The 60948-nt window shown below is 33.3% G+C and overlaps 1 protein-coding gene across 1 annotated transcript; it reads right to left on the bottom strand.

Moving 5' to 3' along the window:
• Positions 1-20435: 20435 nt before the first annotated feature.
• On the bottom strand, positions 20436-60644 carry ADAD1 (adenosine deaminase domain containing 1). The gene is made up of 11 exons (XM_010952581.3): positions 60470-60644; positions 59526-59714; positions 56914-57081; positions 52438-52506; positions 48490-48615; positions 42526-42649; positions 40671-40841; positions 39463-39692; positions 33027-33264; positions 28758-28890; positions 20436-20644 (listed from the first exon to the last, which is right to left on the bottom strand). The coding sequence occupies exons 1-11, from the start codon at positions 60639-60641 to the stop codon at positions 20531-20533; spliced, it is 1734 nt and encodes a 577-aa protein (XP_010950883.1). The 5' UTR covers positions 60642-60644; the 3' UTR covers positions 20436-20530.
• Between the last annotated feature and the right edge of the window lie 304 nt (positions 60645-60948).

The following is a 60948-nucleotide window of genomic DNA, read 5'->3' on the forward strand; positions in this document are numbered from 1 at the left end:
GAACATTCTAGAACTGAGAAATACAGTATCTGAAATTAATAAATCAGTAGATGTGTTTAATAGCATAATGGAAATAGCAGAAGACTGGAATATTGACTCAAAGACAGACCAATAAAAATTAACAAAACTAAAGACCAGGGGGGTGGGGGGGGAAGATACAAAAGATTTTAAGAAACAAGTAGAATACAATAAAAAGATCTAACATACGGGTAATTAGAATCATAAAAGACGAGGAAAAAAAGAGGAAGAAGCTATATCTGAAGATATAATGGCTAATAATTTCATAAACAATTAAAAGACATTTACCTACAGATTAAAGATGCTCAGGATAAATACAAAACAACAACAGTAACAAATACCCACACAAACCCCTCAAATCCACACCTAGGGAAATCACAGTCAAAACTGCTGAAAAGCAAAGATAAAAAGCAGCCAGTGGGGCAGGGCAGGGGTAGGAGGGGGAAGGCAATGCCTTCAGCAAAGCAATAATAAAACTGTTTGCTAATTTTTCACCAACACTTATGGAAGCTGAAAAACAATGGAATGGCATATAGGAGATAAAACAAACAAAATACATAATAATGTAGAATTCTGTATCCAGAATTCCTTAGAAATTTAGATGAAACAGACATTTCAGACAAAATGCTGAGAAAACTAGTTAAAAAAAGACCTGAACTACAAGTACTGCTAAATGAATAAGTTTAGGTTCAAAAGGAAAATCCCAGATGAAAGCACAGAACTGCAAAAAAGAAGTAGTACACACTGGGGAAATAGTGGGTAATTAGGATGACTGTGTCTTGTGGCATTTTAACATATGCATAAGTAAAATATTTGACAACTAAAGAACTAAGGGCAAAAGATAATAAATAGCATTAAAATGTTACATTAAAACTTGTATTGTTTGAGAAGAGCTCAAAGAATAAAGTTTAAATAGACTGTAGTAAATCAAATTTAATATTATAATATAGGGTAATCTCTTAAAAAATAGTACAACTAGAAATAATAAAGGAGAAAACATAATATTAAAAATAAACCTAAAAAAGGAATAAAGTGAATCTATAGGAACAAAGGAAACCTTGTTGAACAACTCGGGAATTTGGTAGAAGCCATAGAAAGTGTCTTAGAAGTTGGACTAATCTAGCCTTAATGTAAAGGCTACTCTAACCTTGCCTTAATAAAGCTTAAAAGCAAGTCTTGAAAGACTCAAGATGATCCACAAGTAAATTAATTCTATTTCAGAACAACATTCAACATTGTTTAAAATAAGCCAACGATACCTAGAAATGCAACAAAGCATTAATAATGTCCAGCATAAACCAAGATTGACCAAGCATGTGAAAAAGGAGTAAAATGTGACCTATAACCACTAGAAAAACAGCTCAATAGAAACAGAAAAAAGAATGACAGGAGTGTTGGAATTCACTATTATAAATATGTTCAAGATTTAAAAGACAAACTGAACACAAGGGACCAGTAGAGAATCTAACTGAGAAATGGAAACTATAAAAATGGAAACTATTAAAACTATAAAAATGAACCAAAGTCCTAGAACAGAAAAATATATGAAATTTAAGAATCATACGATAGGCTTAACAAGAGATTAGACACTGAAGAAGAAAAGATCAGTTAACTTAAACATACTATCTTAGAGAAACTATGAAACTAAAGAACAAAGAGAAAAAAGTAAACTCAATGGATACTATCAAGTGGTTTAACATATAGGTAAATAGAAATACCAGAAAAAGGAGAGAAAAAATTTTTGAAGAAATAATGGTCAAAAATAATAGAAATTGAATTGGTAATTTAAAACATTCTCATAAAGGAAATTCCAGGCCTAAATGTCCTTTCTGTTATATTCTTCTAAATATTAAAAAAATAAATACTAGCCATCTTAACACAAACAATCCAAAAGAATAGAAAAAGAAAGAACACTTAAAAAAATCACTCTATTAGACCAGCCTAACCTTGATACCAAACTAACATTATAAGAAAGATTAAATATAGGCCAGGAATTCTGATAAACACAAATGCAAAACCTTTAACAAAACATTAGCAAATAAAAATAGTGTTATATATAAAAGGTAATATATGTAACCAAATTGGATTTATTCCAAGAATATAAAATTGGTTTGATGATTTTTAAAAAATTTAATTCACCACAAAGAAAAAAAGAAATTTACATAGACTACATGAATCAACTCAAGTGGTGTATAAAAATCAGTTGAGAAAATTAAAAAAAAGTAGTGCTCAGAAAACTAAGAAGAGAATTTCCTTAAACTGAGTGTATCTGTCACAAAACCATAGCCAATATGTTAATTATGAAATATGGAACACTTTCCTGAGTTTAGGACCAAGACAAGGATGTCCACCACAATTTCTATTCAATCGTGCAGTAGAGATTCTAAAAATGTAACAAAGGAAAAGCAGTAAAAGATTAGAAAGGAATAATTAAAATTATCATTTTTCACAGATGTGACTGTACAAATAGAATGTCCAGAAGAATCTGCAATCATAAACTATTAGAATTAATGGATGACCATGGTAAGATTACTAGTAACGAGATTAATATACAAATATCTACCGTATTTTTATATGCCAGAATCAAAGAAAGAATATTTAAAACCAGTACCATTTGCAACAGCACCAAATAACATCAAATAACTGGGAATAGATGTCATGAAATATATACCTCTATCTTGAAAGAAACATTACTAAGAGAAATTAAGACCTAGATAAAAGAAAGGATCTACCATGTTTGTGAATTGTAAGACTCAATATAAGATGTTGGTTCTACCTAAATTTATCTATAGAGTTAATGCAATTTAAAATTTCAATAGATTTTAAATGTGTGTTTGTGGTGGAGGGGCAGTATGAAACCTAAAGGTGAAGCTTAATTTTATATGGAAATACAAAGAATCTAAAATGGCCAAGACATTCTTGAAGAAAAACAAAGCTGGAGGACACGTTACCAAATATCAATACTTATTAAAAAGCTACATAATAACTAAGCATTGTATTGACATAGGACAGAGCAGTGGAAAAGAAAAAAGACCAATATATATAAGGTTACATAAGAAATCCTTGAGCATTATGCCCAGAAAAATGGAAAATAACAAGTGTTGACAGAATATGGAGAAACTGATAACCTTTATTGTGCACTGCTTTTGGGAATGCAAAATGATGTAGCCACAATGGAAAACAGTGGTAGTTCCTTGAAAAATTAAAGAATTACCATATGATCTAACAATTCCACTTCAAGGTTTGTGTCCAAAAGAATTGAAAGCAGGACTCAACATACTTGCATACTCATATTCATAGCAACATGAATTACAATGGCCCAAAGGAAAAAAAAAACCAAGTGTCCATTAACAGATGAATGGATAAACAAAAAATGCAGCATACCCATACAAATGGAAACGTTATGCAGCCCAAAAAGGAAATTTCAATACATGCTACATCATGAACAAACTTTGAAAACACTATGCTAAGTGAAATAAACCAGACACAATAGTACAAATATTTACGATTCCACTTACATGAGGTATCTAGAATAGGCAAATTCATAGACAGAAAATAGATTCATGCTTACCTAGGGGCTAGGGGAAAGAGGGAGTGGGGAGTTATTGTTTAATGGTACACAGTTTCCGTTTGGAATGATACAAAAGTTCTGGAAATGGATAGTGGTGATGGTTGCAAAACATTGTGAATGTACTTACTACCACTGAATTGTACACCTAAAAATGGTTAAAAGTAAATTTTGTAATGTATATCTTACCACAGTAAAAACAATGCATAGACATTCACTGCTGCTTTATTTGTAATAGTCAAAACTGGAAAAACCCCAAATGGGTTCGCCTTCATGGGTGAAGGGATACATTGTGGTAATATATAAAATGAAATATTATTCAGCAATAAAAAATAACAAACTATTGATACCTGCAACAACTTGGATTTATCTCAAGGTCATTGTAATGAGTGAAAAAAGCCTATTTCCAAATACTATACTATACAATTGCATCAATATAACATTCTCAAAACGATACAATCATATATAGAGAGAACAAACTGCCAGATATTGGAGAAGGTTTGACTATAAAGACTAAGATGGAGGAACTGATAACCTTTGTTGTACACTGCTTTTGGGAATGCAAAATGATGCAGGTGATAGTTTTATTAATGTATACATGTGAAAATATTCCATAAACTGTACACATAAAAAAGGAGTACATATGAGAATTGGTAAAATCTGAGTATGTTCTTTGGTCTGGTTAATTGTATTGTGCCTATGTCAATTTCCTGGTTTTGATTATGTTTTATAATTATGTACCATTGAAGGAAGGTGGGTGATGGGTACAAAGGACTTCTCTGTACTATTTCTGCAACTTCTTATGAGCCTATATTATTTCAAAATAAAAGGTTTTTAAAATTCTGAGAGAAAACAATTGTTTTTAGGTTCTTTTTTTTCAGTAAAAAAAACCACACATTCAACTTGGTGTCATATACCTTCTTAATTCAGAAAGTTCTTAGCTTTTAAAAGTACAAGTCACCTTAGTAAGTGCAGTAAACAGGAGGTGTAGTCATTAAAATTCTAGCAGTAAGTGATCAGATAGTTCATCTGTAACATCTATATCTAAGGGACCCAGAGACATTCCAAATTTCTGTAGTAGTAAATTTAGCTGTTTCTAGATATGCCTACACACATCTCTATCTTTCTTGGGGAAAAATGTAAAAACTTGGTAACTTTTCAATAAGTAAATATTAACTAATTACTATAGGAAAGTCACTGCTCAGGAGGCAGTAAGTAAAAAATGAATATATTTACAATTTAGTGACAGTGATAAAAAGTAAAAATGTGTCAATGGAGGAATGGGATATGTGAGAGTTCAGAGATATGAACGATATTTAAAACTAGGTTTCAGAGCAAATTTCATGGAAAATTTATTTTGAAACTGTCCTTAAAGTAGGAAGAATTTGGATAAAGATTGAGTGGAGAGGCTCCAATTTAAGATGGTGAAGTAAAAATTCCTGAACTCACCTCCTCCCAGGGACACACCTAATCTACAGCTATATACAGAATAATGTCCTCTGAAAACAAAACTAAAAACCAGCAAAAACAAGTTTGTCCCCTCACATTGGGCAAATGAGAGGGATATCACATCAAAGAGGATAGGAAAGTCTAAAACACAATCTCACCATAAACCCCACCCACTGTGAGGTGATCCAAACAAGGAGGAACTCAAAACCTGGACTTTCTCACTGAGCAGCAGAGGGCTTATACCACACATTGGACATTTCAGCTTTTAAGATCAGCACCTGAGAAATAAGCCCTCCAAATATTTGGCTTTGAGGACCAATGGGGAACAGCTCTTAAAGGGATTGTGCACAGGCTGACCTGCTCCACAGCCAGTGTAGAAGCAGTCATTTGAAAAGAACCTAGACTTTATATAAAAGAGATTCATTTCCTAATTTTAAAGCACTGGGCTGAGGAGCAGGGGCTTGATGGGATACTCTTTAGAAACTGATGCTGGTGGGTGCCATCTTTCTGCTTTTGTTCCGCTTTGCTAAAGCCAGAGGACACCATCTTTGTACTCACACTCCCTCTGCTGTGCTTCAGAATGCTGGTATCTCCTGGAGGGGAGCTTCTACACACATCTGGTGTTCTGGTCTTTTATACTTGGTGACTTAGTTTTTGTGGCAGTCACCCAGGGGATGCCCCTTGATAACCTGGCTCCAGAGACCAAGGGCTTGCATTCCTGGGTCTGATGGGGCTATAACAAGCAGAGAGACAGTTCTTGGAAGTCTGTCATTCCCAGGGCACTGCACAGGTTGCATACTGAAACACACCACCAGTCTTTTTGTTAAAGAGGTCTATTTTCTTGTCCAGATGTGGTCTGAGGGGCAGGTTTCTAGTCTGACACACATATAGGGACCTAAGAGACTCTGTAGGACCTACAGAGGTGCATTCAGGGAACATCCAACAGGTGGATGCAATCTTTGTGCTCTCTGTGTCTCACTTCAGCTCACTGGTATCTTATAGAAAGAACTCATAACCTTCTCTGATTCTCTGGCTTTTGTAGCTGCTGCCCATGGGATATCCCTTGATTGCCTAGCTCTAGAGGCCAGGGGGACTTGCATTCTTGGATATCATGGGACTAACATAGAAGCTATCACCCTCCAGGGCACCACACAGCTGACTTACATATAACCCCAGGTTTTCTGTGAAAGAGGCCTAAGTGCTAGTCCTGGAGCTTTGGCTTTAAGGGCAGGCTTCAGGTTTGGCACACATCTAGAGGGTATGAATGTGCTCTCAGGGAACACAGGCCAGGGGACACCATTTTTGCACTTTCCCTCTGCCTTGTTACAGCTCAACAGTATCTCCCAAAAAGGAGCTCATACACTCATCTGGAGTCTTAATTTTTGTGAATGCTGCTCTGGGGATACCTCCAGATTATCTGGCTCTTGAAGGCTAGTGGGGCTTAGGCTTGTAGGCTTGTGGTCCTAAGCCCCACTAGGACTACATATATTTGCATACTTTAAAAGCTACTGCTTGAGGGTCTGGCCTCCAATCAGCCTAGATTCTAGGTGCTGAAAGCTTCCCCTCTGGGATACTAACTGGTCTCAGGCACTGTCAACTACTGGCAGCTATTAAAAAAAAAAAAGGTTGCCTGGACGATCAAGATCAAAACTCTAACAGACAAACATAACATTAAAACACGTAGAACAATTGAAACAACTCTCAATAAATAATTAATTTAAAAGTTTTAAATGGTAATACCAACTTTCCAGGAGTAGTAGACCTTTTTAACCTCTATCATCATGTAACCAATAAAAATTATAGTTTCTAACAAAATAATCCAGATTTAAAGTACCATAAAGAAAGGGAATTCAGGCTCAGCAGAATTTTTAACAACAGAAACATGTATGTTATTTCCAGGAACAAATACTGTTTTGGTAGTCAAGATGTTCCTTTGGTACTACTGAGACTATTAAACAAAATCAATTATTTTTGACATCTATTATAACACAAGAAGTGACAGAGTAGTAAGTTGTAGTTTAAGTCAACTTAATTTATAGGATGGTTTCAGGATCAAAAGATTTCTAAAGAGGAAATTCTCATGCTTCCTGTTTACTTAACAATATTCTTTCTCCCTTCTCACATCAAAGAACAGTTACCTTTATCTAGGAACCATCAATTTCAGCTCATTCTCAAAGACAATAAACTTGCATTTGAAAGTAACCATGATCCTTCATTAACTGTTATTATGAAGCCTAACAACATTCATATCCAGTCCCAGTCAATATTTTAAAGTTATTTGTACACATTTCATATACAGATTTTCCTTAAATTATTTTTCATAAGTTAGATCATCTAAAGCTTCCATAAAATAATGCTGTCATGTCACTTCACCTTATGTGGAAAATGAAATGTAATTATCTAAATACCTCCCAACTAAAAATTTTTAAGTTCCTATAACAGATACAATTTAATGTCTGCTCTACCTCTACAGGCAATGCCTTAATGCATGACCAAAACATTTTTTATTCAACAGTTTAGAACACTGCTTTCTTAACTTTTCATACCATGACAAAGATATAAAACTAGCATTACTGAACACGGGGGTAAATAACAGGCTGCCTAAGGACAGAGCTGACTGTCCAGGCCTCTAGCTGTCTCTGGGCCCACATAGACCCCTCAAAAGCTGAATAGACTGAACCCTAAATCTCCCTGTATAAGCCATCACTTATGCCAATATTTTACCTACTGTACTATTTCTCCTAATAACTGAGTTAGACTGAGGGTGAGGAGACCATGACAAAATAAAGGCCAGAGTTAAATTTCTAAGAATTCAACCTTTGAAAATATTGACACAAACTCCTGTTCTCTCATAATCTGCCCCTTCAATGAAATTTCTTTACATCTACTCAATTTCCCTCTTTTCTTTTCCTTTATTTTGGCTTGAGCCATTTCAGTAATGCATTCACACTACCCAAGATTCCTTAAGCAGATCTGACCCAACCACAGCTGTGCCAATTCTTTAACCTCTTATCTACCATCCCCTCAAACAAGCCATAAACATTACATTAGGAGGCTCCTCTAGAAGTTCATGAACATTGATGAAATATCCCCAATCTTATAAACAAATAAACAAAAAACCCCACCTACCTAAAGCCATATTATTCTCATAATCCAGCTGTTTAAAGAATAGAATTTCTTCCCAAATCCTCACCTCCCATTAATTCCCTGACTCTGGCCAACTTTACCTCTAATATCACCAACTTTTCATTCTGTAGGATAGTGTTTTTCAAAGTGTAATAATTTGTTAAAATGTAGATTTGGGGCCTGTTCTCAATTTTGCTGAATCAAGATAACCTGGAGTGGTGTCTCTACTAAGTAACCAGGTTTGGGAATAGCTGTTTTAGTTACTGGTGGACTTCTGGTTGCCAAATCCAGTCATCATTCTCATTGACCCTTTGTAGCACTTGAAAATGCTTATTCTATCCTTGAAATTCCTCTTTCTGATATCCTCACTCTTTATCTACCTGTCAAATAACTCCATGTTTTCTCTTATTTTTCCAAATTCAAAATATGTGTCCCTTCAGATTCTATCCCTAATGTTCTTCCTTTTATACTCCCTAAGAAGAAGCAAACATCTTCTCTCACAACTTGATTACCTCTTTGCAAGTAATTCCTAATTTTTTACCTGTACTCCAAAATATTTTCAAGGTGTTTGTCACTGTATTTCCAACTGCTGAATATCTCCACTTGATAATCTTACTAACACCATAAAAATGTATGTTAAAATTTCAAATCTTTTCAGACAAATCAGACTCTATTCTTGACTTCTCTATGTCTATTTAAATTACCTACATACAAATATATTGTATTTATGTATGTGTGTGTCTGTGTGTGTAAAAACAGAGTGCACATGCACACACACATTGTCAGGAAGAAGTTATTTTAAGTTACTTTAAAACACATTAATCTGTACATATCTGGTAGGATATATTCTAAGGAAGAAAACAATTTTAAATTGAGTAAATCATAATATTGATGGTAGTGATGGTATTGTTGTTTTGAGACTATTGCCTGTGTGTAGTGGAAAAAAGTAAATAAAAGAAAGAACAAGATCTGTCAAGATGGCAGAGCACAAAGACCCTGAGCTCACCTCTCTCCTCTCACAAGCAAACAAACATCACAACTATTTGCAGAACAACCATCAATGAAAAAGACTGGAACTTACCAGAAAAGATCTTCTAAAACTAAGATATAAAGAAGAAACCACAAAAAAGATCGGCAGAAGGGGTGGATTTGTGACAGAGTCAAGTCGCATTCCCCCAGTGGGCAACCCACAAGCTGAAGAATAATCACACTGCAGAAGTTTGCCCACAGGAATGAGAGGTCTGAGCCCCATGTCAAACACCCCAAACCCAGGAGTCCTGCAGAAGGAAGATAAGCCCCCAAAGCATGTGGCTTTGAAGGATAGTGGGACTTAATTCTGGGAGTTCCAGAGGACCAAGAGAAATAGAGATTTCACTCTTAAAGGGCACACACAAAATCACACACTCCAGGACAAAAGGCAAAAGTATTAATTTGTTATTAGCTTGGGTCAGACCTACTTGCTGCTGTTGGAGTCTCTTGGAGAGTCAGGAGGCAACTGCATCTCAACTTGGGCACACAGACACTGGTGGCAGCCATTCTTGGGAGCTCCTTCTAACACATGGACATTAGTACTGGTGGGCAACATTGTAGAGTCATCCAACTACATTAGCCCCCAGGAACCAGCCCTGCCCTGATCCAAAAACCTATAGGCGCCAGTGGGATGCTTTAGGCCAAGCAGCTAACTGGGCAGGGACACAGCCCCACCCTTCAGCAGACAGGTTGCCTTAAGACCTCCTGAGATCACAGCTGCCTCTGGTCATAGCTCTGGCCACCAGAGGGCCCAGGACCCAGCTCCATCTACCAGTGGGAAGGCACCAGCACCAGAATCCCCTGGGTCTCAGCCGTGGTGCCAGGAAGACTGCTGTAGCCTCTGGACCAGCCTCACCTACCAGGAGGCAGATATCAGACTTAAGAAAATTACAGTCCTGCAGGTTATGGACCCAGCCTGCCCATCAGCAGGTCAGACCTTACCCTGGGACCATCTGGGCAACAGCCCTGCCCACTAGCAGGCCAGCATAAGGTTTGGGACACTCTGGACACCATACTGTGTCAGGAACTGGTCCCCACCACCAGCAATATGATAGCAGCACTGGGACCCTAGGCCCTGCAACCAGACTCCAGGACCTGACTCTGCCTGCCAGTAGTCCAGTGTTAACCCCAGGGCCTGGCTTCACCCACTGGTGGGAAGGCAACAGCCCTGGAGTCTCCTGGTCCCTAACTCTGCCAAACAGTGAGCCAGTGCTATCCTTGAGGCTATCTGCAGTTCTGCAGTCAGCTACCTGTGACCCAGCTCCACCAACCAGCAGCCGGCAGCCTGTCTACAAGGCAGGACTTGGCAAACAACTGGACTGGGGACCAACCTAGCCTAAAGACTGCCCACATGGTCAGCCTGCCAAAACAGAAGGACCTATGCAGCCTTCACAAGGGGAACCCTAGAGCATACAGTTCAAGTGATGGGAGGGGAGTGCACTGCTGGAACTCATACAAATACAGACTTCTCCAAGGTCAGGAAACATAACCTACAAGATATATAAAAATACAAATAGCAACTTAGGCAAAATGAGGTGACAGAGGAACATGTTCCAGATGAAGGAACAAGATAAAAGCCCAGAAGAAGAACTAAGTGAAGTGGGGTTAGGTAACCTACTCAAGAAAGAGTTCAGTGTAGTCATCATAAAGATGATCAAAGAACTTGAGAGAAGAATAGATATACAGAGTGAGAAGTTAGAAGTTTTTAACAGAGTTAGAAAATATAAAGAACCACCATAGATGAAAAACACAATAATTGAAACGAAAACTACATTACAAGGAACCAATAGTAGACTAAATGATACAGAAGAATGGATCAGCAAAATAGAAGACAAAGTAGCAGAAACTACTGATGCTTAATAGAAAAAAGAATAAAAAAAAAATAAGGACAGTTTAAGAGACCTCTGGGACAACATCAGGCACGCCAATATTTGCACTATAGGGGTCCCAAAAAGAGAAGAGAGAAAGATGCTAAGAACATATTTAAAGACTTAATAGCTGAAAACTTCCCTGCCTTAGGAAAGGAAACAGACATCCAAGTCCAGAAAGCACAGAGTCTGTTACAGTATTAACTCAGAGGAACACACCAAGACACACTGTAATTAAAATGGTAAAATTAAAGATGAAGAGAAAATATGAAAAGGACCAAGGAAAAAGCAACAAATAATACATAAGGAAACTCCCACAAGGCTATGCTGACTTCAACAGAAACTCTGCCGGCCAGAAGGGAGGGGCATGATATATTTAAAGTGATGAAAGGAAAGAAACTATAAGGCTCTTAACCTGGCAAGGCTCTTATTCAGATTCGATAGATCAAAAGCGTTACAGAAAAGAAAAAGCTAAAAGAATTCATCACCATCAAACCAGCTTTACAAGAAATGTTAAAGGAACATCTGTAAGTGAAAAAGAAACAGCCACAACTAGAAACATGAAAATTAAGAAATGAAAAAGCTAATCAGTAAAGGCAAACATACAGTAAAAGTAGGAAATCACCCACACACAAAGCTAGTAAGCAAGTTAAAAGACAAAAGTAGTAAAATCATCTATATCCACAATAAGCAGTTAAGGGATATACAAAACAATTAGATATAAAAATATGATATAAAAATAATAATTGTGATGGGAAGAGAGTACAAATGCATGGTTATTAAAATGCACTTGAAATTAAGAGACAGCAACTTAAAATAATTACACACACACACACAGACTACTAGAAAAAGCCTCATGGTAACCACAAACCAAAAATCTATAATAGATACACATACACAAAAAGAAAAAGGAATCCAAAGATAACACTAGACATAAAATCATAAAAGAAGAAAACAAAAGAAAAAAGGAAAAAAAGATCCATAAAACAACTGCAAAACAATTAACAAAATGGCAATAAGAACACACATATCAGTAATTACTGTAAGTATAAATGGGCTAAATGTACCAATCAAAAGACACAGAGTGGCTGAATGAATACAAAATAAGACCTGTTTATACGCTGCTTACAGGAGATTCACTTCAGATCTAAAGATACACACTACAGACCGAAAGTGATAGAAAACGGCATTTTGTGAAAGAAAACAGAAATCAAAAGGAAGCCAGGGTAGCAGTATTTCTATCAGACAAAATTTACTTTATAATATAAGACTATCACAGGTGACAAAGAAGGACACTAAATAATGATCAAGGGACCTATCCAAGAAGAAGGTATAACAATTGTATATATATATCCATCCTAACTGGGAGCACTTAAATACATAAAGCAAATACTAACAAATATAAAAGGAGAAAATAACAGTATCACAATAATAGTAGGAGACTTTAACACCTCTCTTACATGAATGGACAGATCATTCAGACAGAAAATCAATAAGCAAACACTGGTCTTAAACGACATTAGACCAAATGGATTTAATATATGTAAACAGAACATCCCATCTAAAAGCAGCAGAATACATATTCTTTCAAGTGCACATGGGCATTTCCAAAACAGATCACATGCTAAGCCACAAAACAAGCATAAGTAAATTTAAGAAACTGAAATTATATCAAACATCTTTTCCGACCATAATGCTATGAAACTAGAAATCAACTACAAGAAGCTGCAAAAAACACACACATGAAGGTTAAACATTATGCTACTAAACAACAAATAGGCCACTGAAGAAATTAAAGAGGAAATAAAAAATTACCTCGATACAAATGAAAACAAAAACATGATCCAAAACCCATAGGTTTACATCCCATAGGATGCAGCTTAAGCAGTTGTAAGAAGGAATTTTACAGTGATACAAGCTTACATCAGGAAACAAGAAAAATCTCAAATAAACAATCTAAACTTACACCTAAAAGAAGTAAAGAAAGAAGAATGAACAAAATTCAAAGTTAGTAGAAGGAAAGAAGCCAGAAATGAATGAAATAGAGACTAAGAAAAAAAAAAAAAAAAGAGAAAAGATCAATGAAATGAAAAGCTGGCTCTCTGAAAAGATAAACAAAATTGACAATCCTTTAACCAGACTCACCAAGAAAAAAGGAGAGATGGTCCAAATCAATAAAATCAGAAATAAAAAGAAGTTACAACCAACATGACAGAAATACAAAAGATCATAAGGGACTACCACAAACAACTAAATGCCAATAAAAAGGACAATCTAGAAGAAATGGACAAATTCTTGGAAATGTACAATCTCTCAAGACTGAACCAGGCAGAAACAGAAAATATAAATAGACCAACTACCAGTAATGAAACTGAATCAGTAATTTAAAACCTCCCAACAGGCAAAAGTCCAGGAACAGATGACTTCAGAAGAGAATTCTACCAAAAATTTAGATAAGAGTCAACACCTATCCTTCTCAAGCTATTCTGAAAAATTGGAGAGGAAGGAACACTTCTGAACTCATTCTATGAGGCCAGAATTACCCTGATAACAAAACCAAATATATCTCAAAAAAAGGAAATTACAGGCCAGAATCACTAATGAACATGGATGCAAAAAACCTCAACAAAGTATCAGCAAACTGAATCAAACAGTATATTAAAAGGATCATACAACCTTGATCAAATGGGATTTTACAGGGATACAAGGATGGTTCAATATCCACAAATCAATCCATGTGATACACTACATTAACGAATTGAAGAATAAAAATAACATGATCATCACAATAGCTTCAAAAAACCCTTTTTGACAAAATTCAATATACATTTATAACACACACTCTCAACATAATGAGTGTAGATGGGACATACCTCAACATAATAAAGGCCATTTAAGACAAACCCACAGCCAACAACACAACAGTGAAAAGCTGAAAGCATTTCCTTTGAGATCAGGAACAAGACAAGGATGCTCACTCTTGCTACTTTTATTCAATATAGTATTGGAACTCCTAGCAACAGCAATTAGACAATAAATAAAAATTTTCCAAATTAGAAAGGAAGAAGCAAAACTCACTGCTTGCAGGTGAAATTATACTACACATAGAAAATCCTAAAGACACGACCAGAAAACTACTAGAGCTCATCAATGATTTCAGCCAAGTTGCAGGATACAAAATTAACTTACAGAAATTGATTGCATTTCTATACAGTATCATGAAACTATCAGAAAGAAAAATTAAGGAAACAATCCCACTTATCATTTGCATCAAAAAGAATAATATATCTAAGCTCACAGTGAAAAAGAATGCGACAATGAATATATGTATGTTCATGTATAACTGAAAAATTGTGCTCTACATTGGAAATTGACACATTGTAAACTGACTATAACTCAACAAAAATATGTAAAAAAAAAACAAAACAGAATAATATATCTAGGAATAAACTTACTTAAAGAGGTGAAAGACCTGTATTTGGAAAGCTATGAGACACTGATGAAAGAAACTGAAGATGACACAAACAAATGGAAAGATATACTATGTTCTTGGACTGGGAGAATTAGTATTGTTAAAATGAACATAATACCCAAGGCAATCTGCAGATTCAGTACAATCTCTATCAAAATACCAATGGCATTTTTCACAGAAGAAACAATTTTAAAATGTTTATGGAAACACAAAAGACCCCAAAGAGCCAAAACAATCTTGAGAAAGAACAGGTTGGAGGAGTCAACACTCCTTGACTTCATACCACAAGGCTACAGTCATCAAAACAGTATGGTACTGGCACACACAAAAAAGACATATAGATCAATGGAACAGGACAAAGAGCCTAAAAATTAACCCACAACTTTATGGCTAACTTGTGACAAAGAAGGAAACAATACACAATGGAGAAAAAAATAGTCTCTTCAACAAACTGTTGGGAAAACTGGACAGCTATATGTAAAAGAATGAAACTAGAACATTCTCTAACATCATATACAAAAATAAACTCAAAATGGGATAAAGAACTAAATGTAAGACCAGAAACCATAAAACTACAGGAAAAACACAGGTAGAACACTCTCTAGTGTACACTGTAGTAATTTTTTTTTTAATCTGCCTCCCTAAGTAAAGGAAATAAAAGGAAAAATAAACAAATGGGACTTAATTAAACTCAAAAGCTTTTTCACACCAAAGGAAATGATTTACAAAATGAAAAGACAATCTACATAATGGGAGAAAATATTTGCAAATGATCTGACTGATAAAGTGTTAATATCCAAAATCTATTAACAGCTCATTCAACTCAACATCAAAAAACAAACAACCCAACTAAAAAATGAGCAGAAGAACTAAACAGACATTTTTTCTAAAGAGAATATGCACATGGCCAACAGACACATGAAAAGATGCTCAACATTGCTAATCATCAGGGAAATGCAAATCAAAACCACAATGTGCTATTATCCCACACCTGTCAAAATGGCTATCATCAAAAAGAAGACAATTAACAAATGTTGGTGAGGATGTTGAGAAAAGGGAACCCTCATAAACTGTTGATGGGAATGTAAATTGGTGCAGCCACTGCAGAAAACAGTTTGGAGGTATGCACCCCAATGCCACTCTTGTGTATATATATGAAAAAAACACAAAAATACTAATTCAAAAACATACACACCCCCCAATGTTAACAGCAGTATTATTTATAATTGCCAAGATACAGAAGCAACCTAAATGGCCATCAATAGATGAATGGATAAAGAAAATGTGGCGTGTATATATATATAATGGAATATTACTCAGCAATAAAAAAGAATGATATTTGCTGTTTGTAACAACATGGACAGATCTGGAAGGTACTATGTTAAGTGAAATAAGTCAGAAAAAGACAAAAACTGTATAATATCACTTATATGTGGAGTCTAAAAAATAAAACAAACTAGGAAATAAAACAAAAAAGGAGACTGATAGATATAGAGAACAAACTAGTGGTTACCAGTGGGGAGAGGGAAGTGGGGGAAGGGCAATACAGAGGCAGGGGATTAAGAGATACAACTATTATGTATAATATAAGCTTCAAGGATATAGTATATAACACAGAGAATGTAGCCATATATTGTATAATAACTGTAAGTGGAGCATAACCCTTACAAATTGTGACTCATCATATTTTACACATGTAACATATAATACTATACATCAATTATACTTCAATAAAAATAAATTTTTTAAGTAAGTAAGAAATTGTGTTGGTATCAATAGGAATCAAGATTTTAGTGTGAGAGAAACTAGATTCAAATGTAAGATTTAAGAGTTTAAACTAAAAACCCAGTAGACCTGAATGTGAAATGGAACTATCAATGTGAACTAAATATATTATTTTATCTTAAATTAATATAATTATTTCCAAGCTCTTTTCTCTAGAAAGGCCTAAGGAAAAATAACCAACTCATGAATAGGTACCCTTAGCATCCAGATTATGGTTTCTAAACATGACTTTCCATGAAAAATGAGGCTTCTTGAGAGAAATGGCCAATACCATGATTGGGGCAACAAATGCACAAGATGAGGCAAGAACATTCTGTCATAAGAGAAAGAAAGAAAGCCAACAAAGACTACTGGGATATAGACTATAGGAATTGCCTATATCAAAAGATATAGGCACCAACATGACAATGCTACATGAGACAAGGACACTACTCACAACTTCAATTCACACTGAACTAGAAAATCATAGCCAGTGGGGAAAAAAAGAAAATGAAATTAGATAATAAATATTGGGACTGAATAAACTTTTTGTTATTCACATATGACATAACTGTGTATGAAGAAAATCCAAAAAGCTATACACATTAAGTCAATCAATTTAAGAAGGTCACTGGCTATAAAGCCAATCTTAAAAGGTCACTGTATGCCTATATACCAGCAACAAATAAATAGAAAATAAAATATACAAAATGATACTACTTAAATTAGCATCAGAAACACCAACTTGCAGAAAAATACTAAGATATGTTTAGCAAAGGCTTCCATTGGTGAAAGAGAACTTAAACTTAGATGCAATTAGTTTCATGGGTTTTGAACAACTTTAGAAGTAGAGGTTTAAAAATAGCACACAAGTAATAAAATATCTAGGAATAAATCTAACCAAGGAGGTGAAAGACTTATACATGGAAAACTATACACCACTGATGAAGGATATTAAAGAAGACTTTAAAAAATGGAAAGATATTCCATATTCCTTGATTGGAGGAATCAGTATTGTTAAAATGGTCACAGTTCCCAAGGCAATCTACAGATTTAATGCAATCCCTAACAAATTACCCACGACATATTTCACAGAACTAGAACAGATCATAACAAAATTTATATGGAACCACAAAAGACCTAGAATTGCCAAAGCATTATTGAAGAAGAAGAAAGAGGCGGGAGGAATAACTCTCTCAGACTTCAGACAATACTATAGAGCTACAGTCATCAAGACAGCATGGTATTGGTACAAAAACAGACATATGGACCAATGGAACAGAATAGAGAGCCCAGAAATGAACCCACAAACTTTTGGTCAACTCATCTTTGACAAAGGAGGCAAGAATATACAATGGAATAAAGATAGCCTCTTCAGCAAATGGTGTTGGGAAAACTGGACAGCAACATGTAAAGAAATGAAGCTAGAACACTCCCTTAAACCATACACAAAAATAAACTCAAAATGGATCAAAGACTTAAACATAAGACAAGATACAATAAACCTCCTAGAAGAAAATATAGGCAAAACATTATCTGACATACATCTCAAAAATGTTCTCCTAGGGAAGTCTATCCAAGCAACAGAAATAAAAGCAAGAATAAACAAACGGGACCTAATCAAACTTACAAGCTTCTGCACAGCAAAGGAAACCATAAGCAAAACAAAGCGACAACCTATGGAATGGGAGAAAATTTTTGCAAACAATGAAACTGACAAAGGCTTGATTTCCAGAATATATGACTTAATAAGAAAAAAACAAACAACCCAATCCAAAAATGGGCAGAAGACCTAAACAAGCAATTCTCCAAGGAAGACATACAAATGATCAATAGGCACATGAAAAAAATGTTCAGTATCACTAATTATCAGAGAAATGCAAATCAAAACTACAATGAGGTTATCACCTCACACCAGCCAGAATGGCCATCATTCAAAAGTCCACAAATGACAAATGCTGGAGAGGCTGTGGAGAAAAGGCAACCCTCCTACACTGCTGGTGGGAATGCAGTTTGGTGCAACCACTTTGGAAAACAGTATGCAGATACCTCAAAAGACTAGGAATAGACTTACCATATGACCCAGGAATCCCGCTCCTGGGCATATATCCAGAAGGAACCCTACTTCAAAAAGACGCCTGTACCCCAATGTTCATAGCAGCACTATTTACAATAGCCAAGACATGGAAACAGCCTAAATATCTATCGGCAGATGACTGGATAAAGAAGATGTGCTATATTTATACAATAGAATACTATTCAGCCATAAAAACCGACAACATAATGCCATTTGCAGTAACATGGACGTCCCTGGAGAATATCATTGTAAGTGAAGTAAGCCAGAAAGAGAAAGAAAAATACCATATGAGATCACTCATATGTGGAATCTAAAAAAAAAAATGAACATAAATACAAAACAGAAACAGACTCACAGAGATAGAATACAAACCTGTGGTTGCCAAGGGGGCGTGGGGTGGGAAGGACAGACGTGGATTTCAAAATTTGTATACGGACAGGAATATGCAGAATAGATAAACAAGATTATACTGTATAGCACAGGGAAATATATACAAGATCTTGTGGTAGCTCATAGCGAAAAAAAAATGTAACAACGAATATATGTATGCTCATGTGTAACTGAAAAATTGTGCTCTACACTGGAATTTGACTTAACAGTGTAAAATGACTATAACTCAATAAAAAATCTTTAAAAAAAAGTAGAGGTTTAAAAGTCTAAATTTAGAAGTTTGCTTTTCTTCAAGCAAAATATATTGCATAACCCCAAATACATAATTGGTCCTTGTGTCAGTCAAAAGCAAAATACTCATGAATGTGAAGAGCCATGAGAAGATGAAAAATTTTGTATTTTCAAAGTCAATTCACTATCAAAGAGAGGCAAACTAATAAAGACTGGAAATTCACTATAGGAGGAAACAACCCAGAAAAGAGACCTAAAAGATTTAAGCAGGAAAACACTAATTTAGAGAAATAAGGAATAAACATCTGATTGATGGAAACAGAACTTATTAATAGTATATTTATGTTGATCCACATAAAATTACACATATTTGATCATTTTTAACCTACCTCTCCTCCTAAAATGGCAATTTCACATGCTTCAACCTATTAATAAGTATAGAATCTAGTCTAATCTGGAAAGACATACATGTCTTCAATGTTCATCAACTAAACCCTATCATACTTTTAGAACAGACAAAAAACAAACCCTCCTAACAAAAATACCTACATTAGTCTCATCAGAGATTATAATAGTTTATTTGGGTTGAAGTGAGACTTCTTAATTTAATAAAAATCCTAGGTAAGAGGGGCAAAGTTTGAGAGCTAATGTTTAATTCATCTGTGGTTGAAATTAAGGAAGAGACTGAAGAAGCTAAAGTATGGTACTCACAATTTCACTAAAGATATATATCCTAACTAAAGAATAACTAAACTTTCTCTTTTCACCTAATCACTGTATAAACAAATACAAATATAAAGCTAAATAATCTTTCATTGATCTATTATTAGAAATCCCTACTAATCTAAATTATAAAGAGTAACATTTGGAGGATCTACAGAATACCTGAAAATGGGCAATCTTTTTTAAAGTATTTATGATAATCCTCTATTAATCAGAATAACTAATTTATCAAATTATTCCCTAACATGGTTAATATTTTTCTGCTTTTTTATGTGCAATTTGCATTCATGAGATTCTCTGACATGAGAAATGATGTTTTTTCCCCCCACTATGGGTTAATGACAAATATCAGGCATTCAGATGCCTGTTGATTTAATCAACAAATTAGTAGGAATTATTATTTGTATTCTTGGACTCCAATTACTAATTAAAAAAAGAAACTTGAGTGAAATACCAGGACACAACGCTGAATATCTTTGCTGAACAAAGAACTTTTAAAACAAAAAATTAAAAGAAAATGAATTTTCTTTTAAGTTACAAAAAGGATAATGGCTTTATAATTTCTATAAAAATAAATGCAAAATGGCTACATAATGAAGCAAGTAATTGTTTTTTCAAAAAATAAAAAAATTAAAACCCTAACATTTCAAGGTAAATTAACATGAATATTTATAAATTTGCTGCAATCTCTGGACATTGCTGCTGCAAGACTCTGTGATTTTTAAAGCTGAAAACCATCAATATTTAAAAAGCATTTTTAGTAGTCAAAACACACGAAAAAAAAAGATTTTTAATATGACAATGGATTGCTTAATTCACATACTAAATTGCTCTATACAGGGAGATTTCACAATCCAGGAGCCATAGCCATGTTGCTGTAAGTAGGATTTCAACAAAGTTTTAGCTTCTTGATAGGATCCAGACATACGCTATAGAAAGAAAAAATACTGAATTATAGTATATAGGCAGAATTTGGCTTATGAAAAATAAGTAGCCCTAATCTTCTTTCTTTAGTTTGACATTTTAAAAATTAATAAAAATCTTTTTGAATTCCCATTGGTTTCCTCAGTATTATTTTTGAAACTAAAAAATTCCCTTCCCCAAAACTAAAAGGTAATTTTTCTTTTTTTAAACATTTTTAAATTAAGAGTAATCAGACTCATTACAGAAAACTTGAAAAATAGAGAAAATACAAAGAAGTAAATAAAAATCACTTGCAATCCCCAAACTACAGATAATCATTATTAATATTTTTATTTCCTCTCATTTTTAAAATAAATAAACATCAAAAAACCGAGCTTTATTTAGGTATAATTTGTATACCATAAATACACCCACTGGTAAGTATTCAGTCTGATGTTGTTTTACTAAATTTATATGGATGTGCAACCATCAACAGCCCAGTTGTAAAACAATTCCATCACCCGCAAAAAGTTCCACTGTACTCATACACAGTCAGTCTGTAATTATGGATTGTGCTTTTTGTGTCACACCTAAAAAAAATTTGTCTAACCTCAGAATACAAATATCTCCTCACATCTTCTTTGGAAAATATAGTTTTTAGCTCTTTTAGATCTATGATCCATTTGAGGGTTTTTTTTTTTTTTTTTTTTTTGTGAATGAGTAAGTCTAAGTTAATTTTTTAGCTTGCTCACTGACCTCTAACTATTCCAGCACCGTATGTTGAAAAGACTTATTTATCCCATTAAATTATCTTGGCACCTTTGTACAAAATCAACTGACCATAAGTATGTGAGCTTACTTCTGAACTCTTATTTTGTTCCATTGATCTATATGTCTATCATTACATTAATATGTTGTCTTGATTACTGTGGCTTTACAATAAGTTGTTGAAACTAGGTAGGGTAGCTTTACCAATTCTGTTCTTTTTAAAAATTGTTTTGGTTCTTCTGTGTTTTGGATTTTACATATTGACTTTAGAATCAGTTCTACACAAAAGTTTACAGGGATTTTGACAGTTTGCATTGAATCCATACATTAATTAGGAAAGAAATGACATTCTAAAAGTATTAAGTTCCAGTCTAATAAATTGGTATATCTCTATTTAGGTATTCTTCAATTTCTCTCAGCAATGTTTGATCATTTTTGTACAGGCCTTATACTTCTTTTGTCAAATTTATTCCTAAATTTATTTTTATGCTCTTATAGATGAATCTGTTATCCCAATTTTAATTTTGGTGTGCTCATTCACAGTATATAGATATACTACTCAGTTTCCTACACTGTTCTTATACCATGTGCTAAATTCACGCATGATATAGTTGTTTGTTTCTGGTGATTCCATAGGATATTTTACATACAAGATCATTTAGAAATAAGAAGAGTTTTTCTACTTCCTTTCCATTCTAGACGCCTTTTATTTCTTTTCCTTGCCTTGCTGCACTGGCTAGGACTTATGGAACAATGTTGACTAGAAGTGTTGAGAACAGACTTTCTTTCTTCCCAACCTTGAGAGGTAGGGAAAAGAGTATTCAGCCTTTCAGCATTAAGTGTCATGTCAACAGTAGGTTTTCACTGATGTCTTTTATGCAATTTAGGAAGTTCACTTCTATTTCTTATTTGTTCAGTGTTTTTATTGGGAATAGGTGTTGGAGCTTGTCAAATGCATTTCACACATCTACTGAGGTTAAGTACGTGGGTTTTGAACTTGAATATATTCACATAATGTATTATATCATAGAATTTTCTTTTTTTCTTTTATATTTATTTTTTATGTTTTTAATTGAAATAGTCAATTTACAATGCTGTGCTAGTCTCCAGTATATAGCATGGTGATTTAGTTATACACACACACAAACATATTTTTTCATATTCTTTTTTATTATAGGTTACTACAAGAAACTGAAAATATTTCCGTGTGCTATGCAGTAGGAACTTGTTGTTTATCTATTTTATATATAGTAGTTAGTATCTGTGAATCCCAAACTCCCAATTTATCCCTCCCCAACTTTCCCCGCTCCAGTAACCATAACTTTGTTTTCTATGTCTGTGAGTCTGTTTCTGTTCTGTAAATAATTTCGTGTGTGTTTTTATTTAGATTCCAAATATGAGTGATATCATGTGGTATTTTTCTTTCTCTTTTTGGCTTACTTCACTTAGTATGATAATCTCCAGGGCCATCCATGTTGCTGCAAATGGCATTATTTTATTCTTTTTTATGGATGAGTAGTAGTATTCCATTGGATATATTACACAACTACTTTATCCAGTCATCTGTTGATGGACATTTAGGTGTTTCTATGTCTTGGCTATTGTCAACAGTGCTGCTATGAATACTGGAGTGCATGTATCTTTTCGAATTATTAAAGTTCCCTCTGGATATATGCCCAGGAGCGGGATGGCTGGATCATATGGTAAGTCTATTTTCAGTTTTTTGTCCTCTCTCCTTATTTTGTTTTGATTTGCTTTTCTTCTTCTAACTTCTTTAGATGAACGCTTAAATAACTGATTTTATGATTCTTTCTTTCTAATATATTTAAAGCTATGCATTTCTAAGCACTTATTTGATTATAGTCCCTAAATTTTAATATGCTATATTTTCATTTTCATCCCAGATATTTCTCACTTTCCCTTATAATTTCTTCTTTGACTCATGGGTCAGAGGTTATGTTGCTTAATTTCCAAATGTATATTTTCACATTTCATTCTGTTGTTGATTTCTAATTTAATTCCATAGTGATTAGAACATATTTTGTATGACTTTAATCCTTTTAAACTTATTGAGACTTGCTTTATGGCCAAATGATCTATAGTGGAGAATGCTCCATGTATATTTGAAAAGAATGTATATTCTGCTGTTCTGTGGAGTACAGAGTGTTTGGTTTGGCTGGTCTGTGTTATTTAAGCCTTCTATATTCTTATTTTCTGTCTAGTACTACTATCAATTAATGAAAGAGGAATATTAAAACCTCCAACTATAATTGTAGAATTGTCGATTTCACAATTTACCAAATGCTGCCAGTTTCTGTTTATGTATTTTGGGGTTCTGTTGTTATACTCATACACATATACAATTGTTGTATGTTCCTCATGTACTAACCTTTTACCACTGTGTTTTGTCTCTAGTAATATTTCTCATCTTGATGTGTATTTGTTTGATATTAATATAAACACTCCAGCTGTCTTATTGCTACTGTTTGCATGGTATATCTTTTTTTATCCTTTTACTTTCAATCTATTTGTGTCTTTGAATTTAATATGTCTCTTGCAGACAGCATATAGTTGGATTTTGTTTTTCTGCCCAACCTGACAATCTGTCTTTTTTTTGGAGCATTTGGAATATTCAAATTTAATGTAGTTATTGATACAGTGGATTTATGTCTGTCATTTCACTATTTTCAAAGTCTGTGCCCATTATTTCTCTTCTTTACTGCTTTTTTGTCTTTTTTAAAATGCATTTTTAGTACCTCATTTTATTTCCTCTGTTGATATTTTATCTAGTTTCTAGTTATTTTCTTCATGGTTACTTTAGGAATTACAACATGCCTCTTTATCTTACCATAATCTACTTTAGATTCATACTGACTTAATCCTGGTAAAATATAGCAACTTATTTCAATGTCGATTCATTTCTTTCTCTGTGCTTTATTATTGAGCACAGAGAATATTATAATATTCCTGCTATATGTAAAAAAATTCAGTAATAAAGTGTTAAAATAATTTTATGCAATTTTGTTTTTAAAGAAAATAAGACAAACATACACGCATGTATCTTTTATATCTACCCACATAATTACTGTTTTCAGTATTCTTTCTTTTCTGTAGATTTGTTATTGTCTGGTATAATTTTTTCCAAGCCTCAAGGATTTCCTTTGGAATTCCTTTTAGAGAAGTTCTGCTAACAAATTTTCTTAACTTTTGTCTACCTGGCAATGTTTTTACTTTGCTTTTATTTCTGAAGGATTATTTTGCTGGGTATAGAATTTCTGGTTGCCAAGTTTTTTCTTTCACACCTGAACATGTCATTTAACTGCATCCTGGTCTCTATTCTTTTCCAATAGCTTTGTTGAGATATAATCCATGTATCATAAACTTCACCCTTCTGAAGTGTGTAATTCAGTGGCTTTTACTATATTCACAAAGTTATACAATTATGACTACTAATTCCAGAACATTTCCATCACCCCTAAAAGGAATTCTGTATTCATTAGCAGTCAACCCTCATTTTCTCCTCCCCACCTCCCTGGAAACTACTAATCTACTTTATGTCTCTATGAATTTGTCTATTCTGGACATATAGTTCATATAAATGGAATCATATATGCAGCTTTTTCTGTGTGTCTGGCTTCTTTCACTTAACATAATGTTTTCAAAGGTAATCCATATTGTAGAATACATCAGTACTTCAGAGTTCCTTTTATGAATAAATGGTAGTCCACAATATTGATATGCCATGTTTTGTTTATCCATTTATCAGCTGATGAACATTTGGATTGTTTCTACCTTTTCTGTGTTATGAATACTTTTATGAACATTTATGTATCAGCTTTGGTATGGATAGGTGTTTTCAATTATTTTATGTGTATACATACCCAGGAGTGAAATTCCTGGGTTACATGATAACTCTATATTTAACTTTTTTGAGGAACTGTTAAATTACTTTTCAAAGCAGCTGCACCAATTTACATTTCTGCCAGAAATGTGTGATAGCTCCAACTTTTTTTCCCACGTTCTTGACACTTGTTAATGTCATTCTTTAATATAGCCATATCCTAATGTGTGTAAAATAGTGTATCATTAAGGTCTTCAGCCACATTTCTCTAATGACTGACAATGTTGAACATCCTTCCATATGCTTATTGATCATTTTAAAATCTGCTTTGTAGAAAAGTCTATTCAAATCCTTTGCTAATTTAAAAAATTGGTCTTCTGTCTATTATTATGTTGCAAAAGCTTTTTGTATATTCTGGATTCAAGTCCCTTATTAAATAAATGATTTGCAAATATTTTCTCCCAGTGTGTGCCTTGCCATTTCATTTTATTTTTGAAATGCAAAAGTTTTAATTTTAATGAAATTTAAAATATTTTTTTCTCTTATGGATTGTTTTTGTTATCACATTTAAGAAATTTTTTAACTTAGGAATGCAAGTATTTTCTCCTATGTTTTCTCCTGAGTTTTATAATTTCAGTTCTTACATAGCTCTATCCATTTTGAGTTAATTTTTGTATATGGGATGAGGTAGAGGTCTAAGTCCAATCTTTTCCATGGAGATATCCAGTTGTCCTAGGACTCTACTGAAAAGACTATTTTTCCCACTTAATGATCTTGGCACTCTTGCTAAGAATCAACTCATCATAAATGCCAGGGGTTATTTCTGGACTGTCAATTATATTCCATTGATCTGTATGTTTGTACTAATACTAGTATTATACTGTCTTGATTATTATGGCTTTGTAGTATGTTTTGAAACCAGAAGTATGAATTCTCCAACTTTGTTCTTTTTCAAGATTGTTTTGGCTATTTTAAGTTGGCTTCCAATATTGCTAATGAGAAATCAGCCTTTAAATGTATGGTCTATGGTTGATAACTATTTTCTCTCTTGCTGCTTTCAAGATTTTGTCTTCGTCTGAAGTAGTTTGACTGTAATGTAGCTGGGTGTGAATCTTTACCTTTTTCTTGGGGTTTCCTGAGCTTCTTGGATCTATTAATGTTTTTCACCAAATACGAAGTTTTTTTCAGTCATTTCTTCAAATATTTTTCCCAACCCCTTGTCTCTCTTTTTCCTCTAGGATTCCTAGTATACAGAAGTGGGTACACTTAATACTGTTCCACAAATCTCTGAAGCTCTGTTCATTCTTCTTTAATCTGTTTTCATTCTGTCCTTTAAAATAACTTATTTTGATCTATCTTCAAGGTCCACTGATATTTTTATGCAATCACAAACGTACTGTTAGCCCATCTAGAGAAGTATTCACTTCAGTTATTAAATGTTTCAATTTTAGAATAGTCACTGAAACATTGTCATACTTTGTTTTCATTCTTTGAATACAGTTATAATAGCTGCTCTGAAGACTTTGCTATATTCAACATTTGGATCTACTCAGAACCAGTTTCTATTGAATGTTACTTTTCCTGAGTACAGGTTTTACTTTTCTGTTTTTTACATATTTTTTTTTGTTGAAATGTCGACTTCTTAGATAATATATTGTTGCAACTCTGAATTGCTTTATTTTTCTAAGAGGTTTTCTTTTCTTTTTTTTTTAGCTTGCTGAAATTGTGAGATCTGCTTTCTCCATGGTGTGCACTGTCTCTTCCCAGTTTTTTAATGTTTTAGCCTGGCTTCCTAGTGGTTACCCAATATCTGAACAGCTTAGTGAAAAGCGAATAGCTTAGTGACAAGCAAATGATTTCAGCAGATATTATGCTCAAACAACTTAAACTTATAAGGCTTCCACCTTTTTCTAATCAATTCATTTGGGTGGGTGGTACAGTGCATTTAATGCTGCAGGCAGTTCTGTTTCAAACTTCACTCTTCACTGAATTCTTGAGACTCCCTTGCACATAAGTATAATTTCTCAGTCAACCAAGGATATATGGAGAATTTATCTCTACCCTACCGTGCTCTTTCATTTCCAAAATCTATCTGTTAAGTTAATAATTGGTACACCATCTGCCCCAACCAGGACTGCAACCTTGGGCCACCAAAGTTACTGATTTTCCCCATTTGGTTCCCTACCAAGCTTGGCACCCTACCAAGTTTGGCACATTTAGCTGAAAAAAAAAAAACATTGTTTTTCCACCCTCTGCCCCAAATCAAGTCCACCCCTCTCTAGCAGAAAATCTACTACTTTTTGTGGCAGTCTCAATCAGATAAAACTACAGGTCTTGCCATTCAAACTAGTAGAGAGGGAGGAGGGAGAAAGGGAACAGTTTTGGGCAAAGGTGCCACAAACTCCTGTTGTTATTATCCAAAGTTTTAAAAGTTTGACAAGAATATACACTTTTCATTGTGTTTTCTCTCTTTAGTCAATTTCCAGAACTGTGAAAAAGGTGTTTTTTCTTTGACAATTTTATCCATTTTTATACTTATTTTTTAGAGATGACTTGCAACTTTTCTAATGCCAAAACCAGAAATTGTCTAGGTAAGCTTTTATACTTAAAAATACATGTGTACATACAAATAAGCCTGTAATTAATATTAATTGCTTTACAGATTGGAATTATACAGTTTGAGCATAAAGATAGTGGTGAAAAAGAGACTTGCATACAATACTGTATCATTACTGAAATTGAAGTTAGGTTATGAGAAACAATTTGTATTTAATAACTTGATTAACATGGAAATGTCATAGTATGGCATGGTTCAGGTCACAGTACTTTGAATGAAAAAAGCAGATTAAAAAGCATATCCAGTATCATCTTAATATTTTAAAATATACGCATACACAAAAAATATAAATACATGGCAAGAAACTGAAATAACATGTTTACAGGATTAGGAGTAGTATATCTGAATAGAAAGTGGTATTACAAGTAATACTTCTCCCTCTGAACTTTTAAAAAATTTCTAAATTCTCTACTTAAGTGTGCATTATGTTTGTAATACTAAAAAAATAAACATTTTTAAAGATAGAAAAAGTATATCTACATCACTTATCAAGCCCAAATTACATGCTGAAATCAAAGGTGTTTCACAATTTTGTGATAGGCAAATTAATTTATATAAATATAGTAACACATTATTTTAGAATATTTAAATTCAATAGTTAGCATATTTAACATCATACACAGGAGAAATTTTATTACCATTTTATTTCTCTAGGTATGACAGAAGGTTTTGAGCAATATTGTCAAAGTAAGTACATACCATACTGAGGTAGCTACTTTAGGTGGCAGTATTTATTTACATATCCAATTTCTGGCATATTCATTTAAAAATTAATTTTACCACTACATGGCAATATCTTATTTTCGTGTACTATTCCACAACTTTTGCTATTTATCATCATCATCAAATTACCACATTATTATTGTCTTAATTTTTTATTTCAATGATCAACTTTATTCCTTTAAAGACTTACCTTAGCTCCATGATATGTACTGGCTTCAAGTAAATCTTCTTTTTTAGCTTCTTTGGCAAGCAGGTTAAATCGACTTAACATTGCAGCCTTACAAAGCCGACTTGCCATTGACGTACCACTTTTAAATGGAGAACTAAGGTAGAAAGGAATGAAATATTTACTAATTATTATTCAAAAATTTATGTTGGCAATTGCAAGGACTAAAATCAACATAGAATCTACAATATTTTTCTCAATTATATGCATGCATATAGCACATTTTTTTACATAAAATTATTCTGAATCTTTACTTTCTGAAGCTAGTTTTTAATAAAATTACAATTTAAGTTATCAGAGTATTACATTAAAAAGTAAAGCAGAAGATGGATATCTGGAACATTTCTATTGTTTGAGGCAAAATTAATCTATGGTGATCCAAAGTAAAACACTGGTTCTACCAGGGATTGACTAGACGAGGGCATAGAAATATTTTCTGAGATGATGAAAATGTCCTAAATTTTGACTGGGATAATGGTTATATACAGATGGGGTACACAGATATATACGTATATCACAACTCATGAAATTGTACAGTGCATTTAACTGTATATAAATTTTAACTCAATAAAAAAGTAAAATATGCACACTTACCTCACTACCCTCCATATATGTATGTGTGTGTATATATGTGCATGTGGATATATATTTTTCTGTTTCTAACAAAAGTGGGTCCACAGATCATGAGATTTCTTGCTATTTAACTCTTTTCCTTCATTATATCTTCTTAGTTGTTCTTGTGATAGATTACAAAATTTGCCAAAATCTTTTGTTCCTCCCTGTCTCCATGGTCTTTACAATGTATCTTCTCAGATTCTTCCATCTGTAACTGTGGTTGATTCCCCTCCCCCAAGAATTTGGGCTGGCTTTGTGACTTGTTTTGTTGAACAGAATAGACAATGTACCAGTTCCAACCCTGGGTCTCAAGAGGCTTTGTGTTCTCATTCTTTTAAGACCCTTTCCTCTGCCATGTGAGCCGTATGAGATCGGTGTACTAAAGATGAGAGAACACATGGACCAGATCAGCCAGGATGCTGTTCAGTTGACCTAGAGCTTACCCCAGACACATGGGAGAGCCCAATTAAATCCAGTTCAGTTGACCTAAGGTATTGTGAGCAGCAGTAAATGGTTCTTCTTTTAAGCCACCAAGTTTTGAGATAGTTCATAAGCAGCAATAGTTAACATACACTCATGTTAATAAAATGTACTGATCTTTCTATACTAATTTTCCACCTTGATATCTTTTTTTTTGTGGTGGTTTTTCAGATGATTCTCTTGGACTTTTCAAGTATAAAATGGTACTGTATGCAAAGAGTTGTAATTTTACAACCTCCTTTCCAATATTTTATATCTCATTTATTTCTCTTGTTCAAATGCATTAAATAAAATGTTAAATGACAGCAATAACAGTAAACAATCATATCTTGTTTCAGATGTTAGTAGAAATGACTCTGTGGTTTCATCATTAATCATGATGACACTTTTGGACTAGTAAAGATACACTTTAAATAGATAAACAAGTTTCTACTGTACAGCACAGGGAACTATAGTCAATATATTGTAGTAACCTATAATGAAAAAGAATATGAAAACAAATGTATGTATGTATATGTATGACTGAACTATCATGCTGTACACCAGAAATTGACACATTGTAAACTGAGTATACTTCAATTAAAAAAAAAGATACATTTTACCATTAACAAAAATATCTTTTACTTTTTTATAGAGTATCTTTACCTAAAATAGTTGCATAGCTGTACTATAGGCCTTCTTAGAATTTATAGAGCTGAATATATGGTGTTTTCCCCTAGATCAATTAATGACAATTTAACAAGAGTTTCTAATCTGGTATTTTTTATTATGTTATTATTCTCACATTTCCAGAAAAAAATGCCACTTGGTATTGTTGTATAAAACATATTATTTTAAAGTTCTGCTTTCTGATATTTTATTTAGCAATTTTGCTTGACATAAAATTTAGTTTGGTTATAGCTTTTGTGGTTGGGGGCAGCAATCTTCTATAGAGTTTAAGTATCAATGATACACTTGCTTTACAAAAGCATTTGAATGCTTTCCATCTTTTTAGACAGCATTGGAAATTTCTGCTATTTAAAGGTTTATAAAATTCCTCTGAACCACCTCAGAATAGTGCTTTCTTTGGAAAAGAGGTAGGGCATCTTTTTCTTTCTCAAGAAAATAATGTTAGTTTTTTTCTCCTTTTCTGTATCAATTTTAGAAATTATTTTTTCCTAGACGTTTATGCATTTCATCCAGATTTTCAAATATATATGCATGGATGAGCAAAGAAGTTTCTTATGATTTCTTTTAATTTTTTCTGTAACTACTCCCTTGTTATTTTATATGAGATTAGCTAGTGGTTTTTTTTTTTTTCACAGAATCAGTTTTTTTAAATGATTATTTCTAACTTCAGTTTTCTACCTAGCTCTTTAATTTACATTTGTAGTTTTATAAATCTCTTCATTCTGTTTATTACCATAAGCCAAGCTAAAGAATTGGCTTTTCCATTCAGCTTTGCTTTAGCTATATATCTGTAAGTTCTGAAATGTAACACATTAAATACCCTTGTTTTCTAAATATTCTGTGGCTTCATTTTATATTTTCTCTTTGAACCAAAAGTTAGGAAACATTTTTTCCCAGTGAAATAAGTATCCAGTATTCTGATTTTGTTATTTATAGTTTTATTGCATCACAATTAGAGAATATTGTCTATATCACTTCTACTTTTTAGAATTTGAGATTGTCTTTGTGGCCTAACACATAGCCAATTTTTGTTAACGTTCTGCAGGTTTTTGAAAAGCAGGTGTATTTTATATTTTTATGACACGAAGTTTTGAAGAAATCAATCAGATCTATCCTATTGTTATTTAAGACTGCTATATTCTTGCTTATTGTTTTGTCTGCTCAATCTACCATGAACTGAAAGAGGTGAATTACTGTCTCAACTAATAGTGTGTTCATATTTTTCCTTTTGCTTTCTGTAATTTCTGCTTTATGAATGTTGATACTACATTAGTTGTTGCATAGTTACTCATAACCGTTCTTCCTTGTGAATTATACTGCAGAAGTGTTTTCTGCCTTATGAAATGCTTTGGGGATGAATTACACCTTGTTGAGTAATTAGATCATATCTGCTTTTTTTTGTGTTTGCAATCACTTGGCAAGCATTTATTCGCAATAAATGAGTTAAGCTCATTTTACATTAATTTCATCTGTGTTATACTATTATCTTATGTTTTCAGTAAAGTTTTTTAATGTCTTTCATAGAAGATCTTTTTCTTTGATTGTGTGTAGTCCATTACTAACAGAGATAACACTTCTTTATGCTGATTCAAAGCATAAATAGTATAATTCATCCTAGCTGAAATACTTAATAGTATGCTCAACTAAGTTCATATCAAAATAATTTATATGTGGTCTTAATTTAAATCCATCTTTCATAAAGAAAGCAAATTCAGGCATTTAAGCTTTTAACATTATTCATTACCCCATTATAAATATGTTCACACTAAAAGAAGGGTTTTAGTTTCACCTGATAATCAGTGTCAGGGATATTAAAAAGAAATGTCTAAAAGGTATAATGTATTATGGATAAGAACAAAGTCTTTGGAAATAAAATGTCCACATCAGAATCCTAGCTGTGTCACTTAAATAAACTGAGTGACGTTAGGCAAGATATTCAGCCTTGCTTGAATATCAGTTTATTTATCTGTAAAAGAACAATACCACCTAACCTACAGGATTTTTATAAGGCAGAATAACACAGTACAATACTTCTCACACTTAGGTGTGCATAAATAATACTTGAGAAAGTTGTCAAAATACAGCTTTCTAAACCCTAAATCAAGACATTCAGATTCAGCAGGAAAAACTGAATTTTTAAAAACACTGGAGTTTTATATACATTGAATAATTTTAATGCTAATAATAACTAGAGAAACAAAGGCTGTGGAGAGCAATTTTGCATGCTGGCTCCACCACTCACTGTGTAACTGCAGTAAGTCATGTCATTTCTCCAGGTCTGTCTCCTCATCAGGAAAAAAAGTTTTTAATTTAGTACAATGCCTGCAACATGGTTACACTCAGTAACTATTATTATTCAGAATTCAAAAAACTATATCCAAAAAGTTGAAATAGTTTTTAAAAACTATATTAAAATATATTCTTTTGCTTAAGTAATATGTAATTTTTAAAGAAGTTAGTAATGCTAACCTTTCAGTGATCTTCCCACTTAGGCCATCCACAATTTCTAAAGAAATGTCTCCTTGTGCCCAATTTAGACTCAGGAATTTATATTCCAAGTTTGTTTGAAGTGGATATGCAGAAGGTACTAAACTAATATGAGGTTTGTTGACCAAGTAAAACATAGGAAGTTTTGAAGTGAGTGCATCATCAACACGTTGCTTTAGAGCAATCTCTAAGCCTCTTGTATCACTGCAATTCCCATCACCTACAAAGCAAAAACAAGATAAATACTTAGAAGTTCAGTATCAAAAGACTAGACCCTAAAAAGAATATAAATTAATAAGTAACTGTAAACAGGTCATTTCTCTATCCTGTATTTCACAACCTTCTCTTTCCTACTTCTACTCTCTTAGGAGCTAATTCTAGACTTTTTTTTTGCCAGAACCAGTACAAGTAGTAACAGTCAGAATTTCAATTCAAAAAACAATCTTCTACAGAAAACAATATATTGACATTCCAGTGAAGAAAAGCAAAAAGCCAGAGCTGACTAGAAACAAATTGGTACTTTAACAGGGTTCTGCCAGAGAGAACTGGCTCATTCTGTCTTGATTTCTGAGATTACAGCATGAAGCCAGCACATAATGTAGCAGATATATATGGTTGAGAAATAGACGGTGAAAGTAGTTATTTTTCCACATCTGAGAGCCATAGATTACGACTGTTTCAGTACCACAACGTTCCTGTTTCAGTACAACGTTCCTGTTTCATGACACAAATTAATTTAAAGAATGACCATTTCTGGTTAAAATTGAGACCAATGCCATAAGCTCTGAGTTCTCAGTTAACTAACTGTTGAAGAAGAGAGCTCCAAAAGATGCAGTGTCATTACCATAAAATAATAGGCTGCATCAAACTTAAGGTAGAAGTTAGGGGACAGTCATTCCTATTTCCAAAGCAAATCTCTTTTCCTCCTTAGAGGCTCTGAAGTTCTCACAAGTGAATCTTTACATATCACTAGTCATATTTCACACAAAGTTTTGTTTTCTCATCACTGTAATTGTTGAGATGGCTCCTGGGCTTAAATTGTTTATACTTATTTGGGGACTAGAAAATGATGTAAAAAGAACATGAGTTGTTTTCAACATTCTTTTTCTAAGCACTCCTTTGAATGTTCCAAATTAAGAGGTAATGACGAAGGCTAGTTAAGATATACTTAGATACAAAAAAAAAAGCTAGGGAGAAATAAAGTCTGTGGAATAGTCATTGTATCTATAATTAACACAAGACATGGATATGAAAGAAAATGTTATGTATTATACACACTGTACTATAGACTAAATGTGTCCCCACAAAATTCATACGTTGAAACCTAATCCTCAATGTGATGGTATTTGGAGGCGATTAAATCATGAGGGTTGTACCTGTCATGAATGGGACTGATGCCTGTATGATAAAAGAGACTCTAACCCCTTCCATCATATGAGGACACACTGAGAAGACAGTCATCTATGAATTAAAAAAAAGCAGGCCCTCAACAGACACTGAATCTGTCAGTGCCTTGATCCTGTGAGAAATAAATGCTTATTGTTTAATCCACCCAGTGTATGATATTTTTTTTCGGAGTAGCCCAAACAGACTAAGACAAACTGTAATAAGATAATGACGCTGGCGGTGCCTAAAATAGCAAGATCATATTTAGGAAAAGAGAAAAAAAACCTACCAGTGAAACTCCACATTAGGATTCCTTAAACATCAAACTGTTTCACCTATATATTTTAATGTGATGGTATAAAAGCTAATTTAATACAAAAAGGCATGTAAATTAATATTTTATTAGAAATTTTACTTTTTCTAATTATATATGTATGCTTTAATTATTAACTATATCTGAGGTATGATTTTGATTATATCTTGAATATAATCAAATCTTGTTCCTGGACAAATACACCTCTATAAAACTATGTCATATAATTGTGAAATTTTGATTTGATTCATCTAAAATGATTTGAAATAATAACATCAAGCTCAAAGATTAACATTAAAGGTTAAATATTATCAAAGACTATAGCAAATATGACCTGTGAGCTTTTCATGCAGAAAAGATCTCAGAAGCTTAGTCTACCATAAGTTAACTTAAGTCAACAGAAACAGTTGTTGAAACAGATAACGCAGGCATTCCTCAATTTACTACATTTTGCTTTATTGAGCCTTGCAGGTATTATGGTTTTTACAAATTGAAGGTTTGTGGCAACCCTGTGTTGTCAGATGATGGTTAGCATTTTTTAGCAACAAACTACTTTTTTAGACATAATGCTACTGCATACTTAACAGACTATGGTATAGTGTAAACATAAATTTTCTATGCACTGAGAAACCAAAAAATTTGTGTGCCTCATTTTATTGTGATATTCATTTTATTGTGGTGGTCTGAAATCGAACCCACAATATCTTCAAGGTGTGCTCATACAAACTAAGGCTGCATTAATAAAAATACAATGTCTAAATCAAAGTATACAATGTTATTATAAAACTATGTACTTGTCATATCACATCTGAAACATCATATTTAGTCTGAGACAACTGCACTTTAACACCATCACCCATATATTACAGAACATCTGGAGAAAACACATCACGCTCCTGTGAAACACAACTGATGTCTAGATAGGAGAAGATATAAAAGCAAGAAACATCTTGTCTTTATTCTTAATGCTCACTCTATATTTTATGTGAATGGTGTCCCTGAGAGTTATGTAATGCACACCATCTAGCATATACTAGGTGGCTCAATAAACACCCGATGTAAAACGAATATAAAAGATAAGATTATCAGACAGCAGAAATTATCCCGGATGCATATTAAAATCACTATGGATTGGGATATTAGTATCAATGCCATTCCCATATTATTTTAAAAGATTCCCAGGTGATCCTAAAGTGCAACAAGACTAAAGAATAATAGTTAAATTTTATTTTTCAAGTATTCTAGGCAGCAGAATTAGTATTAAGAAGAAAAATAAAAGCACTTTCAAAAATAAAACATGCTGACTCAAAGCATTTATCCAGGAAACATCTACTGACTTCCAGTACAAACCAGACCAAGATGAGTGTGCAAAAGCACCTGCCTTTCAAGACTGTCAAGTTTAACAGACAAAAGGGTGAGATTCTAGTCATTGGCTAGCTCAGACAAAGTTGTCAGAGCACAATTTAATACTAAAGGCAGAAGCATGAGAAGTTATGAAGGCTGAGTCCAGGTTATGCCAATAGGCAAACTAATGATTTTGGGCATGTATTTTAATAACATTCTAAAACCTCCTATTACTGATCTGGAAAAAAAAAAAGAAATGAATAACAGAATCTCTAAGGTTATCATATGCTTCTTAAAAGTCCATGAACTGTGTTTAAAATAGAGCCCTTCACTAGGAGGGAATCAGTATTTAGGATTCTCTACGATCCAATTGTACAATTCAAATCAGCATATAAAAAGGACTCCTGAATGGAACTACCTCTGGATAAACATTCTTGAAGTATTTTTTCAGATAATTTTATCTTAACAGGATAGCAAATTTGTAAATATACCTTAAAAAGCTTGAAAATAATTCAAATCCAGCTTTTTAATATCTTAGCAAAGTGAGTTTTTTCCAGGTTACTCTGGATTATTTTCTATTCAAATAATAGTGACTTTTTACATGTAAGCTTAAGACTTTTTTCCTTAAAAAAGAAAAAGACTACTATCATAAAATGACAGAATGAACATCTGAGAACATCTGCAGTTTCCACAACTTTTTTGAAAAGCTAAGTGAAGTCTTAAAGTATAATACTCTCCCCATTTGTAACTGATCTATTAAACTAACACGGGTTTTTAAGAATCAAAATAAAGAACTGCAAAAGATTTCATAAGACTTAAAAGGGGACAAGGTCATTATCATCAAATAACAAGTGTTGTCATTTAGTTTAGAATTAAAGGGAAGCAAATTTCAATTCTAAATAGAGGAATTTTTAAAAACAATTGGAGCTATCCAATTAATGGAATGAATTGCCTTTAAATCCTATACTCCACATTCCTGGATCTTTGTAAACTAGGGTTTAATGATCTTCTATAAGAAATGGTACAAAAAGAGTTTGTATAGTAAGTGAGAAGCTGCAATAGATGACTAATAAAGTTCAATGAACTCTTAAGATTCTCTTAGCTGTACATATCACACTTTTACAATTTGAGTACATCTCAAAGTGAGTCATTCACATCATCTGTATCAGAATCACATGGTGGTACTCTTAAAAATCTGGGGCTACCCTCCAGACATACAGTAGAGATCTTAAGGGGGTCAAGAAATCTGCATTTTTAATAAACACTAAAATTGTTTAGGTTATGCCAGACAGAATAACAATTAATTTTAGATATGTCCCACAAATGCAAAGAAAGAGAACTCAAACAATTTTACAAGGTCTTACAGTATTTTTATTACTACCTGGTGTTCCTATTGCTAGGTGCAAGATGGAAGTCAAAATGATGAGATCTAATTTTTAAACCTCCATCCAAACCACTAAATACTAAATCATTTTAAATGAATCTATTTAAGACTCCATCCTTTTGAAAAACTAAATACAGTGTGGAGTTATGTTATACAAACGATAAACTGTAAAATATCTTTCTTCACAAAAGTCGAAGAAAGCCTTGCTCATCAAAGTTGTGACTCTAGAGGATGCAAAGACATTTCTTAGATAGTTTAAAGACACTTATCAAGAACAAAAATAGCCTTTCCTAAAGAAGACTAAGAAAAGTTTGAAGTGTCTGAGAGAGTATCTGAACTGACTAAAAAACATCATTATGAATAATTTGGTATCCAAATTAAATCTAAGAAATAAATCATCTACAAGAATATATATTTGGAAAAAGTTAGAAATAACCACTTTTTAGGGTGTGAGCAAACAGGCATTCTCATATGGGGAATATGATTTGGAAGGCAATCTGGTAACATTTTTCAAAATTGCAAATGCATACATCTTTGACCTATAATTCTACTTCTAGGAATTCATCTTATAGGTATATTTTATCTGTGTGAATAACAAATGTAAAATAAAAAGGTCATCCACTGTAACATTTTGGTAGCTGCAAAAGATTAGAAACAATCTAAAGTTGCATCAATCCACAACTGGTTAAATAAATCATAATACATTTATATATATCATACAGAGAACTCTGAATAATAATGAAAAAATTCTCCATATACTCATATGGAAAAATTTCCAAGATACACTGTTAACTGAAAATAGCAAGATGCAGGAAAGTATGAATTGTATAATCCCACTGGTGTAAAAATTTTTTTAAAAAGTATGCATTTACGTTTTTAAGCATAAACTATCTATGGAAAGAAAAACAAGAAACTAGCACGGATGCCATAGAGGTAAAATGAGTGCCTGGGACACCAGGATGGAAGGAAGATTTTTCACTGAATATCCTTCTGAATCTTTTGAATTGCGAACGAAGTAATAGATTTCCTAAATAAAGAAAATAAGTTTAATAGTAGAAAAAAATTGCTATTTCCTTTTTAAAATTTATTAAAGCCAAACCAAATAGAAATGGCAAGAAAATATAGTCTTTATATACATACATATATATATACATGTATATATATAAAACTGAAAAAAATAAGTCTGTAGGAGAATTCCTAAAGAAATGGGTGTAAAAGGTGTAAAATATAGGAAGAAAAAAACAAGAAAGAAATAAAAGAAATAGCACTTTCTAAAAACAAAAATTTTACTCATGTGAGGATCTAAAGCTTATACATGTGCAATCATTACCAAAAATTAACAGTAAGGAAAGTAAAGCCAAGTAATGGTAGTATTTAAGTTGCTTCCCAAGGGTAACTAAAGCTTTAAAACTCTTAGGGCTTTGTGAAAACTATAGAAATGAGCGCCAAAAATGTCTATCAATGAGATAATCTCTGGAAAACCATTCAAATATGAATACATCCCATAACAACCCCTACCAAAGTAGTAAATTATGAATTCACGTTATTTGTGTTCTAGTTACTTAAAGGATCAAAATCATAACCAAATGTATGATAGACGCATAAAAGTAGGAAAAAAACAAAAGAGGCACATTTAGTGTTTTTCTTATTTCAGCATAACTGAACATAAGCTTTTAAATTTGGGAAGTTTAAGGAAACATTTTTCAAAAGAAGGGGGAGAACTGAATATTGCACAAATGCAAGTTTAAGTTCAAGATAGTATAAATCTAATTGCCTAATAACTTAAAATATTAATTCTTGGTCTCCTGACAAGATGACAAAAGTCATATTATATGAAGGTGATTACAAGTTACCATGAAATGAAAACCTCAACAAAAAATTTTTACCTTAAATAAAGCTTCATGTATGCAAACTCTAACTTTACACTGATAAATAAAATATAGTGCAACCATTTAGTGAAAGAAGCCAAGAGATACTGAAATCCCACTCACCAACAAGTATACTGTTGATATAAACTGGCTGTATGAAGTGACTCAGCAAAGCTCCCTGTACACCAAGCACTTCCCACCTTGTCAATTTGTCACTTGAGGACATACTGCTTATTCTATTAACAACATCTGCAGGACAGTAGACAGTCAGATAAATTTTGCCTTCAACAGCCACATGGAGACTCAGTTCTTCATTGGCTTCAAATGCAGATATAGAGTGTGGAGTAAGACGCCTAGAGAAAGAAAAGAAAGTTTCTTTCTTTAAAAAAAACAAGGTAAAATCACCAAGGTAAAATCTGCATGTTCTCTTATTTAACTCGTCAGTGTACATTTAATTCCAGTAACAGAAATAGGTGCAAACCCAAAGCAAGGTAGAATGGAGTGACTTGGTTCTACACGATTAAAACGAAACAGAAATCAACCACATTTAGAGCCTCTGGTAAGGACAAACTTCATATTATTGCCATTCTTCATGTCCCTTAAAATCAAATGAAAACCTAGTTTTGTCCCTACCATAGTTTTTGAGTTATTTCCTTTCTCCATGTGAAAAATTTTAAAAACTACAAAATGAGGGAAAAAAAAGAAAACTGACAATGTGTATTCAAGATTCATGTCCAATAAAATGTTAAGACAATAAAATCTAAAATTATTTTTCTTGAAGTTTCTCTATAGGAACACTCATTTCCCTTGTTTTCAAAAGGTGTTACTGGAAGGATTTTTAACAAACTATAAAACCATGGTTATCTCTAGATGTTGAACTTGAAGTGAATTTTACTTCCTTTTTGTGCTTGTCTGTGTTGTCCAGATTTCATGCTAATTGATGACAGTTGCCTTCAACAAGGCAATCAAGTTATGGCCACAGATCAACCAGAATAATAGACTGCAATCCCTAACTCCTGTGTTAGTATGTGAAGAGTGTATAAATCCATACTCCCTAAAGTTTATAAAGACTTACAACTAGAAAAAAGTAGATTTTCAATAGCATAGAAGAGAAAGTGGTCAACTACGTGGTATATTTTAGTAGTAGTAACAGATTAGATTGAGTACAGGGGAGGGAGAATCTGTGGCCACTTGAAGCATACACATAGTATCTCAAGCCTGGAGGTAGTATATGGAAAGATCTGAATTTACTTGTTCTTTTGCTATATGGATTCAGAATGTATGATATGCCCATTCTAGTTGCTTTCAAATACAGCTTCCATAAAACTTACAATTGTGACTTAATCTGGGCTGATCCTTTAGGCAACTGGTTCATGTAGAGGTAAATGTTGATATTCTGCTTGAGAGTGAGTAGATTAGAAGCTGGTTCTGTACAAAATACTGATTTTTCCATCATAGCAGGATTTTTGCTGTAGAAGAGTAGAAGTTGTCTATAAAAGTACCTAAAATAAATGAGATGTAACTTTATTGAGTAAGAAAATTTAGAAGTATCTTAAACATTATATTCATATGTCATGAGTAATGTCCTTGTAAGTCAAAAGTTTTGATATTGATAAGAACTTCTAAAATGATGTCACCCTTACTTAATGAAGAATTAAATCCCTTAAGAAGTCTTCAACTAGAGCCCAGTCTGCCCTGTGTCCTACCTTAAGGCATCATTCTTAAACTACCACTCCACCCTCATTTCATATTAAAGTCCTCAGCTATCATTTCCTGCAAAAGATGCATTTCTCTACTGACTCCTTCCTTCTTTCTCAGCTCTTTCCCAGCCTCCTAGGTAAAGTGTCAATTTCCTGCTTTACTTCTATTTTCCTTTCCCTGACAAAACAGGCAAAGAGTAACTGTGGTTTCTGCTACTTAATGGTTCTGACAAAAACACAAGAGCATAGGAATAATATAATAAAGTCCGCAGTATTAAGAAGTGAAACAGATTTCCTGAAAGACTACTAATCAAATCGGAGGACAAATATTATTTTTACTTATTCAAAAAATCATGATTTTAATCCTACCATCAGAAATACATAATAAAAAATTAAGCACCAGCATATATAACAGTGCCAGGCATGGGAAGAAAAGACTTACAAAAGAGGTAGCTTTAAAGAGGTCAAATAATTCAGTAAGCACCAAGGGGGATGGGAGGACAAGATGCTGCATAATAACTTTCATGGGCTTCCCAAAAGCTTTCCTTTAAAGATTACAGAATTCTTTCCTTATTATTAGAGATATACGCTTAAGTTTTTCAGATAAAATATGTCTAAATTTGTTTTTAAATACTTGAGCAAAGAGAACACCATCAACAAAAAGTGAAGAAGCATAGATTAAACAAAAACAAAATCCCAATAACTATGCTAATAATTGGATATGATCATTGGATTGGTATCAGAATGCTGGTAACTGAATTCTGGAATTAACTGATTCTCACTTGTGGCTATTTGAAAAATTCAATTAAAAAGGATTCTAAAAAAAGTAAGTTCAATGACTTAAGAGAACCAAAAGCTGGTAAATACTGTACAAAGTAATACTTCTTTCCCACTTTTCCACGTTTTTATAGGAAGGGACTTCCAAAGAGTAACATTCCTGGTTTCTCTCTCTACTTCTGCTACTTAATGCCTCTTACAAAGAACGGAATGACTGATAAGTTTGTAAAAATATACTATGCATGCTTACCTCAGCGCTTTTCTCTTTGAGATCTGTCAGCCTAAAGAATACTTTATCAACACTTTGTTATATGGTAAACTTTGTACAGACCCACTGATTTCTGCCTTTAGGTAAGTATGACTAATTCAGGGTGAATTTCTTGGTCCAGATCTACAGCTATACTCTCCAAGTACTTTAATCAGTAATAAAGACAGTATTCTTATCTTTAAAAAAGGTTGTAGTACACTTAAAACTGAGTTTATAAACTCTTGATAATAGAAGCCACTAAAATTCACAGACTAGACATTGCAATTACTATAAGGTTTCCAAAAATGTCATGGAAATAATCAGATGGCTTGGATAAGTAAGAGACTGTCACATCCTTGGTTCAATGATTAGTAAAATTCCACTTGTAAAAAAAGACTTATGTGACTACTTTCAAATAAGAGCATTAATATTTGATGATATTAAATGTATCTGTTACTTTACCTAAGGAGAGATCTCCTTGCTGTAACAACAGCATGAGTATCGTGCAACACTCTTCCATTTGGTTTAATGCACTGACTGTAATTATATTCACCTGTGCCTATAGCTACAACTTCGTGGTGTCCAGCTGAAAGGAAAACGTTAATAGTAGCAGGTTATTTTGACCTCTCTTCCCTATGTTCAATCTCCACCTCTATCTTTACCATATTCACCAAAATGATGGAAAAATAATTACACAATTTCAAGTAAGAGATTGAGAGTTTTCTAAGAAGTAAAATTTTAAAAATACTTCAATAACATCTGTTTAAAAGGCAGATGTTTGTTTTATATTATACTTTATCTACATTTTTTACTATAATCAGTAGAATCACCAGACATCACTAGTTTACAAATATAGATCTGTTTCTTCTGCATCTAGATTTATTTTGCTGGCTGAGACCTCACTTGTCATTCTACTTTGGTCTTAAATGAATTATCTATATATAATGTCTCTAATTTTTTCTTAATCCACTCAAACTTTCTACAAAGCAAATTATAGTTTCTTTCTCTGTTCTACTGAGACAGCTCTTTGAAAGAAACTAGCACCTTATGCTTTTTCTAGTAGTTTTGCTCCTTTACCTTCTGCTATGCTCCATTAGAGATGTCTTTGAAACTCTATGCTCAGAAGATATAGTTCTGTTTTCCTTTCACATCCTAACTAGGTGGCTTTTCTATATCCTTGTCACTACATCATTGCTTTTTTCCTCTAAATATTCTCCTCTGAACAACTATCTCCTTCAATGCTTTCCTCCCTGTTGATGATTTCAGAAAATGTCTATTCTTAGTCTTTCAAAGTTCACTCCCACACTTGCAACTATCTAAGAAAGGACTTCCATTCATTCAATAAAAATTGTTGAGGTCCTAGCAAACACCAGGCACTGAAGTAGATGCTAGGAATAAATTAAGCAAGACATGCCCTCGTGAAGCTTCTAAAAAGGAGAGAAGAAAAAGACTAAACAAACCACAAATTGTGGTAAGAACTTTGAAGAAAAACAAATACAGGGCTAATTTAAAGAATGACAGGAGGAAAGATTACCTCAGATAGACTAGCTGCAGAACCCCTTCCTATGAAACTGAATTTTAAGTTTCAGTGAAGAGTGAGCAGCATGAGGAATGAGGTAAAGGGTATTCCAGTCAAAAGAAATAGCTTGTGCAGACTTTGGGCAAAGAAAGACCAGGGTAGCTGTTCCAGTAAAGGCGAGTGAAGGGAAAGGCATAAGATGAGGTTAGAGAAAGAGGTATTACAAACCTCGTGAAGGAGTTTGTGGATTTCACCCAAGAGCTATGGTGAAGCTATTGAAGCAAAAATCATATTGTGTTACATTTAAAGGTCACCACTCTAAGTGGAGATTGCTTTTTGTAGGGTCCAAGAAGCTGAATTAGGGGACTTGTTTCAGTAGTTTAGGTAAGAGACAATGACTTAAGACTCAAATGATGATTTAATGGGGAAAAAATGATCATATCTGAGTTAGAGTTCGGGGATATAATAAACAGGACTTGAAGATGAACTGTAAGATGTGAGGGAAAGGGTTAAATAATGGATGACTTAAGATTTTTAGCAACTGAGTGGATGCCATTTACTGAGATAAAGAAAACTGGAGGATTAGGATTAGACATGAAAAATTAAAAAAGTTCTATTACCTCTAATGTAGCTGTTCCAATATGGGGTTTGGGGGATGGGGTGGTAAAATGAAATTATATAGTGTCAGTATAAGTTCTGGAATGGTGATTAAGTTCTGAGTTATAACAGGCAATAGTGTAGCCAAGGGCCCAGCTTCTTTCTTTGTAACTCAAACTGCAACATTTCAGGCAGATACAAGAATTTGATAGTGCAAGAAAAAGGATAACCAAAAGAAAAAAACATTCATCAGATGTAAGAAGAAATGGCAGGGAATCCTACCCTGTCCTCCACTGGGCCCACAGCCACTACATGGGGCATGGCCTTACAGCCAACTGGGCTGAGAGCCAGCCCTGCCTACTAGCATGCCCAGAGTAGTCAGCCAGACCACAACAGAAGGGCACACAGATACTAAATATGGAGGTTACCCCTAAAGCATATAGCCCTGATGACCAGAGAAGAATGTGTTTCTGGGTCCCCTAGGATGTCTCCTACTAAGGCTACTTCTGCAAGAGAGGGGAATGTAACTGAACTATCTACCACATAGAAATAAACACAGAGAATTGGACAGTATGAGGATATAGAGAATTACATTCCAAACGATGGAACAAGACATAACCTCAAAAAAAGAACTAAATGAAGTAGAGATAATAAATCTACCTGATAAAGAGTTTAAAATAATGATCATAAAGATGCTCACCAAAAATAAGAGATGAATGGATGAACACAGTATGAATTTCAGCAGAGGCAGAAAATATAAAGAACCACCAAACAGAGCTAAGGAATACAATAACTGAAAAAAAAAATACACTAGAAAAAAATCAACAGTAGATTAGTTAGTACAAAAGAATGAATCAGCAATCTGGAAGACAAAGTAGCAGAAATCACCCAAGCTAAAGAGAAAAAAAAAGAATTAAAAAAAGTGAGGATAGTTTAAGACATCTCTGAAACATCAAACATACTAAGATTTACATTATAGGGATCCCAGGAGAAGAGATAAAGGGGCAGAGAACTTATCTGAAGAAATAATAGCTGAAAAATTTCCCAACCTGGGGAAGAAAACAGAAATCCAGGTCCAGGAAGCTCATAGGAAACCAATACGATGAACACAAAGAGGCCCAAATCAACATGTTAAAATTAAAAATACAATGTTAAAGATGAAGGAAGTAAACAGCAAAAAGAGAAAAGCAACTAGTTACATACAAGGGAACTCCTATAAGACTTTCAGCTGACTTTTCAGCAGAAACTTTGCAGGCCAGAAGGGAGTGGCACAATATATTCAAAGTAGTGAAAGAAAAAAACCTACAACCAAGAATACTATCAATAAAGATGGGGTAGCAACACTTATTATCAGACAAAATAGACTTTAAGAAAAAGACAATAACAAGAGACAAAAAAGGACTCTATGTGATGATAAAGGGATCAATCCGGAAAGAATATATAACAATTATGAATGTAAAGCACCTAGTATAGGAGCACCTAGATACATAAAGCAAATATTACTAAACATAAAGGGAAAAACTGACAATAATACGGTAACAGTAGGAGACTTAAACAGCGCACTAATATCAATGGTCAGACTATGCAGACATAAAATTAGGAAACACTGGTCTCAGATGACACACCAGACCAGATGGAATTAACAGACATATGGAACATTTCATCCAAAATAGTAGAATACACATTCTTTTCAAGTGCATGTGGAACATTCTCCAGGACAGATCATATGCTCTGCCACAAAATCAGTTTCAATAAATTTACAAGACTGAATTCATATAAAACATCTTTTCTGACCATAATGCTATGAAAGTGGAAATCAATTACAAGAGAAAAAAAGCAAAAACCATAAACATATGAAGTCTAAACAACATGCTACTAAATAATCAATGGATCATTGCAGAAACCAAAGAGGAAATTAAAAAAAAATCTGGACACAAATAAAAATGCAAGCACAATGAACCAAAATCTCTGGGACAAAGCAAAAGCAGATGTAAGAAGGAAATTAAAGCAATACAAGTCTAGTTCATTAAACAAGAAAAATCTCAAATAAATCATTTAATCTTACACCTAAAGGAACTAGAAAAATAAGAATAAACACAACCTAAAGTTAGAAGAAAAGAAACTAGTAAAGATCAGAGCAGAAATAAATGAAATAGAGACAACAACAAAAAAGCCAGAAAAGATCAATGAAACTAAGGGTTGGTTCTTTGAAAAGATAAACAAAATTGATAAACCTTTAGCCAGATACATCATGAAAAAGAGACAGGGCCCATATAAATAAAAGCAGAAATGAAAAAGGAGACGAACTGATACCACAGAAATACAAAGGATCATAAGAGATTACTAAGAACAATTATATGCCAATGAAATGTACAGCCAATAAGAATTAGATAAATTCCTACAAAGGTACAATCTCTCAAGACTAACCTGGAAGAAATAGAAAATATGAACAGAAATTGAGTAAGTAATTTAAAAACTCTCAACAAACAAAACTCCAGGACCAGATGGCTTCACAGGTGAATTCTATCAAACATTTAGAGAAGAGTCAATATCTATTCTCCTCAAACTATTTCAAAAAACTGAAAAGGAGGGATCACTTCCAAACTTATTCTACAAGGCCAGAATTACCCTGATACCAAAACCAGACAAAGACACCACAGAAAAAGAAAATTACAGACCAATCTCACTGAAGAACATAGATGCAAAAAAAAATCTTCAATAAAAATATTAGCAAACCAAATTCAACAATACACGAAAAGAAGGATCATATACCATGATCAAGTGGGATTTATCCTAGGGATGCTAGGATGGTTTAATATCCACAAATCAATGTGGTACACCACATTACCAAATTGAAAACTAAAAATCATACGATCATCATATTAGATGCAGAAAAAGCTTTTGGCAAAATTCAACATCCATTTATGATGAAAAAAAAACTCTTAACTGGCTATAGAAGGAACATACCTCAAGATAATAAAGGCCATATATGAGAAATCCACAGACAACATCATACTCAACATTGAAGAGCTGAAAACATTTCCTTTTATACCAGGAACATGACAAGGATACCCACCATCACCACTTTTATTCAACACAGTATTGGAAGTCCTAGCCACGCAATCAGACAAGAAAAAGAAATAAAAGGAATACAAACTGGATAGGAAGAAGTAAAACTGCCACTGTTTGTAGATGACATGCTATATACAGAAATCCCTAGATTCCATTAAAAAACTATTACAACTAATAAATGAACTCAGTGAAGTTTGCATGATGCAGAATATCCAGAAATCTGTTGCACTTCTATACACTAATAATGAACTATCAGAAAAACAAGTTTAAAAAGCAATCCCATTTAAAATTGCATTAGAAAGAAAAAAATACACAGGAATAAATCTAACCAAGAAGGTAAAATACTTATACTTAGATAACTATAAGACATTGATGAAAGAATTGAAGATGACAACAAATAAATAGATGGAAAGATATATTCCATGCTCATGGATTGGAAGAATAGTCTTAAAATGACCATACTACCCAAGGCAATCTACAGAGTCAATACAATCCCTACCAAAATATCAACAGCATTTTTCACAGAACTGGAACAAATAAACATACAGTTTGTATACAAACACACACACACAAAACCCCAAATAGCCAAAGCGATCTTGAGAAAGAACAAAAAAGCACAGAGGCAGGTATCATATACTCCATGATCTCAAGCTAAGGCTGACTCTTGAACAATCATAGATATCTTCTCTTCCCACCTAGGTCACAAAAAATCCTTAAGAATAGGAATCAAGTATCAAATTATCTGTATATCATCTATATCAGAAATGCATATAAAAATGCATTATGATTTCTTGATCATTAGATCTATTTATCTATTAGGATAAACAGAAGATAAAATGTAACTGGAATCACATCATAATATTCAAGGAAAACCAGAGATTTATGACTTTTCATATTTTAATATTTTCTTACTTGAAAATGAAAAAAAAGTTACTTTTTATAGAGGTCTTCTCAATAGCTTCAGGTTGGTAGTGATTCCAACATAGTTATTGTTTAAAATGTTATGCATTTTATTATTCTGCAGTTCTCTATTGGTTCCTGATTAGAATACTTAATTCCTACCTTTGATAATCTTTGTGTTTAATGACCCACACCTACTAGAAAAGGCCACTTAAAATCAATGCAGGACCATTTTCAACAGGAGCAAAGATAGTTAATAAAAATATTACTATAGTATAGTTCAGATCATTAAATTATTTAATAGTTTTCTTACAAACACATCCCAAATACTCACTTACCTCTTTCAATTATAAAAGCAGCTAATGAGTTGCTACATTTCAGATATTCTGAATGATTAGAAATTAGTTGATTAAATGTTTCTTTAACAATCTGTGAAATCTTTGCAAACTGAATATGTCTCCCTTCTAGAAAAAAAAAATCAAATGAATTTGAAGAACACTGTGCTTTATCCCAGAGGCCCACTATTATTTCTTTTACGTTTTGACTGAATGGGTTAATAATTTATAGAGATATGTAAGAAAATTTATAATTCATGTCTTGACTGAGATTTTAAAGTGTTCCACTCTTACTGAGCTTTTTGGATAGCTTCTTGTAAAAAGACGTGTTAAGTATTACATATTAGGAGATTACTAATTTATATTTGATGAAATATTAAAAAGTCATACACGACACAAGACAATTCTCTGTTATATAAAACTGTCTCACACTGCTGGACAAGCAACATCTCAATGAATGCCAGCAGTCTTTTCTAATTATTTTGACAATCAAAATATACTCCTTAGTATGTGCCCCACTGAGAACCACTGCAAAGTACTTAGTATTTGCCCCACTGAGAACTGCTGAAAAGAACTAAGCACTTACACTCTTGATATAGTTCCATGTTCCCACTAAAAAACATTCCAAATTTTGACAGGATATAGTTTTAAGTAATTAGGATTACCATAGAAGTTATAACCAAAAAAATATACCTCAAAAGTTACTCATGGATTTTTTTTTTTTTAGTATGACAGATCTTGAGGTTCTGAGAGAGTGTCTTGGCCATCTGTTGCTTTGTGTGTGTATGCCTGCGTATTCCTAAGGAAGAACCATTACTCTAGAGAATGAGAAGTTACAGAATCACTTAATATAGTATTTCTCAAAGTTGAGCTGTTTACTAAACCACTGATAGTTCCTGATGTTGCATGATGGTTGCTAAGTAGTCTATCAAACTGTTCTCAGTCCATCTTATCTTCAGAGGAAAAAAGTAATGAAACAGCTTTGCTCTCATGCATTGCATATACATATGAAGTGTATAATTAACTATAGTTTTCACAGAAATCCTTTGTATCTGCTTAATAATTACATTAAAGAGGCACACAAATGACAAAAATTTAACATTAGTAGTCTCAGCTAATATAATTCATTTCATAGGCCATCTACATATTTTTGTTTATTATTTGTCAAACTGGAATGTTTCTTTGTTAATATCATTAATGCTCTCTTCTTGGCAAAAACAGGTAAAGTCACAGTATCAAAAAGAGTGAAAGAACATCACAAACATAAATACAAAATGAAACTGAGGGAAAGAAGAAAGAACTACTGGCTATATCCTTTTATCTAATCACAAAGCATACAATGTGAAGGTGTAAATTATTACTATAATTGCATGCTGGCATGTGTTTCACTTAAATTGGTAAAACCATAAACATGTGGTATAAAAATTAGTTTTTTGTGTTCATGTAGTAAAAATATGAATAAGAAGTAATCAAAAACTTGGCTCTGCTTATTACCAAAACTTACAATACAGGAGAAGCAATTTGTTTACTGATATTTTAAAATTAAACTTTTTTTCATTGAAACAGCAATACAAGAGATATGTATTCTGAAGTTTCCCTCTCCAAATGCAACCACTATTACCAATCTGGATATTCTGATAAACAACAACATAAACAAATAAATAATATATATCACTTTAAAAAATAAAAACTGGGGCTTGCTAAAACCCACTTTTTGTATTTACTTGGTCTTGGGCATCATTCAAGGGTAGTTATTAGTGTTACCTCCTTCTTCTTCATGGCTCAACAGAATGAATGAACTATAATTTATTTAATCATGTTCTATATAGATAGCAGAGTCAGCAATTATTTTGTGTAATGACACAGAACAGAAAAATACACTGCAATTAGTACTGACAGAATAAGATTACGTGTGTGACAAGAAAATGTTTTGCTGTATATTAAAAAGGTTGTACTTGAATATCATAAAAAACATCTGAAAGTTAACAGCATCCATCATGATGTATCTTTTGACCTAAAATTTGGTGTTGAAGGAAGTAATGAATATTGTGAATATAATCAAATTTTAGTTATTATATCTATCTCTTATTAGAACGCATGTGAAGGAATAACAAGTAAGTGCAATACCATTTTTCCTATATATACGTGCTGGCTGCTGAGGAAATAAAATGTTCTCACAAATAACTGGAAGTGAAGAATGAGATAGAAAATACCACATATATAATGCTAATTAACACCATCTCTTTGATTTCAAGTTGCTAATTTCAAGTGATCTTTAGTATCAGGAGTAACCTGAACCTATCTTCAGAGCCAAAACATCGCTATATTAAGTGAAGACACAGTCCAGTAAAAATAAGGCAAAGTAGACAGGCTGTGAAATAGTGATACCCTCCATAACTGGCCCCAAAGGAGCTGTTCAGGAGATTTTCTTGAGTCTTAAATCTTTCTGTCTTCAAATCGGTAACATCCAACTCCTGTGTTTACCCATAGCCTGAAGAATTCTTGCTCTCCCTTTTCTGACTAACAGAAAACTGTCAGTTTTTAACTTTTTAACTCCTTACCTGAGCCTACCAAACCTGACTTTTTAAACATAGTACTTCTTTAAACATATTGTGAACCACATATTCTTTCTTCCTCACAGATTGATGTTTTCTCAGGGTAACAGTAATCTAAATTACCTGCCAATCACTGACATGGGATTCGATCCCACTATTTATTAAAAACGTCCACAGAGGTTGAAAAGAAAGACTAGAGCCCCTTCCCATATCCACTGCTATTAGACTGATTATTCACTGCCCTTCCGTTCCTCAATTCCTGTGACTGTTAGATCAAGTGACTATATTTAACTATTTGGAGATTTTGCCTTTTGAATGTGCCTATTTTCCCTGGTCTGGTCCTTTTAATCCAAACAAGCACACAAACGTACACAGCCTTTCTGTGTCTCAGAAAGACAATGGAAAACCAAGCTGGAATAGGTATAAAAGTGTTTTCAAATTCTAATCCTCAGACCTGAAAAAGACAAAGAAACACTCTTTTTCATTTTAGTTATATAAATACTCTAAACTTTGAAGTCTGAAGTGTTACTACCATGTGGGGAGTATACAAATTAAGGATAATTTCTTGCTTTTCAGGGGATTCACAATCTAACGGGAAAAGCATACAATAATTACCAAATAATGTTGAATAAAATAAAATATTATAAAAAATTATAGTACTTACTGTTTGTAGCTCACAGCGGAAAAAAATGTGACATTGAATATATGTATGTTCATGTATAACTGAAAAATTGTGCTCTACACTGGAATTTGACACAACATTGTAAAATGACTATAACTCAATAAACAAATGTTAAAAAAAATAGTACTTACTGTTTAGTGAGCACCCTACTGTGTGCCAGGCATCAATCTAAGTATTTTACATGTATAAATAATTAAATCCTTACAACTATCCTATAAGGTAATTATTGTTGTAGCCATTTTACAGACAGAGAAATTAAGGTGTATAGAGAAGTAACTGGTCCTAGGTCACACAACTAGTAACTTCAACTGCAGTTACAGTTTTCTTGGGCTTGAGTGCCAACTAACATTAAAAGAAAGTGAACAGATTAATTGAAATGAATACCCCAACCATCAAGCACCAGAAAGCCACTGGCTTTCATTAATGACAATCCCACTAAAGCAAAGAATTCTCAAAAAAGCAGTTACATGATATGATGAACCATTTCTTTATAAGAAAAAAGCCATTTCTTCATAATCATTCCTTTCCAATTTTATTATTTCTTTAATTTTTAGCAGAGTATGGAAGGAAATACTCCTCTTTGTAGAAGTGTGACAGGTTCGAGTAAAAATAGAAACTAATGTATATTTTCAGACTTATGCATATTTTAATTACATGTTGTTATAATTTTTAATTCAGTTAATCTTCTTTAAAAATTATAAAGGTCTTTCCTACCATAATGTACTTTTGAAACATATACTGGCTCAGGTGGGGCAAGAGGTTCGGCAGGAATAGGAGGAGGACCTGTAAATAAAACAAAAGTGTAAGGAAAAATGAAACCTCAATGTTCCAAAGAGCAGTTATCATACTATTCTGTATAAAATAGCAATCCAAGAATGATCATTTTTTACTGTATACTTCTGCCAACTCTAGGCCATCAATTATTTATTTGCTCAGCCTTGCTAAATGTCTTTCCTATATTGAAATCAATTATACAAACACCAAATACATTTCTGGGCTCCCTAGTCTTATGCTACTATATAACTTGCTTTGTAATAGATGCAACATTCTGAAAATCACTTAACTCAAACTCTGTTTTGAATGCTTATGAACAATTTCATATTTACAGTAACAGCAGGTAAACATTTAAATTTAATATTCTATCAAAAATTTAATAAGTAAAAATTATCATTTTAATCCTATTTTACCAGAGTATTTTCTAAGGGAATACTTCAAAGTTCTCCAAGCTTTCAGTCTCAATCAGAGAAGCAATGGCTTTCCAATTTGGTTCCTAAGTTAGGGAATCCAGGAAAAACAAGAAAGAAACATGACACTAAACCAAGGGACAAAAAACGATGAGAAAAGCTTAAATGAGTAGGCTCCAAGAGAAAAGGTTCAACTAACGTAGTCAGTATCTCTCAAGAATCATTCAAAAAGACAAAACAAATAGAACTGCTACTCTGGACTTCATTTTGAGTAAAACGGGAAGCTAGCTGAATACACAGAAATCAGCAAAGAAAGATTGACAATGTCATCTTGGGGTTCACATTAGTTAAGCAAATGTTGACTATAGTTAGGTACATACACTTTGGACTTTAGATAACAGAACTTTAAAAACTGAGAAAGATGGATTTTTTCCCCATTTACTCAGTGAGTAAGGATCAAGTGGAATTAAAACTAAAGATACTAAAACTAAAAATACTAAATCCTATTTATCAAGCACAATACTTTCAATAAATAAGAAAATGTGACTGCATAAGTTGGTTTGCATTTTGAAACACCATACACAAATAGGCAAAAGTTGGAGGACTCACACTTCCTCACTTCAAAACTTAATACAAAAGTGACAGTAATCAAAACAGTGTGGTACTGGCATAAAGACAGACACACAGACCAATGAAACAGACTAGAGACCCAGAAATAAATCCTTACATATGTTGTCAAATGATTCTAAAGAAGAGTGCCAACACCATTCAATGGGGGAAACAACAGTCTTTTCTATAAATGATGCTGGAAAAACTGGATATCCATATGCAAAAGAATGAAGTTGGACCCTTAGCTAAAAATATATATATATAAAAATTAACTTGATATGGATCAAAAACCCAAGTAAAAGAGCTAAACTATAGAACCCTTAGAAGAAAACAGGGGTGAAAAGCTTCATAACACTGGATTTGGCAATGATTTCTTACATATGAAACCAAAGGCACAGAAAACAGAGGAAAAAATGGAAAAATTGGACTTATTCAAAATTAAAAACTTCATAAAAGGAGAAAATATTTGCAAATCATATTATCTGATGAGGAAGTGTTATTTGGAATATATAGCGGATGCCTAAAACCCAAAAGAAAATGAAACAACCCAATTCATGAGAATTGGACTTGAGTATGACATTTCTCCAAAGAAGATACAAATGGTCAATAAGCACCTGGGGAAAAAAAGAAAAAAAGAAAAAAAAAAAAAGCTCAACATCACCAGTAATTAGGGAAAGCAAATCAAAGTCACAATGAGATACCATACCTCACCCATTAGGATGGCTACTATCAACAAATAAATAAATAAATAAAAATAAAAGGAAAACAGGAAGTTTTGACAACGATGTGGAAAAAGTTAGAATCGTTGTGCACTGTGGGTAGAATGTAAAATGGTGCAGCCATTATGGAACACAATATGGTAGTTCTTCAAAAAAATTAAACATAAAATTACCATATGATGCAGCAATTCTACTACTGGGTATAAAACCCAAAAAACTGAAAGCAAGATATAAAGAGATAGTTGTACACCCACGCTCATAGCAGCATTATTGACAACAGCCAAAGTTGAAGCAATCCAAAAGTCCATCAACAGAAGAATGGATAAACAAAATGTGGTTTATGCATACAACAGAATTATTATTCAGCCTTAAAAAGGAAGGAAATTCTGACACAGGCCACAACATGGAGAAATTTTGAGGACATTATGCTAAGTGAAATAAGTCAGTCACAAAAAGACACATACTGCATGATTTTACTTATATGAGGTAACCAGAATGGTCAAATTCATACAGACAGAAAGTAGAATGGTAATTGCCATGGGCTTGATGAAGGGGTGAATAAGGAATAATTGTTTAATGGGTATAGAATTTCAGCTTTGTAAGATGAATTCTGGATATTGGATGCACAACAAAGTGAATGTACTTAACACTATTGTACTATTACTATCAGTACTATTGGATTGTACACTTAAAATGGTTAAGACAGTAAATCTTATTTTTAAACATAGCATTATAAGAAGTTTACATTACTTTCACATTATTAAATGATTTTTTAAGAGGTGCTGAAATAAACTAAGTTTAGAGCCAGATTCATTGTGTCAGACAGTGTTAGATTTTCAAAACCTATCATAGCATCATTAATCATATTGCCCTTGAAAAAAATCAGGGCAAAAAAGTTTTTATATAGTAAATTTAAAAAAAACCATAATTTTTAAAACACCATGTACAAAATGTGAAAGAAGATATACATGAAAATTAATTCTGATGAATTTAGAATTTAAAAAAATTTGTAAGTTTTTAAAATTAAAATTTTACATTATGAATGTGGAGGAGACTAGAAAAACAAATGTAAGGTTAACAGCTAAGAAAAAAAAATACTCAACACTTACTTTCCATATCTCTCCACAAGAAAAATAAATTATTAAACTTGGCTGTCTAAGACAAACATTTTAAATAAGAAAATGTGGCTCATTATAAGTGAAAAGATGACCTTATTATTTCCAGGCTTTATGCCAATAAAAAAGTTTTACTAAATAACTTCTAGTCATAATTAAGGCACTACTGGCAATTTTTGAGAAGATGGTGAATATAAAAGTGGCATCAGTGATAACGGGAAAATGTTACCTTAATTTTCACAAAGAAGGGAAAAGATAAATGTTTGGACACTAAAAATCATTGCTCACACGGCAAAACATCTACTATCCCTAGACAAACATTTTGAAAACCCTTAGGGAAAACGCATTTATCACAAGAAGCCAATCATAAGTATCATTTTCTGTTAATTAAATTAGATGCTTGGGAAATTCTGTAGCTCAGTTTTAACTTGATTTCAACAAAGCATTTTAGTTCCCTGAAGGTAGAGGACAGGGCTTATTTGTTTCTGGATTCCTGGTATTTACCATAGTCTCTGAACTCAACACATTCTCAAAACACAGATTTATTGATTCAAATGCACGTTATAGTTGAAAGGAAACTGGGAAAATATTGCTGGGGACATAACTAGGTGGGTTAATAGCTGATAAAATAATCACATATAAGGAATTTCCATTAATAAACTGCCACCATGTTTAAGACACCAAAAGCATCATACCTAGCTCTAAAAATTTAATAAATCTCCAAGATAGTGAACAGAAATATGAAAATTAAGAAAATACTTTCCTAAGTACTTATTATAAATCAAAAGTATGACAAACTATTTGAAAACAACAAAAAAGACTACATATCAAAACTTATGAGATGTTGCAAAATAAATCATTTTAAACTATTAAATAATGGTTTTAACTAAATAGAAAAATTAAAACATATGAAATAAGAATTGAGCTTAAAGAAAATAACCTTAAGTATTACAAAAGAAATAATAAAATAGGTTACAAATTTTACAAATCCAGCAGTAAAATAAATTGATGATTTGAATTTAAAAAGAATTTACTGCCACTGTTTAAATCAAAGTTAAATGTTTTTCTTCATTAAGTTGCCTCATTTATAGTTAACCAAAATGTAATCTAACATGCAGTCAATATTGACAAAAACTGTTTACTATGCTAAGTTTACTATATTCCTCAAATTAATAAATATTTACTAAGAACCACTGCCGTTTGATTATGTTACTCCTCACCAGGTACTGGTTAAAAGCTCTGCATGCATTATTTATTTAATCCTAATGATAGACATAGGAGGTATCTATCCTTGTCTCCATTTTTCAAGTGATGAAACTTAGGTTTAGCAGGCAAATAACTTGTCTGTCCAGGGTCAATACTCAATGCTTAGCAATCTAATTCCAGAGTTTACACCCTCAATCTATTTTCTATGCTACCTCAAACCTTTATTTTCTCAAATAAATCCTGCTACTTCTTTGTTGTAGTTGACAAGCAACCCTTCATTAACGTAAATCTTCCAGGTGACTCTTTCTGGAAAATGATACATTTTACAAACTCTACTTTATAATCAAGAATATTTACCTGATGTTTCTGAAATTCTTGATTCAGGTTCATCCAATTGTAGAAGCTCATCAAGAGCTAATTTTGCTGCATTGGATCTAGACTCCTTTTTATTTTGTCCCAGTCCAGTCTTGTACTGAATACCATCCACCACAGCACAAAAAGCAAAATACGGTCCCATAACATTACCTTAAAAAATAACTCGGAGTGAATGCTGTAATACTTCACAACATGATCCTGCAAAAGATGTCTGTCACATAGGAAAATATTCCAGTACAATTGTAGAAAACTATCTCAGCCTATCAGTTTTCTTATAGGGCCAATACAGTTTAAAAGCAAAGTTGAGTGGGCCCCTAAGCTAGTTCTGAGGAATCCTTCAAGTAGCTGTTCTGGTCCCAGATTTAGCATGAACAGTAGGGCCAGCTTCAGGGTACATGTCACACATGGAGCAACAGTGTCTTGCATAATGCCTGGCAACGGTAAGCATCCAAATATCTATCAAATGACCAATGAGAGGTAAATGTGGAGCCTCTAGCAACGTTTCTCTTCTTTCAAACTTCAATATTGATGAAGTTGAACTTCTCCTACTCTCTGAGTGCCTCAGTACTGTTATAAGCTCCAGAACAGAAGGAATCCCTGTGAAGAAATCTTATGCTCCTATCAGGGAGTCATGGTAAGCAACTACCCATCATAGCCTTAGAGTGGTAGGGGGATTCTCAAGGAAAACCGAAAAATAAGTAATAATGAAAAATATGCTAAAGAATTAAACTGAATGTCCAGTCATCCAAAATTCTCAGAAAAATTACCTTTATACAATTAATTACATTTACCTTGTCTTCCTATCTGCCTGATGAAACAGAATCATTTATATTAAAAGGCCAAAGAATTTCCTGGTTCAAGTTTTACTTGCTGGTATTCAGACTACAGAAGGTCTTCAAGAAACTTAAGTCTCCATTCTGGTTACGTTACGAATGGCTATGTACAATGTTACTCCACATAAGCCTCATTATTATTTTATTATCTTATCTTTTCACACATTACATTAACTGCTGGATTTTCCTCTAAGATGTACACCAAGATTTTACAAGCAACTCCAGACTGTATCAGAATAAACTGCTTTCCTTCCAATATCTAGGACCTGTTTTCCAAGTTCCTTCCTTCACGATCAGCTGGGTTCCAAACCAAATTTACTAAACCTTAGACTATTTTATACTTTTAACAAATGGCCCAGATGATTCTAATGTGGGAGGTACCGCACATCAAATTTGTTAGTGAGTACTGTGTCAGAGCCCTTAAGCTCCATTCTATTTATATCTCAGGTTCTCAAACCTTATGATCATCTAAATCCATACTAAAGAGCTTGTTAAATACTGATTCTCTGGTTTTTCTACCAAACCTACTGAATTAGATTATTCAACTAGTACTATGCACATAAAATGAGCACCATTAACAATCACTGAGTTATATTTTTTAGTAGTTTCTGCTCAGATCAATGAAGATTTGCCCTAAATTTTTTTTTTTAACTGTGACCAATAGTTTACATTTTCCAAGGGCAGTGGAGAAAAATGGAGGAAAGCAAACTAGTTATACAGAAATTCAATCCATAGTATTAATCACATGAAGTAATCCAAACTATAGTGACAGGATCTAGGAAAACTCCATCTTCTATATTAAGACCCTATTTTTGCCACCTGTTAATTTACTGTTATTTCATCCAAAACAATGACTAGAAACTTTGCTTCAGTATGACGATATTTACTAAAAATCTCGAAAGCTTTAAATTCTTTGCAAAGATACTAACTCTGAGACACCCTACCAGCAAAAGTTAGTATCAGGAAGAGAAAATTAAACAAAACTACCTGATTGTGTGTGTAAAATATACACACAAGTACCCACACTTATATACACATACACAGATTCTTTTTTAAAAGATTGTGCTTTGATTCTCTTGCTTTAAGTCTGCCGATGCCTCTTAAGAGCACTTTATTCTCTTGTCCCTCCACTTTCCAAAAGTTTTTCCACATCACTAGTCATAAAGTGACAAAATCAGAAGCTTCTTCCCATCTTTTACTAATCTGTACTCCTGCAGCCTTCCACAGACCCAGTATGGTAACAGATTCTTCTGGTGGGAGAGCAGTTTAGTAGAGAATGGAGAAAACAGAAAAGTTTGCAAAGAATCAATAATGTGCTATTTTCACTTCTAATTTTTAAATTTCAGAAGCCAAATTTGACTATAATTTTTGTCAGGCATCATTATCACAGAATACTCATAAAACAATCATAGTCCAAATATGTAACATTCACACAAAAGCATGTTTGTGCTACGAGGAGTACTTATTTACACCTGAAAATCTACAACGCTGATAAAATTTCCATTAAACTAGCCATGTATAATAAGAAAAATTCAGTGATTGTAAAAATTTTGTATAAGTTAAATGTAGAGGCTTAGAAGGCTAAAGAAGTATGAACATAAAAATTTCTTAAGTATACTTGCAAAAACATACTAGTAGTTATCTAACTCCAATATTAGGTAAATAAAGAAAATAACCAAATTTAGTACTACTTATATACTTTGCTTTTAATAGGAAAGTTTTTCCCAGTACTGTAACAACCAGATACAAATTTGCACTTGCCTGTTTTTACTGTTTCCTTAAGGTCAAGCTGAACCCGCTGCATCTGTGCAAACTGGTGCAAGGCTGACACAGGATTTATCTCTCCACGTTTGTATTTCATTATAAATTCCTTAGGTATTTTTTTCGGAGGAAGGACAGGATTTGAAATAGATGAAAGGCCTTTGGAAAGCAATGGTTCTGGAAAATTACCTAAGAATAAATATTTATGCTTGTCAATTTGGTTAAATTAAAAAAAGAAGAAGACAAGCAAAAGCACTAAACCCTTCCCTAAAACAGATGATTTTTCCAAGACACAATCATATGTGTTTTTCATTAAAAATAAGTTTCCACTGCTAAAGAAGTGTAACCTCTTACCGGATATATCTTTTGGAGTATTAAGACTGTTTTACAAAGTGCTCTCACTGCCGTATCATAAGGGATATCAAAGTATCATAGAATTTTAGTGAGGCCAAGGCCTTCAGAGGCTCTCTAAGCCATTTCTACACGTGACTTCACTAAGGCCTAGAACGTAAGACAGATTTGGGGCTAGAACCCAGTTTCTGCTTCCTATTCACTATTTTATATAAACTTTCACGTTGAATTCAATCGGATTTTTAAAGTATGTTTGTCTCTGCTTAACACAACACTATGTTAAGTGATATGTGGAATATAAACCAGTACAAGTCCAGCTCTGTTCCTTGAAGGGGAAAACACAGCCTCACCTCAAAAAGGCAAGACACGCTGGAAATTGTTTAATCTCATGTGGTAAAGAACAATTAAGTGAGCAGCCAGGGGAAGAATTTCCACAGTGTTAGGAGTCAAATTCAAGTTTCAGTCGGTACATGGCCACAGGTAAACGGATATATATCCAGGAAACATTTAAAGCAGAGGCTCAATAAAACTTACTGGCCATCCCAGAATCTTAAAGAACACAGGCATTACGACAAATGTAAAAGGGTTTGTACCCGTCACTTGCGTAACCTTGGATGCCATATTCGACAGGCTGTAACTCTCCGAGGAGTATCCTGCAGGTATAGATACCGTCTGGGCTGATGGCTGAACTGGCAAGTTCTTTTTCAGCATCTGAGCAAAGCTAGGGACCCGAGAACCCTGAAACCAGTCGTTGTTGCCAGACATTTTCTCACCTACAAATTATAAGAAAATTGGCAGAAAACAAACAAACAAAAAAGCCCAAGGTACTAGGTAGAATAAAAATACCCTGAAATAACCACATTCCCATAAACAGCCTTTACATACACACTCACAAGTCAAAGCTTCTTAACTGACGTCATGACTTCTTTGTGACTGGAGTCTTTCAGTTTTTTTGTTATTTTTTTTTTTTTTACAGAACTGTCTCCTAAATCCCTCCCCACAGTGCTACCACAAAGAGAAAAAAAGAATGACGCGACCTGTGGTGAAGAGCCCTTACACCTACTCGGGGGTC

The sequence above is a fragment of the Camelus bactrianus genome, chromosome 2, assembly GCF_048773025.1.
Source record: "Camelus bactrianus isolate YW-2024 breed Bactrian camel chromosome 2, ASM4877302v1, whole genome shotgun sequence".
Taxonomy (NCBI): domain Eukaryota; kingdom Metazoa; phylum Chordata; class Mammalia; order Artiodactyla; family Camelidae; genus Camelus; species Camelus bactrianus.

Excerpts from the sequence above, each read along its gene's own strand:
- ADAD1 (XM_010952581.3), bottom strand. The coding sequence starts at position 60,641 with ATGTCTGGCAACAACGACTGGTTTCAGGGTTCTCGGGTCCCTAGCTTT. Across the intron at positions 59,715-60,469 it reads CAAGGTTACGCAAGTGACGG|GTAATTTTCCAGAACCATTG; the intron begins GTACAAACCCTT and ends ATTTATTCTTAG. Across the intron at positions 40,842-42,525 it reads GCAAGGAGATCTCTCCTTAG|GTACTTTTATAGACAACTTC; the intron begins GTAAAGTAACAG and ends CATTTATTTTAG.